The sequence below is a fragment of the Ambystoma mexicanum genome, chromosome 4q, assembly GCF_040938575.1.
Source record: "Ambystoma mexicanum isolate Mex_15411 chromosome 4q, UKY_AmexF1_1, whole genome shotgun sequence".
Taxonomy (NCBI): domain Eukaryota; kingdom Metazoa; phylum Chordata; class Amphibia; order Caudata; family Ambystomatidae; genus Ambystoma; species Ambystoma mexicanum.
The window spans coordinates 906,813,690-906,885,778 of NC_090928.1; positions in this window are offsets into that span (position 1 = coordinate 906,813,690).

Here is a 72,089-nt window from a genome sequence, read left to right on the forward strand (position 1 = left end):
GCATTTATAAATGTATAGAGTAAACTTAACTTTCCACAGACAGGCTATTGGGCACACTTCTAAATGCAACTTTCACATAGAGGCTATTGGGCACACTTCTAAATGCAACTTTCCACAGACAGGCTATTGGGCATACTTCTAATGCAACTTTCACAGAGAGGCTATTCGGCACACTTCTAAATGCAACTTTCCACAGACAGGCATTTGGGCACACTTCTAAATGCAACTTTCACAGAGAGGATATTGGGCACACTTCTAGATGCAACTTTCAGAGATAGGATATTGGGCACACTTCTAAATTCACTGAGAGGCTATTGGGCACACTTCAAAATTCATAGGAAGGGTATTGGGCACACTTCTAAATGCAACTTACAAAGAGAGGCTATTGGGCACACTTCTAAATGCAACTTTCACAGAGAGGATATTGGGCACACTTCTAAATTCACAGGAAGGCTATTGGGCACACTTCTAAATGCAACTTACAAAGAGAGGCTATTGGGCACACTTCTAAATGCAACTTTCACAGAGAGGATATTGGGCACACTTCTAGATGCAACTTTCAGAGAGAGGCTATTGGGCACACTTCTAAATTCACTGAGAGGCTATTGGGCACACTTCTAAATGCAACTTTCAAAGAGAGGCTATTGGGCACACTTCTAAATTCACAGGAAGGCTATTGGGCACACTTATAAATGCAACTTACAAAGAGAGGCTATTGGGCACACTTCTAAATGCAACTTTCACAGAGAGGATATTGGGTACACTTCTAGAGGCTATTGGACACACTTCTGAATGCAACATTCAGAGAGAGGCTATTGGGCACACTTTTGAATGCAACTTTCAAAGAGAGGATATTGGGCACACGTCTAGAGGCTATTGGGCACACTTCTCAATGCAACTTTCACAGAGAGGCTATGGGGCACACTTTTAAATGCAACTTTCAAAGAGAGGATATTGGGCACACTTCTAAATGTGACTTTCAAAGAGAGGCTATTGGGCACACTTCTAAAATTCACAGGAAGGCTACTGAGCACAGTTCTAAATGCAACTTTCTCAGAGAGGCTATTGGGCAGATTTCTAAATGCAACTTTCACAGAGAGGATATTGGGTACACTTCTAGATGCAACTTTCACAGAGAGGCTATTGGGCACACTTCTAAATTTACTGGGAGGCTATTGGGCACACTTCTAAATGCAACTTTCCACAGACAGGCTATTGGGCACACTTCTAAATGCAACTTTCTCAGAGAGGCTATTGGGCACACTTCTAAATGCAACTTTCACAGAGAGGATATTGAGCACACTTCTAGATGCAACTTTCAGAGAGAGGCTATTGAGCACACTTCTAAATTCACAAAGAGGCTATTGGGCACACTTCTAAATGGAACTTTCACAGAGCGGATATTGGGCACACTTCTAAATGCAATTTTCACAGAGAGGATATTGGGCACACTTCTAGATGCAACTTTCACAGAGAGGCTATTGGGCACACTTTTAAATGGAACTTTCAAAGAGAGGATATTGGGCACACTTCAGGATGCTATTGGGCACACTTCTAAATGCCGCTTTCGTAGAGAGGCTATGGGGCACACTTTTAAATGCAACTTTCAAAGAGAGGCTGTTGGGCACACTTCTAAATTCAACTTTGAAAGAGAGGCTATTGGGCACACTTCTAAATGCAACTTTCAAAGAGAGGCTATTGGGCACACTTCTAAAATTCACAGAAAGGCTATTGGGCACACTTCTAAATGCAACTTTCCACAGACGGGCTATTGGGCACACTTCTAAATGCAACTTTCTCAGAGAGGCTATTGGGCACACTTCTAAATGCAACTTTCACAGAGAGGATATTGGGCACACTTCTAAATTCACAGGGAGGCTATTGGGCACACTTCTAAATGCAACTTTCCACAGACAGGCTATTGGGCACACTTCTAAATGCAACTTTCTCAGAGAAGCTACTGGGCACACTTCTAAGTGCAACTTTCACAGAGAGGATATTGGGCACACTTCTAGATGCAACTTTCAGAGAGAGGCTATTGATCACACTTCTAAATTCACAAAGAGGCTATTGGGCACAGTTCTAAATGCAACTTTCACAGAGAGGATATTGGGCACACTTCTAAATGCAACTTTCACATAGAGGATATTGGGCACACTTCTAGATGAAACTTTCAGAGAGAGGCTATTGGGCACACTTCTAAAATCACAGTGAGAATATTGGGCACACTTCTAAATGCAACTTTCCACAGACAGGCTATTGGGCACACTTCTAAATGCAACTTTCTCAGAAAGGCTTTTGGGCAAACTTCTAAATGCACTTCACAGAGAGGATATTGGGCACACTTCTAGATGCCACTTTCAGAGAGAGGATATTGGGCACACTTCTAGATGCAACTTTCACAGAGAGGCTATTGGGCACACTTCTAAATGCAACTTTCACAGAGAGGATATTGGGCACACTTCTAGAGGCTATTGGGCACACTTCTAAATGCAGCTTTCACAGAGAGGCTATTGGGCACACTTCTAAATGCAACTTTCAAAGAGAGGCTATTGGGCACACTTTAAATGCAGCTTTCAGAGAGAAGCTATTGGGCACACTTCTAAATTCATAGAGAGGCTATTGGGCACACTTCTAATTGGAACTTTCACAGAGAGGATATTGGGCACACTTCTAGAGGCTATTGGGCACACTTCTAAATGCAACTTTCACAGAGAGGCTACTGGGCACACTTCTAAGTGCAACTTCCAAAGAGAGGCTATTGGGCACACTTCTAAATTCAACTTTCAAAGAGAGGCTATTGGGCACACTTCTAAATTCAACTTTCAAATAGAGGCTATTGGGCACACTTCTAGAATTCACAGAAAGGCTATTGGGCACACTTCTAAATGCAACTTTACACATACAGGCTATTGGGTGCACTTCTAAATGCAACTTATCACAGACAGGCTATTGGGCACACTTCTAAAATTCACAGAAAGGCTATTGGGCACACTTCTAAATGCAACTTTCTCAGAGAGGCTATTGGGCAGACTTCTAAATGCAACTTTCACAGAGAGGATATTGGGCACACTTCTAGATGCAACTTGCAGAGAGAGGCTATTGGGCACACTTCTAAATTCACTGGGGGGCTATTGGGCACACTTCTAAATGTAACTTTCTCAGAGAGGCTATTGGGCAGACTTCTAAATGCAACTTTCACAGAGAGGATATTGGGCACACTTCTAGATACAACTTTCACAGAGAGGCTATTGGGTACACTTTTAAATGGAACTTTCAAAGAGAGGATATTGGGCACACTTCAGGAGGCTATTGGGCACACTTCTAAATGCAACTTTCGTAGAGAGGCTATGGGGCACACTTTTAAATGCAACTTTCAAAGAGAGGCTATTGGGCACACTTCTAAATTCAACTTTCAAAGAGAGGCTATTGGGCACCCTTCTAAATTCAACTTTCAAATAGAGGCTATTGGGCACACTTCTAAATACAACTTTCCACATACAGGCTATTGGGCGCACTTCTAAATGTAACTTATCACAGACAGGCTATTGGGCGCACTTCGAAATGCAACTTTCTCAGAGAGGCTATTGGGCACACTTCTAAATTAAACTTTCAAAGAGAGGCTATTGGGCATACTTCTACATTTCACAGAAAGGCTATTGGGCACACTTCTAAATGCAACTTTCCACAGACAGGCTATTGGGCACACTTCTAAATGCAACTTTCCACAGACAGGCTACTGGGCGCACTTCTAAATGCAACTTTCTCAGAGAGGCTATTGGGCACACTTCTAAATGCAACTTTCCACAGACAGGCTATTGGGCACACTTCTAAATGCAACTTTCTCAGAGAGGCTATTGGGCACACATCTAAATGCAACTTTCACAGAGAGTCTATTGGGCACACTTCTAAATGCAATTTTCACAGAGAGGCTATTGGGCTCACTTCTAAATTCAGAGAGAGGCTGTTGGGCACAATTCTAAATGTGACTTTCACAGAGAGGTTGTTGGGCACACTTCTAAATTCAACGATCACCAGTAGGCTGTTGGGCGCATTTATAAATTTATAGAGTAAACGTAACTTTCCACAGACAGGCTATTGGGCACACTTCAAAGTGTAACTTTCCACTGACAGGTTATTGGGCACACTTCTAAATGCAACTTTCACAGAGAGGCTATTGGGCACACTTCTAAATGCAACTTTCCACAGACAGGCATTTTGGGCATACTTCTAAATTCAGAGAGAGGCTTTTGGGCACAATTATAAATGTGACTTTCACAGAGAGGTTGTTCGGCACACTTCTAAATTCAACTATCACCAGTAGGCTGTTGGGCGCATTTATAAATGTATAGAGTAAACGTAACTTTCCACAGACAGGCTATTGGGCACACTTCTAAATGCAACTTTCACAGAGAGGCTATTGGGCACACTTCTAAATGCAACTTTCCACAGACAGGCTATTGGGCATACTTCTAATGCAACTTTCACAGAGAGGCTATTCGGCACACTTCTAAATGCAACTTTCCACAGACAGGCATTTGGGCACACTTCTAAATGCAACTTTCACAGAGAGGATATTGGGCACACTTCTAGAAGCAACTTTCAGAGAGAGGCTATTGGGCACACTTCTAAATTCACTGAGAGGCTATTGGGCACACTTCTAAATGCAACTTTCAAAGAGAGGCTATTGGGCACACTTCTAAATTCACAGGAAGGGTATTGGGCACACTTCTAAATGCAACTTACAAAGAGAGGCTATTGGGCACACTTCTAAATGCAACTTTCACAGAGAGGATATTGGGCACACTTCTAAATTCACAGGAAGGCTATTGGGCACACTTCTAAATGCAACTTACAAAGAGAGGCTATTGGGCACACTTCTAAATGCAACTTTCACAGAGAGGATATTGGGCACACTTCTAGATGCAACTTTCAGAGAGAGGCTATTGGGCACACTTCTAAATTCACTGAGAGGCTATTGGGCACACTTCTAAATGCAACTTTCAAAGAGAGGCTATTGGGCACACTTCTAAATTCACAGGAAGGCTATTGGGCACACTTATAAATGCAACTTACAAAGAGAGGCTATTGGGCACACTTCTAAATGCAACTTTCACAAAGAGGATATTGGGTACACTTCTAGAGGCTATTGGACACACTTCTGAATGCAACTTTCAGAGAGAGGCTATTGGGCACACTTTTGAATGCAACTTTCAAAGAGAGGATATTGGGCACACGTCTAGAGGCTATTGGGCACACTTCTGAATGCAATTTTCACAGAGAGGCTATGGGGCACACTTATAAATGCAACTTTCAAAGAGAGGATATTGGGCAACCTTCTAAATTCAACTTTCAAAGAGAGGCTATTGGGCACACTTCTAAATGCGACTTTCAAAGAGAGGCTATTGGACACACTTCTAAAATTCACAGGAAGGCTATTGGGCACACTTCTAAATGCAACTTTCTCAGAGAGGCTATTGGGCCGACTTCTAAATGCAACTTTCACAGAGAGGATATTGGGTACACTTCTAGATGCAACTTTCACAGAGAGGCTATTGGGCACACTTCTAAATTCACTGGGAGGCTATTGGGCACACTTCTAAATGCAACTTTCCACAGACAGGCTATTGGGCACACTTCTAAATGCAACTTTCTCAGGGAGGCTATTGGGCACACTTCTAAATGCAACTTTCACAGAGAGGATATTGAGCACACTTCTAGATGCAACTTTCAGAGAGAGGCTATTGAGCACACTTCTAAATTCACAAAGAGGCTATTGGGCACACTTCTAAATGCAACTTTCACAGAGCGGATATTGGGCACACTTCTAAATGCAATTTTCACAGAGAGGATATTGGGCACACTTCTAGATGCAACTTTCACAGAGAGGCTATTGGGCACACTTTTAAATGGAACTTTCAAAGAGAGGATATTGGGCACACTTCAGGAGGCTATTGGGCACACTTCTAAATGCACCTTTCGTAGAGAGGCTATGGGGCACACTTTTAAATTCAACTTTCAAAGAGAGGCTGTTGGGCACACTTCTAAATTCAACTTTGAAAGAGAGGCTATTGGGCACACTTCTAAATGCAACTTTCAAAGAGAGGCTATTGGGCAAACTTCTAAAATTCACAGAAAGGCTATTGGGCACACTTCTAAATGCACCTTTCGTAGAGAGGCTATGGGGCACACTTTTAAATGCAACTTTCAAAGAGAGGCTGTTGGGCACACTTTTAAATGCAACTTTCAAAGAGAGGCTGTTGGGCACACTTCTAAATTCAACTTTGAAAGAGAGGCTATTGGGCACACTTCTAAATGCAACTTTCACAGAGAGGATATTGGGCACACTTCTAAATTCACAGGGAGGCTATTGGGCACACTTCTAAATGCAACTTTCCACAGACAGGCTATTGGGCACACTTCTAAATGCAACTTTCTCAGAGAGGCTACTGGGCACACTTCTAAATGCAACTTTCACAGAGAGGATATTGGGCACACTTCTAGATGCAACTTTCAGAGAGAGGCTATTGAGCACACTTCTAAATTCACAAAGAGGCTATTGGGCACACTTCTAAATGCAACTTTCACAGAGAGGATATTGGGCACACTTCTAAATGCAACTTTCACATAGAGGATATTGGGCACACTTCTAGATGAAACTTTCAGAGAGAGGCTATTGGGCACACTTCTAAAATCACAGTGAGAATATTGGGCACACTTCTAAATGCAACTTTCCACAGACAGGCTATTGGGCACACTTCTAAATGCAACTTTCTCCGAAAGGCTTTTGGGCAAACTTCTAAATGCACTTCCACAGAGAGGATATTGGGCACACTTCTAGATGCAACTTTCACAGAGAGGCTATTGGGCACACTTCTAAATGCAACTTTCACAGAGAGGATATTGGGCACACTTCTAGAGGCTATTGGGCACACTTCTAAATGCAGCTTTCACAGAGAGGCTATTGGGCACACTTCTAAATGCAACTTTCAAAGAGAGGCTATTGGGCACACTTTAAATGCAGCTTTCAGAGAGAAGCTATTGGGCACACTTCTAAATTCACAGAGAGGCTATTGGGCACACTTCTAATTGGAACTTTCACAGAGAGGATATTGGGCACACTTCTAGAGGCTATTGGGCACACTTCTAAATGCAACTTTCACAGAGAGGCTACTGGGCACACTTCTAAGTGCAACTTCCAAAGAGAGGCTATTGGGCACACTTCTAAATTCAACTTTCAAAGAGAGGCTATTGGGCACACTTCTAAATTCAACTTTCAAATAGAGGCTATTGGGCACACTTCTAGAATTCACAGAAAGGCTATTCGGCACACTTCTAAATGCAACTTTACACATACAGGCTATTGGGTGCACTTCTAAATGCAACTTATCACAGACAGGCTATTGGGCGCACTTCTAAATGCAACTTTCTCAGAGAGGCTATTGGGCACACTTCTAAATTAAAGTTTCAAAGAGAGGCTATTGGGCATACTTCTACATTTCACAGAAAGGCTATTGGGCACACTTCTAAATGCAACTTTCCACAGACAGGCTACTGGGCGCACTTCTAAATGCAATTTTCTCAGAGAGGCTATTGGGCACACTTCTAAATGCAACTTTCCACAGACAGGCTATTGGGCACACTTTAAATGCAACTTTCTCAGAGAGGCTATTGGGCACACATCTAAATGCAACTTTCAAAGAGAGGATATTGGGCACACTTCTAGATGCAACTTTCAGAGAGAGGATATTGGGCACACTTCTAAATGCAACTTTCACAGAGAGGCTATTGGGCACACTTCTAAATGCAACTTTCACGGAGAGGATATTGGGCACACTTCTAGAGGCTATTGGGCACACTTCTAAATGCCACTTTCAAAGAGAGGCTATTGGGCACACTTCTAAATGCAACTTTCAAAGAGAGGCTATTGGGCACACTTTAAATGCAGCTTTCAGAGAGAAGCTATTGGGCACACTTCTAAATTCACTGAGAGGCTATTGGGCACACTTCTAAATGCAACTTTCACACAGAGGATATTGGGCACACTTCTAGAGGCTATTTGGCACACTTCTAAATGCAACTTTCACAGAGAGGCTATTGGGCACACTTCTAAATGCAACTTTCAAAGAGAGGCTATTGGGCAAACTTCTAAAATTCACAGAAAGGCTATTGGGCACACTTCTAAATGCACCTTTCGTAGAGAGGCTATGGGGCACACTTTTAAATGCAACTTTCAAAGAGAGGCTGTTGGGCACACTTTTAAATGCAACTTTCAAAGAGAGGCTGTTGGGCACACTTCTAAATTCAACTTTGAAAGAGAGGCTATTGGGCACACTTCTAAATGCAACTTTCACAGAGAGGATATTGGGCACACTTCTAAATTCACAGGGAGGCTATTGGGCACACTTCTAAATGCAACTTTCCACAGACAGGCTATTGGGCACACTTCTAAATGCAACTTTCTCAGAGAGGCTACTGGGCACACTTCTAAATGCAACTTTCACAGAGAGGATATTGGGCACACTTCTAGATGCAACTTTCAGAGAGAGGCTATTGAGCACACTTCTAAATTCACAAAGAGGCTATTGGGCACACTTCTAAATGCAACTTTCACAGAGAGGATATTGGGCACACTTCTAAATGCAACTTTCACATAGAGGATATTGGGCACACTTCTAGATGAAACTTTCAGAGAGAGGCTATTGGGCACACTTCTAAAATCACAGTGAGAATATTGGGCACACTTCTAAATGCAACTTTCCACAGACAGGCTATTGGGCACACTTCTAAATGCAACTTTCTCCGAAAGGCTTTTGGGCAAACTTCTAAATGCACTTCCACAGAGAGGATATTGGGCACACTTCTAGATGCAACTTTCACAGAGAGGCTATTGGGCACACTTCTAAATGCAACTTTCACAGAGAGGATATTGGGCACACTTCTAGAGGCTATTGGGCACACTTCTAAATGCAGCTTTCACAGAGAGGCTATTGGGCACACTTCTAAATGCAACTTTCAAAGAGAGGCTATTGGGCACACTTTAAATGCAGCTTTCAGAGAGAAGCTATTGGGCACACTTCTAAATTCACAGAGAGGCTATTGGGCACACTTCTAATTGGAACTTTCACAGAGAGGATATTGGGCACACTTCTAGAGGCTATTGGGCACACTTCTAAATGCAACTTTCACAGAGAGGCTACTGGGCACACTTCTAAGTGCAACTTCCAAAGAGAGGCTATTGGGCACACTTCTAAATTCAACTTTCAAAGAGAGGCTATTGGGCACACTTCTAAATTCAACTTTCAAATAGAGGCTATTGGGCACACTTCTAGAATTCACAGAAAGGCTATTCGGCACACTTCTAAATGCAACTTTACACATACAGGCTATTGGGTGCACTTCTAAATGCAACTTATCACAGACAGGCTATTGGGCGCACTTCTAAATGCAACTTTCTCAGAGAGGCTATTGGGCACACTTCTAAATTAAAGTTTCAAAGAGAGGCTATTGGGCATACTTCTACATTTCACAGAAAGGCTATTGGGCACACTTCTAAATGCAACTTTCCACAGACAGGCTACTGGGCGCACTTCTAAATGCAATTTTCTCAGAGAGGCTATTGGGCACACTTCTAAATGCAACTTTCCACAGACAGGCTATTGGGCACACTTTAAATGCAACTTTCTCAGAGAGGCTATTGGGCACACATCTAAATGCAACTTTCAAAGAGAGGATATTGGGCACACTTCTAGATGCAACTTTCAGAGAGAGGATATTGGGCACACTTCTAAATGCAACTTTCACAGAGAGGCTATTGGGCACACTTCTAAATGCAACTTTCACGGAGAGGATATTGGGCACACTTCTAGAGGCTATTGGGCACACTTCTAAATGCCACTTTCAAAGAGAGGCTATTGGGCACACTTCTAAATGCAACTTTCAAAGAGAGGCTATTGGGCACACTTTAAATGCAGCTTTCAGAGAGAAGCTATTGGGCACACTTCTAAATTCACTGAGAGGCTATTGGGCACACTTCTAAATTCAACTTTCACACAGAGGATATTGGGCACACTTCTAGAGGCTATTTGGCACACTTCTAAATGCAACTTTCACAGAGAGGCTATTGGGCACACTTCTAAGTGCAACTTTCAAAGAGAGGCTATTGGGCACACTGCTAAATTCAACTTTCAAAGAGAGGCTATTGGGCACACTTCTAAATTCAACTTTCAAAGAGAGGCTATTGGGCACACTTCTATAATTCACAGAAAGGCTATTGGGCACACTGCTAAATGCAACTTTCCACATACAGGCTATTGGGCGCACTTCTAAATGCAACTTACCACAGACAGGCTATTGGGCGCACTTCTAAATACAACTTTCTCAGAGAGGCTATTGGGCACACTTCTAAATGCAACTTTCCACAGACAGGATATTGGGCGCACCTCTAAATGCAACTTTCCACAGACAGGCTATTGGGCACACTTCTAAATGCAACTTTCACAGAGAGGATATCGGGCACACTTCTAAATTCACAGGGAGGCTATTGGGCACACTTCTAAATGCAACTTTCCACAGACAGGCTTTTGGGCACACTTCTAAATGCAACTTTCTCAGAGAGGATAATGGGCACACTTCTAAATGCAACTTTCACATAGAGGATATTGGGCACACTTCTAGATGAAACTTTCAGAGAGAGGCTATTGGGCACACTTCTAAAATAACAGTGAGACTATTGGGCACACTTCTAAATGCAACTTTCCACAGACAGGCTTTGGGCACAATTCTAAATGCAACTTTCTCAGAGAGGCTTTTGGGCACACTTCTAAATGCACTTTCACAGAGAGGATATTGGGCACACTTCTAGGTGCAACTTTCAGAGAGAGGATATTGGGCACACTTCTAGATGCAACTTTCACAGAGAGGCTATTGGGCACACTTCTAAATGCAACTTTCACAGCGAGGATATTGGGCACAATTCTAGAGGCTATTGGGCACACTTCTAAATGCAACTTTCACAGAGAGGCTATTGGGCACACATCTAAATGCAACTTTCAAAGAGAGGATATTGGGCACACTTCTAGATGCAACTTTCAGAGAGAGGATATTGGGCACACTTCTAAATGCAACTTTCACAGAGAGGCTATTGGGCACACTTCTAAATGCAACTTTCACAGAGAGGATATTGGGCACACTTCTAGAGGCTATTGGGCACACTTCTAAATGCCCCTTTCAAAGAGAGGCTATTGGGCACACTTCTAAATGCAACTTTCAAAGAGAGGCTATTGGGCACACTTTAAATGCAGCTTTCAGAGAGAAGCTATTGGGCACACTTCTAAATTCACACAGAGGCTATTGGGCACACTTCTAAATGCAACTTTCACACAGAGGATATTGGGCACAGTTCTAGAGGCTATTGGGCACACTTCTAAATGCAACCTTCACAGAGAGGCTATTGGGCACACTTCTGAGTGCAACTTTCAAAGAGAGGCTATTGGGCACACTTCTAAATTCAACTTTCAAAGAGAGGCTATTGGGCACACTTCTATAATTCACAGAAAGGCTATTGGGCACACTGCTAAATGCAACTTTCCACATACAGGCTATTGGGCGCACTTCTAAATGCAACTTACCACAGACAGGCTATTGGGCGCACTTTTAAATGCAACTTTCTCAGAGAGGCTATTGGGCCGACTTCTAAATGCAACTTTCACAGAGAGGATATTGGGTACACTTCTAGATGCAACTTTCACAGAGAGGCTATTGGGCACACTTCTAAATTCACTGGGAGGCTATTGGGCACACTTCTAAATGCAACTTTCCACAGACAGGCTATTGGGCACACTTCTAAATGCAACTTTCTCAGGGAGGCTATTGGGCACACTTCTAAATGCAACTTTCACAGAGAGGATATTGAGCACACTTCTAGATGCAACTTTCAGAGAGAGGCTATTGAGCACACTTCTAAATTCACAAAGAGGCTATTGGGCACACTTCTAAATGCAACTTTCACAGAGCGGATATTGGGCACACTTCTAAATGCAATTTTCACAGAGAGGATATTGGGCACACTTCTAGATGCAACTTTCACAGAGAGGCTATTGGGCACACTTTTAAATGGAACTTTCAAAGAGAGGATATTGGGCACACTTCAGGAGGCTATTGGGCACACTTCTAAATGCACCTTTCGTAGAGAGGCTATGGGGCACACTTTTAAATTCAACTTTCAAAGAGAGGCTGTTGGGCACACTTCTAAATTCAACTTTGAAAGAGAGGCTATTGGGCACACTTCTAAATGCAACTTTCAAAGAGAGGCTATTGGGCAAACTTCTAAAATTCACAGAAAGGCTATTGGGCACACTTCTAAATGCACCTTTCGTAGAGAGGCTATGGGGCACACTTTTAAATGCAACTTTCAAAGAGAGGCTGTTGGGCACACTTTTAAATGCAACTTTCAAAGAGAGGCTGTTGGGCACACTTCTAAATTCAACTTTGAAAGAGAGGCTATTGGGCACACTTCTAAATGCAACTTTCACAGAGAGGATATTGGGCACACTTCTAAATTCACAGGGAGGCTATTGGGCACACTTCTAAATGCAACTTTCCACAGACAGGCTATTGGGCACACTTCTAAATGCAACTTTCTCAGAGAGGCTACTGGGCACACTTCTAAATGCAACTTTCACAGAGAGGATATTGGGCACACTTCTAGATGCAACTTTCAGAGAGAGGCTATTGAGCACACTTCTAAATTCACAAAGAGGCTATTGGGCACACTTCTAAATGCAACTTTCACAGAGAGGATATTGGGCACACTTCTAAATGCAACTTTCACATAGAGGATATTGGGCACACTTCTAGATGAAACTTTCAGAAAGAGGCTATTGGGCACACTTCTAAAATCACAGTGAGAATATTGGGCACACTTCTAAATGCAACTTTCCACAGACAGGCTATTGGGCACACTTCTAAATGCAACTTTCTCAGAAAGGCTTTTGGGCAAACTTCTAAATGCACTTCCACAGAGAGGATATTGGGCACACTTCTAGATGCAACTTTCACAGAGAGGCTATTGGGCACACTTCTAAATGCAACTTTCACAGAGAGGATATTGGGCACACTTCTAGAGGCTATTGGGCACACTTCTAAATGCAACTTTCAAAGAGAGGCTATTGGGCACACTTTAAATGCAGCTTTCAGAGAGAAGCTATTGGGCACACTTCTAAATTCACAGAGAGGCTATTGGGCACACTTCTAATTGGAACTTTCACAGAGAGGATATTGGGCACACTTCTAGAGGCTATTGGGCACACTTCTAAATGCAACTTTCACAGAGAGGCTACTGGGCACACTTCTAAGTGCAACTTCCAAAGAGAGGCTATTGGGCACACTTCTAAATTCAACTTTCAAAGAGAGGCTATTGGGCACACTTCTAAATTCAACTTTCAAATAGAGGCTTTTGGGCACACTTCTAGAATTCACAGAAAGGCTATTCGGCACACTTCTAAATGCAACTTTACACATACAGGCTATTGGGTGCACTTCTAAATGCAACTTATCACAGACAGGCTATTGGGCGCACTTCTAAATGCAACTTTCTCAGAGAGGCTATTGGGCACACTTCTAAATTAAAGTTTCAAAGAGAGGCTATTGGGCATACTTCTACATTTCACAGAAAGGCTATTGGGCACACTTCTAAATGCAACTTTCCACAGACAGGCTACTGGGCGCACTTCTAAATGCAATTTTCTCAGAGAGGCTATTGGGCACACTTCTAAATGCAACTTTCCACAGACAGGCTATTGGGCACACTTTAAATGCAACTTTCTCAGAGAGGCTATTGGGCACACATCTAAATGCAACTTTCAAAGAGAGGATATTGGGCACACTTCTAGATGCAACTTTCAGAGAGAGGATATTGGGCACACTTCTAAATGCAACTTTCACAGAGAGGCTATTGGGCACACTTCTAAATGCAACTTTCACGGAGAGGATATTGGGCACACTTCTAGAGGCTATTGGGCACACTTCTAAATGCCACTTTCAAAGAGAGGCTATTGGGCACACTTCTAAATGCAACTTTCAAAGAGAGGCTATTGGGCACACTTTAAATGCAGCTTTCAGAGAGAAGCTATTGGGCACACTTCTAAATTCACAGAGAGGCTATTGGGCACACTTCTAAATGCAACTTTCACACAGAGGATATTGGGCACACTTCTAGAGGCTATTTGGCACACTTCTAAATGCAACTTTCACAGAGAGGCTATTGGGCACACTTCTAAGTGCAACTTTCAAAGAGAGGCTATTGGGCACACTTCTAAATTCAACTTTCAAAGAGAGGCTATTGGGCACACTTCTAAATTCAACTTTCAAAGAGAGGCTATTGGGCACACTTCTATAATTCACAGAAAGGCTATTGGGCACACTGCTAAATGCAACTTTCCACATACAGGCTATTGGGCGCACTTCTAAATGCAACTTTCCACAGACAGGATATTGGGCGCACCTCTAAATGCAACTTTCCACAGACAGGCTATTGGGCACACTTCTAAATGCAACTTTCACAGAGAGGATATCGGGCACACTTCTAAATGCAACTTTCTCAGAGAGGATAATGGGCACACTTCTAAATGCAACTTTCACATAGAGGATATTGGGCACACTTCTAGATGAAACTTTCAGAGAGAGGCTATTGGGCACACTTCTAAAATAACAGTGAGACTATTGGGCACACTTCTAAATGCAACTTTCTCAGAGAGGCTATTGGGCACACTTCTAAATGCAACTTTCCACAGACAGGATATTGGGCGCACCTCTAAATGCAACTTTCCACAGACAGGCTATTGGGCACACTTCTAAATGCAACTTTCCACAGACAGGCTTTTGGGCACACTTCTAAATGCAACTTTCTCAGAGAGGATAATGGGCACACTTCTAAATGCAACTTTCACATAGAGGATATTGGGCACACTTCTAGATGAAACTTTCAGAGAGAGGCTATTGGGCACACTTCTAAAATAACAGTGAGACTATTGGGCACACTTCTAAATGCAACTTTCCACAGACAGGCTTTGGGCACAATTCTAAATGCAACTTTCTCAGAGAGGCTTTTGGGCACACTTCTAAATGCACTTTCACAGAGAGGATATTGGGCACACTTCTAGGTGCAACTTTCAGAGAGAGGATATTGGGCACACTTCTAGATGCAACTTTCACAGAGAGGCTATTGGGCACACTTCTAAATGCAACTTTCACAGCGAGGATATTGGGCACAATTCTAGAGGCTATTGGGCACACTTCTAAATGCAACTTTCACAGAGAGGCTATTGGGCACACATCTAAATGCAACTTTCAAAGAGAGGATATTGGGCACACTTCTAGATGCAACTTTCAGAGAGAGGATATTGGGCACACTTCTAAATGCAACTTTCACAGAGAGGCTATTGGGCACACTTCTAAATGCAACTTTCACAGAGAGGATATTGGGCACACTTCTAGAGGCTATTGGGCACACTTCTAAATGCCCCTTTCAAAGAGAGGCTATTGGGCACACTTCTAAATGCAACTTTTAAAGAGAGGCTATTGGGCACACTTTAAATGCAGCTTTCAGAGAGAAGCTATTGGGCACACTTCTAAATTCACACAGAGGCTATTGGGCACACTTCTAAATGCAACTTTCACACAGAGGATATTGGGCACAGTTCTAGAGGCTATTGGGCACACTTCTAAATGCAACTTTCACAGAGAGGCTATTGGGCACACTTCTGAGTGCAACTTTCAAAGAGATGCTATTGGGCACACTTCTAAATTCAACTTTCAAAGAGAGGCTATTGGGCACATTTCTATAATTCACAGAAAGGCTATTGGGCACACTGCTAAATGCAACTTTCCACATACAGGCTATTGGGCGCACTTCTAAATGCAACTTACCACAGACAGGCTATTGGGCGCACTTCTAAATGCAACTTTCTCAGAGAGGCTATTGGGCACACTTCTAAATGCAACTTTCCACAGACAGGCTATTGGGCGCACCACTAAATGCAACTTTCCACAGACAGGCTATTGGGCACACTTCTAAATGCAACTTTCACAGAGAGGATATCGGGCACACTTCTAAATTCACAGGGAGGCTATTGGGCACACTTCTAAATGCAACTTTCCACAGACAGGCTTTTGGGCACACTTCTAAATGCAACTTTCTCAGAGAGGATAATGGGCACACTTCTAAATGCAACTTTCACATAGAGGATATTGGGCACACTTCTAGATGCAACTTTCAGAGAGAGGATATTGGGCACACTTCTAGATGCAACTTTCACAGAGAGGCTATTGGGCACACTTCTAAATGCAACTTTCACAGCGAGGATATTGGGCACAATTCTAGAGGCTATTGGGCACACTTCTAAATGCAACTTTCACAGAGAGGCTATTGGGCACACTTCTAAATGCAACTTTCAAAGAGAGGCTATTGGGCACACTTTAAATGCAGCTTTCAGAGAGAAGCTATTGGGCACACTTCTAAATTCACAGAGAGGCTATTGGGCACACTTCTGATTGGAACTTTCACAGAGAGGATATTGGGCACACTTCAACAGGCTATTGGGCACACTTCTAAATGCAACTTTCACAGAGAGGCTATTGGGCACACTTCTAAGTGCAACTTTCAAAGAGAGGCTATTGGGCACCCTTCTAAATTCAACTTTCAAATAGAGGCTATTGGGTACACTTCTAAAATTCACAGAAAGGCTATTGGGCACACTTCTAAATGCAACTTTCCACATAAAGGGTGTTGGGCGCACTTCTAAATGCAACTTATCACAGACAGGCTATTGGACGCACTTCTAAATGCAACTTTCTCAGAGAGGCTATTGGGCACACTTCTGAATTAAACTTTCAAAGAGAGGCTATTGGGCATACTTCTACATTTCACAGAAAGGCTATTGGGCACACTTCTAAATGCAACTTTCCACAGATAGGCTATTGGGCACACTTCTAAATGCAACTTTCCACAGACAGGCTACTGGGCGCACTTCTAAATGCAACTTTCTCAGAGAGGCTATTGGGCACACTTCTAAATGCAACTTTCCACAGACAGGCTATTGGGCACACTTCTAAATGCAACTTTCTCAGAGAGGCTATTGGGCACACATCTAAATGCAACTTTCACAGAGAGTCTATTGGGCACACTTCTAAATGCAATTTTCACAGAGAGGCTATTTGGCACACTTCTAAATTCAGAGAGAGGCTGTTGGGCACAATTCTAAATGTGACTTTCACAGAGAGGTTGTTGGGCACACTTCTAAATTCAACTATCACCAGTAGGCTGTTGGGCGCATTTATAAATTTATAGAGTAAATGTAACTTTCCACAAACAGGCTATTGGGCACACTTCAAAGTGCCACTTTCCACTAACAGGTTATTGGGCACACTTCTAAATGCAACTTTCACAGAGAGGCTATTGGACACACTTCTAAATGCAACTTTCCACAGAGAGGCTATTGGGCATACTTCTAATGCAACTTTCACAGAGAGGCTATTCGGCACACTTTCCACAGACAGGCATTTGGGCACACTTCTAAATGCAACTTTCTCAGAGAGGCTATTGGGCACACTTCTAAATGCAACTTTCACAGAGAGGATATTGGGCACCCTTCTAGATGCAACTTTCAGAGAGAGGCTATTGGGCACACTTCTAAATTCACAGAGAGGCTATTGGGCACACTTCTAAATGCAACTTTCAAAGGGAGGCTATTGGGCACACTTCTAAATTCACAAGGAGGCTATTGGGCACACTTCTAAATGCAACTTACAAAGAGAGGCTATTGGGCACACTTCTAAATGCAATTTTCACAGAGAGGATATTGGGCACACTTCTAAATTCAGAGATAGGCTGTTGGGCACAATTCTAAATGTGACTTTCACAGAGAGGTTGTTGGGCACACTTCTAAATTCAACTATCACCAGTAGGCTGTTGGGCGCATTTATAAATTTATAGAGTAAACGTGACTTTCCACAGACAGGCTATTGGGCACACTTCAAAGTGCAACTTTCCACTAACAGGTTATTGGGCACACTTCTAAATGCAACTTTCACAGAGAGGCTATTGGGCACACTTCTAAATGCAACTTTCCACAGACAGGCTATTGGGCATACTTCTAATGCAACTTTCACAGAGAGGCTATTCGGCACACTTCTAAATGCAACTTTCCACAGACAGGCATTTGGGCACACTTCTAAATGCAACTTTCTCAGAGAGGCTATTGGGCACACTTCTAAATGGAACATTCACAGAGAGGATATTGGGCACACTTCTAGATGCAACTTTCAGAGAGAGGCTATTGGGCACCCTTCTAAATTCACAGAGAGGCTATTGGGCACACTTCTAAATGCAACTTTCAAAGAGAGGCTATTGGGCACACTTCTAAATGCAACTTTCACAGAGAGGATATTGGGTACACTTCTAGAGGCTATTGGGCACACTTCTAAATGCAACTTTCACAGAGAGGCTATGGGGCACACTTTTAAATGCAACTTTCAAAGAGAGGATATTGGGCACACTTCTAAATTCAACTTTCAAAGAGAGACTATTGGGCACACTTCTAAATGCAACTTTCTCAGAGAGGCTATTGGGCAGACTTCTAAATGCAACTTTCACAGAGAGGATATTGGATACACTTCTAGATGCAACTTTCACAGAGAGGCTATTGGGCACACTTCTAAATTCACTGGGAGGCTATTGGGCACACTTCTAAATGCAACTTTCCACAGACAGGCTATTGGGCACACTTCTAAATGCAACTTTCTCAGAGAGGCTATTGGGCACACTTCTAAATGCAACTTTCACAGAGAGGATATTGGGCACACTTCTAAATGCAATTTTCACAGAGAGGATATTGGGCACACTTCTAGATGCAACTTTCACAGAGAGGCTATTGGGCACACTTTTAAATGGAACTTTCAAAGAGAGGATATTGGGCACACTTCAGGAGGCTATTGGGCACACTTCTAAATGCACCTTTCGTATAGAGGCTATGGGGCACACTTTTAAATGCAACTTTCAAAATGAGGCTATTGGGCACACTTCTAAATTCAACTTTCAAAGAGAGGCTATTGGGCACACTTCTAAATGCAACTTTCAAAGAGAGGCTATTGGGCACACTTCTAAAATTCACAGAAAGGCTATTGGGCACACTTCTAAATGCAACTTATCACAGACAGGCTATTGGGCGCACTTCCAAATGCAACTTTCTCAGAGAGGCTATTGGGCATGCTTCTAAATGCAACTTTCACAGAGAGTCTATTGGGCACACTTCTAAATGCAATTTTCACAGAGAGGCTATTGGGCACACTTCTGAATTCAGAGAGAGGCTGTTGGGCACACTTCTAAATTCAACTATCACCAGTAGGCTGTTGGGCGCATTTATAAATTTATAGAGTAAACGTAACTTTCCACAGACAGGCTATTGGGCACGCTTCAAAGTGCAACTTTCCACTAACAGGTTATTGGGCACACTTCTAAATGCAACTTTCACAGAGAGGCTATTGGGCACACTTCTAAATGCAACTTTCACAGAGAGGCTATTCGGCACACTTCTAAATGCAACTTTCCACAGACAGGCATTTGGGCACACTTCTAAATGCAACTTTCTCAGAGAGGCTATTGGGCACACTTCTAAATGCAACTTTCACAGAGAGGATATTGGGCACACTTCTAGATGCAACTTTCAGAGAGAGGCTATTGGGCACAGTTCTAAATTCACAGAGAGGCTATTGGGCACACTTCTAAATGCAACTTTCAAAGAGAGGCTATTGGGCACACTTCTAAATTCACAGTGAGGCTATTGGGCACACTTCTAAATGCAATTTTCACAGAGAGGATATTGGGCACACTTCTAAATTCAGAGAGAGGCTGTTGGGCACAATTCTAAATGTGACTTTCACAGTGAGGTTGTTGGTCACACTTCTAAATTCAACTATCACCAGTAGGCTGTTGGGCGCATTTATAAATTTATAGAGTAAACGTAACTTTCCACAGAAAGGCTATTGGGCACACTTCAAAGTGTAACTTTCCACTGACAGGTTATTGGGCACACTTCTAAATGCAACTTTCACAGAGAGGCTATTGGGCACACTTCTAAATGCAACTTTCCACAGACAGGCATTTTGGGCATACTTCTAAATTCAGAGAGAGGCTGTTGGGCACAATTCTAAATGTGACTTTCACACAGAGTTTGTTGGGCACACTTCTAAATTCAACTATCACCAGTAGGCTGTTGGGCGCATTTATAAATTTATAGAGTAAACGTAACTTTCCACAGACAGGCTATTGGGCACACTTCAAAGTGCAACTTTCCACTAACAGGTTATTGGGCACACTTCTAAATGCAACTTTCACAGAGAGGCTATTGGGCACACTTCTAAATGCAACTTTCCACAGACAGGCTATTGGGCATACTTCTAATGCAACTTTCACAGAGAGGCTATTCGGCACACTTCTAAATGCAGCTTTCCACAGACAGGCATTTGGGCACACTTCTAAATGCAACTTTCTCAGAGAGGCTATTGGGCACACTTCTAAATGCAACTTTCACAGAGAGGATATTGGGCACACTTCTAGATGCAACTTTCAGAGAGAGGCTATTGGGCACACTTCTAAATTCACAGAGAGGCTATTGGGCACACTTCTAAATGCAACTTTCAAAGAGAGGCTATTGGGCACACTTCTAAATTCACAGTGAGGCTATTGGGCACACGTCTAAATGCAACTTACAAAGAGAGGCTATTGGGCACACTTCTAAATGCAATTTTCACAGAGAGGATATTGGGCACACTTCTAAATTCAGAGAGAGGCTGTTGGGCACAATTCTAAATGTGACTTTCACAGAGAGGTTGTTGGGCACACTTGTAAATTCAACTATCACCAGTAGGCTGTTGGGCGCATTTATAAATTTATAGAGTAAATGTAACTTTCCACAGACAGGCTATTGGGCACACTTCAAAGTGCAACTTTCCACTAACAGGTTATTGGGCACACTTCTAAATGCAACTTTCACAGAGAGGCTATTGGGCACACTTCTAAATGCAACTTTCCACAGACATGCTATTGGGCATACTTCTAATGCAACTTTCACAGAGAGGCTATTCGGCACACTTCTAAATGCAACTTTCCACAGACAGGCATTTGGGCACACTTCTAAATGCAACTTTCTCAGAGAGGCTATTGGGCACACTTCTAAATGCAACTTTCACAGAGAGGATATTGGGCACACTTCTAGATGCAACTTTCAGAGAGAGGCTATTGGGCAGACTTCTAAATGCAACTTTCAAAGAGAGGCTATTGGGCACAATTCTAAATTCACAGGAAGGCTATTGGGCACACTTCTAAATGCAACTTACAAAGAGAGGCTATTGGGCACACTTCTAAATGCAACTTTCAGAGAGAGGCTATTGGGCACACTTTTGAATGCAACTTTCAAAGAGAGGATATTGGGCACACGTCTAGAGGCTATTGGGCACACTTCTAAATGCAACTTTCACAGAGAGGCTATGGGGCACACTTTTAAATGCAACTTTCAAAGAGAGGATATTGGGCACACTTCTAAATTCAACTTTCAAAGAGAGGCTATTGGGCACACTACTAAATGCAACTTTCAAAGAGAGGCTATTGGGCACACTTCTAAAATTCACAGAAAGGCTATTGGGCACACTTCTAAATGCAACTTTCTCAGAGAGGCTATTGGGCAGACTTCTAAATGCAACTTTCACAGAGAGGATATTGGGCACACTTCTAGATGCAACTTGCAGAGAGAGGCTATTGGGCACACTTCTAAATTCACTGGGAGGCTATTGGGCACACTTCTAAATGCAACTTTCTCAGAGAGGCTATTGGGCAGACTTCTAAATGCAACTTTCACAGAGAGGATATTGGGCACACTTCTAGATACAACTTTCACAGAGAGGCTATTGGGTACACTTTTAAATGGAACTTTCAAAGAGAGGATATTGGGCACACTTCAGGAGGCTATTGGGCACACTTCTAAATTCAACTTTCGTAGAGAGGCTATGGGGCACACTTTTAAATGCAACTTTCAAAGAGAGGCTATTGGGCACACTTCTAAATTCAACTTTCAAAGAGAGGCTATTGGGCACCCTTCTAAATTCAACTTTCAAATAGAGGCTATTGGGCACACTTCTAAATGCAACTTTCCACATACAAGCTATTGGGCGCACTTCTAAATGTAACTTATCACAGACAGGCTATTGGGCGCACTTCTAAATGCAACTTTCTCAGAGAGGCTATTGGGCACACTTCTAAATTAAACTTTCAAAGAGAGGCTATTGGGCATACTTCTACATTTCACAGAAAGGCTATTGGGCACACTTCTAAATGCAACTTTCCACAGACAGGCTATTGGGCACACTTCTAAATGCAACTTTCCACAGACAGGCTACTGGGCGCACTTTTAAATGCAACTTTCTCAGAGAGGCTATTGGGCACACTTCTAAATGCAACTTTCTCAGAGAGGCTATTGGGCACACATCTAAATGCAACTTTCACAGAGAGTCTATTGGGCACACTTCTAAATGCAATTTTCACAGAGAGGCTATTGGGAACACTTCTAAATGCAACTTTCACAGAGAGGATATTGGGCACAATTCTAGAGGCTATTGGGCACACTTCTGAATGCAACTTTCACAGAGAGGCTATTGGGCACACTTTTGAATGCAACTTTCAAAGAGAGGATATTGGGCACACGTCTAGAGGCTATTGGGCACACTTCTAAATGCAACTTTCACAGAGAGGCTATGGGGCACACTTTTAAATGCAACTTTCAAAGAGAGGATATTGGGCACACTTCTAAATTCAACTTTCAAAGAGAGGCTATTGGGCACACTACTAAATGCAACTTTCAAAGAGTGGCTATTGGGCACACTTCTAAAATTCACAGAAAGGCTATTGGGCACACTTCTAAATGCAACTTTCTCAGAGAGGCTATTGGGCAGACTTCTAAATGCAACTTTCACAGAGAGGATATTGGGCACACTTCTAGATGCAACTTGCAGAGAGAGGCTATTGGGCACACTTCTAAATTCACTGGGAGGCTATTGGGCACACTTCTAAATGCAACTTTCTCAGAGAGGCTATTGGGCAGACTTCTAAATGCAACTTTCACAGAGAGGATATTGGGCACACTTCTAGATACAACTTTCACAGAGAGGCTATTGGGTACACTTTTAAATGGAACTTTCAAAGAGAGGATATTGGGCACACTTCAGGAGGCTATTGGGCACACTTCTAAATTCAACTTTCGTAGAGAGGCTATGGGGCACACTTTTAAATGCAACTTTCAAAGAGAGGCTATTGGGCACACTTCTAAATTCAACTTTCAAAGAGAGGCTATTGGGCACCCTTCTAAATTCAACTTTCAAATAGAGGCTATTGGGCACACTTCTAAATGCAACTTTCCACATACAAGCTATTGGGCGCACTTCTAAATGTAACTTATCACAGACAGGCTATTGGGCGCACTTCTAAATGCAACTTTCTCAGAGAGGCTATTGGGCACACTTCTAAATTAAACTTTCAAAGAGAGGCTATTGGGCATACTTCTACATTTCACAGAAAGGCTATTGGGCACACTTCTAAATGCAACTTTCCACAGACAGGCTATTGGGCACACTTCTAAATGCAACTTTCCACAGACAGGCTACTGGGCGCACTTTTAAATGCAACTTTCTCAGAGAGGCTATTGGGCACACTTCTAAATGCAACTTTCTCAGAGAGGCTATTGGGCACACATCTAAATGCAACTTTCACAGAGAGTCTATTGGGCACACTTCTAAATGCAATTTTCACAGAGAGGCTATTGGGAACACTTCTAAATGCAACTTTCACAGAGAGGATATTGGGCACAATTCTAGAGGCTATTGGGCACACTTCTGAATGCAACTTTCACAGAGAGGCTATTGGGCACACTTCTAAATGCAACTTTCAAAGAGAGGCTATTGGGCACACTTTAAATGGAGCTTTCAGAGAGAAGCTATTGGGCACACTTCTAAATTCACAGAGAGGCTATTGGGCACACTTCTAATTGGAACTTTCACAGAGAGGATATTGGGCACACTTCAAGAGGCTATTGGGCACACTTCTAAATGCAACTTTCACAGAGAGGCTATTGGGCACACTTCTAAGTGCAACTTTCAAAGAGAGGCTATTGGGCACACTTCTAAATTCAACTTTCAAAGAGAGGCTATTGGGCACCCTTCTAAATTCAACTTTCAAATAGAGGCTATTGGGCACACTTCTAAAATTCACAGAAAGGCTATTGGGCACACTTCTAAATGCAACCTTCCACATACAGGCTGTTGGGCGCAAATCTAAATGCAACTTATCACAGACAGGCTATTGGGCGCACTTCCAAATGCAACTTTCTCAGAGAGGCTATTGGGCACACTTCTAAATTAAACTTTCAAAGAGAGGCTATTCGGCATACTTCTACATTTCACAGAAAGGCTATTGGGCACACTTCTAAATGCAACTTTCCACAGACAGGCTATTGGGCACACTTCTAAATGCAACTTTCCACAGACAGGCTATTGGGCACACTTCTAAATGCAACTTTCCACAGACAGGCTACTGGGCGCACTTTTAAATGCAACTTTCTCAGAGAGGCTATTGGGCACACTTCTAAATGCAACTTTCTCAGAGAGGCTATTGGGCACACATCTAAATGCAACTTTCACAGAGAGTCTATTGGGCACACTTCTAAATGCAATTTTCACAGAGAGGCTATTGGGAACACTTCTAAATGCAACTTTCACAGAGAGGATATTGGGCACAATTCTAGAGGCTATTGGGCACACTTCTGAATGCAACTTTCACAGAGAGGCTATTGGGCACACTTTTGAATGCAACTTTCAAAGAGAGGATATTGGGCACACGTCTAGAGGCTATTGGGCACACTTCTAAATGCAACTTTCACAGAGAGGCTATGGGGCACACTTTTAAATGCAACTTTCAAAGAGAGGATATTGGGCACACTTCTAAATTCAACTTTCAAAGAGAGGCTATTGGGCACACTACTAAATGCAACTTTCAAAGAGTGGCTATTGGGCACACTTCTAAAATTCACAGAAAGGCTATTGGGCACACTTCTAAATGCAACTTTCTCAGAGAGGCTATTGGGCAGACTTCTAAATGCAACTTTCACAGAGAGGATATTGGGCACACTTCTAGATGCAACTTGCAGAGAGAGGCTATTGGGCACACTTCTAAATTCACTGGGAGGCTATTGGGCACACTTCTAAATGCAACTTTCTCAGAGAGGCTATTGGGCAGACTTCTAAATGCAACTTTCACAGAGAGGATATTGGGCACACTTCTAGATACAACTTTCACAGAGAGGCTATTGGGTACACTTTTAAATGGAACTTTCAAAGAGAGGATATTGGGCACACTTCAGGAGGCTATTGGGCACACTTCTAAATTCAACTTTCGTAGAGAGGCTATGGGGCACACTTTTAAATGCAACTTTCAAAGAGAGGCTATTGGGCACACTTCTAAATTCAACTTTCAAAGAGAGGCTATTGGGCACCCTTCTAAATTCAACTTTCAAATAGAGGCTATTGGGCACACTTCTAAATGCAACTTTCCACATACAAGCTATTGGGCGCACTTCTAAATGTAACTTATCACAGACAGGCTATTGGGCGCACTTCTAAATGCAACTTTCTCAGAGAGGCTATTGGGCACACTTCTAAATTAAACTTTCAAAGAGAGGCTATTGGGCATACTTCTACATTTCACAGAAAGGCTATTGGGCACACTTCTAAATGCAACTTTCCACAGACAGGCTATTGGGCACACTTCTAAATGCAACTTTCCACAGACAGGCTACTGGGCGCACTTTTAAATGCAACTTTCTCAGAGAGGCTATTGGGCACACTTCTAAATGCAACTTTCTCAGAGAGGCTATTGGGCACACATCTAAATGCAACTTTCACAGAGAGTCTATTGGGCACACTTCTAAATGCAATTTTCACAGAGAGGCTATTGGGAACACTTCTAAATGCAACTTTCACAGAGAGGATATTGGGCACAATTCTAGAGGCTATTGGGCACACTTCTGAATGCAACTTTCACAGAGAGGCTATTGGGCACACTTCTAAATGCAACTTTCAAAGAGAGGCTATTGGGCACACTTTAAATGGAGCTTTCAGAGAGAAGCTATTGGGCACACTTCTAAATTCACAGAGAGGCTATTGGGCACACTTCTAATTGGAACTTTCACAGAGAGGATATTGGGCACACTTCAAGAGGCTATTGGGCACACTTCTAAATGCAACTTTCACAGAGAGGCTATTGGGCACACTTCTAAGTGCAACTTTCAAAGAGAGGCTATTGGGCACACTTCTAAATTCAACTTTCAAAGAGAGGCTATTGGGCACCCTTCTAAATTCAACTTTCAAATAGAGGCTATTGGGCACACTTCTAAAATTCACAGAAAGGCTATTGGGCACACTTCTAAATGCAACCTTCCACATACAGGCTGTTGGGCGCAAATCTAAATGCAACTTATCACAGACAGGCTATTGGGCGCACTTCCAAATGCAACTTTCTCAGAGAGGCTATTGGGCACACTTCTAAATTAAACTTTCAAAGAGAGGCTATTCGGCATACTTCTACATTTCACAGAAAGGCTATTGGGCACACTTCTAAATGCAACTTTCCACAGACAGGCTATTGGGCACACTTCTAAATGCAACTTTCCACAGACAGGCTACTGGGTGCACTTCTAAATGCAACTTTCTCAGAGAGGCTATTTGGCATGCTTCTAAATGCAACTTTCCACAGACAGGCTATTGGGCACACATCTAAATGCAACTTTCACAGAGAGTCTATTGGGCACACTTCTAAATGCAATTTTCATGAGAGGCTATTGGGCACACTTCTAAATTCAGAGAGAGGCTGTTGGGCACAGTTCTAAATTCAACTATCACCAGTAGGCTGTTGGGCGCATTTATAAATTTATAGAGTAAACGTAACTTTCCACAGAGAGGCTATTGGGCACACTTCAAAGTGCAACTTTCCACTAACAGGTTATTGGGCACATTTCTAAATGCAACTTTCACAGAGAGGCTATTGGGCACACTTCTAAATGCAACTTTCCACAGACAGGCTATTGGGCATACTTCTAATGCAACTTTCACAGAGAGGCTATTCGGCACACTTCTAAATGCAACTTTCCACAGACAGGCATTTGGGCACACTTCTAAATGCAACTTTCTCAGAGAGGCTATTGGGCACACTTCTAAATGCAACTTTCACAGAGAGGATATTGGGCACACTTCTAGATGCAACTTTCAGAGAGAGGCTATTGGGCACACTTCTAAATTCACAGAGAGGCTATTGGGCACACTTCTAAATGCAACTTTCAAAGAGAGGCTATTGGGCACACTTCTAAATTCACAGTGAGGCTATTGGGCACACTTCTAAATGCAATTTTCACAGAGAGGATATTGGGCACACTTCTAAATTCAGAGAGAGGCTGTTGGGCACAATTCTAAATGTGACTTTCACAGTGAGGTTGTTGGTCACACTTCTAAATTCAACTATCACCAGTAGGCTGTTGGGCGCATTTATAAATTTATAGAGTAAACGTAACTTTCCACAGAAAGGCTATTGGGCACACTTCAAAGTGTAACTTTCCACTGACAGGTTATTGGGCACACTTCTAAATGCAACTTTCACAGAGAGGCTATTGGGCACACTTCTAAATGCAACTTTCCACAGACAGGCATTTTGGGGATACTTCTAAATTCAGAGAGAGGCTGTTGGGCACAATTCTAAATGTGACTTTCACAGAGAGGTTGTTGGGCACACTTCTAAATTCAACTATCACCAGTAGGCTGTTGGGCGCATTTATAAATTTATAGAGTAAAAGTAACTTTCCACAGACAGGCTATTGGGCACACTTCAAAGTGCAACTTTCCACTAACAGGTTATTGGGCACACTTCTAAATGCAACTTTCACAGAGAGGCTATTGGGCACACTTCTAAATGCAACTTTCCACAGACAGGCTATTGGGCATACTTCTAATGCAACTTTCACAGAGAGGCTATTCGGCACACTTCTAAATGCAGCTTTCCACAGACAGGCATTTGGGCACACTTCTAAATGCAACTTTCTCAGAGAGGCTATTGGGCACACTTCTAAATGCAACTTTCACAGAGAGGATATTGGGCACACTTCTAAATGCAACTTTCCACAGACAGGCTATTGGGCATACTTCTAATGCAACTTTCACAGAGAGGCTATTCGGCACACTTCTAAATGCAACTTTCCACAGACAGGCATTTGGGCACACTTCTAAATGCAACTTTCTCAGAGAGGCTATTGGGCACACTTCTAAATGCAACTTTCACAGAGAGGATATTGGGCACACTTCTAGATGCAACTTTCAGAGAGAGGCTATTGGGCACACTTCTAAATTCACAGAGAGGCTATTGGGCACACTTCTAAATGCAACTTTCAAAGAGAGGCTATTGGGCACACTTCTAAATTCACAGTGAGGCTATTGGGCACACTTCTAAATGCAATTTTCACAGAGAGGATATTGGGCACACTTCTAAATTCAGAGAGAGGCTGTTGGGCACAATTCTAAATGTGACTTTCACAGTGAGGTTGTTGGTCACACTTCTAAATTCAACTATCACCAGTCGGCTGTTGGGCGCATTTATAAATTTATAGAGTAAACGTAACTTTCCACAGAAAGGCTATTGGGCACACTTCAAAGTGTAACTTTCCACTGACAGGTTATTGGGCACACTTCTAAATGCAACTTTCACAGAGAGGCTATTGGGCACACTTCTAAATGCAACTTTCCACAGACAGGCATTTTGGGGATACTTCTAAATTCAGAGAGAGGCTGTTGGGCACAATTCTAAATGTGACTTTCACAGAGAGGTTGTTGGGCACACTTCTAAATTCAACTATCACCAGTAGGCTGTTGGGCGCATTTATAAATTTATAGAGTAAAAGTAACTTTCCACAGACAGGCTATTGGGCACACTTCAAAGTGCAACTTTCCACTAACAGGTTATTGGGCACACTTCTAAATGCAACTTTCACAGAGAGGCTATTGGGCACACTTCTAAATGCAACTTTCCACAGACAGGCTATTGGGCATACTTCTAATGCAACTTTCACAGAGAGGCTATTCGGCACACTTCTAAATGCAGCTTTCCACAGACAGGCATTTGGGCACACTTCTAAATGCAACTTTCTCAGAGAGGCTATTGGGCACACTTCTAAATGCAACTTTCACAGAGAGGATATTGGGCACACTTCTAGATGCAACTTTCAGAGAGAGGCTATTGGGCACACTTCTAAATTCACAGAGAGGCTATTGGGCACACTTCTAAATGCAACTTTCAAAGAGAGGCTATTGGGCACACTTCTAAATTCACAGTGAGGCTATTGGGCACACGTCTAAATGCAACTTACAAAGAGAGGCTATTGGGCACACTTCTAAATGCAATTTTCACAGAGAGGATATTGGGCACACTTCTAAATTCAGAGAGAGGCTGTTGGGCACAATTCTAAATGTGACTTTCACAGAGAGGTTGTTGGGCACACTTCTAAATTCAACTATCACCAGTAGGCTGTTGGGCGCATTTATAAATTTATAGAGTAAATGTAACTTTCCACAGACAGGCTATTGGGCACACTTCAAAGTGCAACTTTCCACTAACAGGTTATTGGGCACACTTCTAAATGCAACTTTCACAGAGAGGCTATTGGGCCCACTTCTAAATGCAACTTTCCACAGACATGCGATTGGGCATACTTCTAATGCAACTTTCACAGAGAGGCTATTCGGCACACTTCTAAATGCAACTTTCCACAGACAGGCATTTGGGCACACTTCTAAATGCAACTTTCTCAGAGAGGCTATTGGGCACACTTCTAAATGCAACTTTCACAGAGAGGATATTGGGCACACTTCTAGATGCAACTTTCAGAGAGAGGCTATTGGGCACACTTCTAAATGCAACTTTCAAAGAGAGGCTATTGGGCACAATTCTAAATTCACAGGAAGGCTATTGGGCACACTTCTAAATGCAACTTACAAAGAGAGGCTATTGGGCACACTTCTAAATGCAACTTTCAGAGAGAGGCTATTGGGCACACTTTTGAATGCAACTTTCAAAGAGAGGATATTGGGCACACGTCTAGAGGCTATTGGGCACACTTCTAAATGCAACTTTCACAGAGAGGCTATGGGGCACACTTTTAAATGCAACTTTCAAAGAGAGGATATTGGGCACACTTCTAAATTCAACTTTCAAAGAGAGGCTATTGGGCACACTACTAAATGCAACTTTCAAAGAGAGGCTATTGGGCACACTTCTAAAATTCACAGAAAGGCTATTGGGCACACTTCTAAATGCAACTTTCTCAGAGAGGCTACTGGGCAGACTTCTAAATGCAACTTTCACAGAGAGGATATTGGGCACACTTCTAGATGCAACTTGCAGAGAGAGGCTATTGGGCACACTTCTAAATTCACTGGGAGACTATTGGGCACACTTCTAAATGCAACTTTCTCAGAGAGGCTATTGGGCAGACTTCTAAATGCAACTTTCACAGAGAGGATATTGGGCACACTTCTAGATACAACTTTCACAGAGAGGCTATTGGGTACACTTTTAAATGGAACTTTCAAAGAGAGGATATTGGGCACACTTCAGGAGGCTATTGGGCACACTTCTAAATGCAACTTTCGTAGGGAGGCTATGGGGCACACTTTTAAATGCAACTTTCAAAGAGAGGCTATTGGGCACACTTCTAAATTCAACTTTCAAAGAGAGGCTATTGGGCACCCTTCTAAATTCAACTTTCAAATAGAGGCTATTGGGCACACTTCTAAATGCAACTTTCCACATACAGGCTATTGGGCGCACTTCTAAATGTAACTTATCACAGACAGGCTATTGGGCGCACTTCTAAATGCAACTTTCTCAGTTAGGCTATTGGGCACACTTCTAAATTAAACTTTCAAAGAGAGGCTATTGGGCATACTTCTACATTTCACAGAAAGGCTATTGGGCACACTTCTAAATGCAACTTTCCACAGACAGGCTATTGGGCACACTTCTAAATGCAACTTTCCACAGACAGGCTACTGGGCGCACTTCTAAATGCAACTTTCTCAGAGAGGCTATTGGGCACACTTCTAAATGCAACTTTCCACAGACAGGCTATTGGGCACACTTCTAAATGCAACTTTCTCAGAGAGGCTATTGGGCACACATCTAAATGCAACTTTCACAGAGAGTCTATTGGGCACACTTCTAAATGCAATTTTCACAGAGAGGCTATTGGGCACACTTCTAAATTCAGAGAGAGGCTGATGGGCACAATTCTAAATGTGACTTTCACAGAGAGGTTGTTGGGCACACTTCTAAATTCAACGATCACCAGTAGGCTGTTGGGCGCATTTATAAATTTATAGAGTAAACGTAACTTTCCACAGACAGGCTATTGGGCACACTTCAAAGTGTAACTTTCCACTGACAGGTTATTGAGCACACTTCTAAATGCAACTTTCACAGAGAGGCTATTGGGCACACTTCTAAATGCAACTTTCCACAGACAGGCATTTTGGGCATACTTCTAAATTCAGAGAGAGGCTTTTGGGCACAATTATAAATGTGACTTTCACAGAGAGGTTGTTCGGCACACTTCTAAATTCAACTATCACCAGTAGGCTGTTGGGTGCATTTATAAATGTATAGAGTAAACGTAACTTTCCACAGACAGGCTATTGGGCACACTTCTAAATGCAACTTTCACAGAGAGGCTATTGGGCACACTTCTAAATGCAACTTTCCACAGACAGGCTATTGGGCATACTTCTAATGCAACTTTCACAGAGAGGCTATTCGGCACACTTCTAAATGCAACTTTCCACAGACAGGCATTTGGGCACACTTCTAAATGCAACTTTCACAGAGAGGATATTGGGCACACTTCTAGATGCAACTTTCAGAGAGAGGCTATTGGGCACACTTCTAAATTCACTGAGAGGCTATTGGGCACACTTCAAAATTCACAGGAAGGGTATTGGGCACACTTCTAAATGCAACTTACAAAGAGAGGCTATTGGGCACACTTCTAAATGCAACTTTCACAGAGAGGATATTGGGCACACTTCTAAATTCACAGGAAGGCTATTGGGCACACTTCTAAATGCAACTTACAAAGAGAGGCTATTGGGCACACTTCTAAATGCAACTTTCACAGAGAGGATATTGGGCACACTTCTAGATGCAACTTTCAGAGAGAGGCTATTGGGCACACTTCTAAATTCACTGAGAGGCTACTGGGCACACTTCTAAATGCAACTTTCAAAGAGAGGCTATTGGGCACACTTCTAAATTCACAGGAAGGCTATTGGGCACACTTATAAATGCAACTTACAAAGAGAGGCTATTGGGCACACTTCTAAATGCAACTTTCACAAAGAGGATATTGGGTACACTTCTAGAGGCTATTGGACACACTTCTGAATGCAACTTTCAGAGAGAGGCTATTGGGCACACTTTTGAATGCAACTTTCAAAGAGAGGATATTGGGCACACGTCTAGAGGCTATTGGGCACACTTCTGAATGCAACTTTCACAGAGAGGCTATGGGGCACACTTTTAAATGCAACTTTCAAAGAGAGGATATTGGGCAACCTTCTAAATTCAACTTTCAAAGAGAGGCTATTGGGCACACTTCTAAATGCGACTTTCAAAGAGAGGCTATTGGGCACACTTCTAAAATTCACTGGAAGGCTACTGGGCACAGTTCTAAATGCAACTTTCTCAGAGAGGCTATTGGGCAGACTTCTAAATGCAACTTTCACAGAGAGGATATTGGGTACACTTCTAGATGCAACTTTCACAGAGAGGCTATTGGGCACACTTCTAAATTCACTGGGAGGCTATTGGGCACACTTCTAAATGCAACTTTCCACAGACAGGCTATTGGGCACACTTCTAAATGCAACTTTCTCAGAGAGGCTATTGGGCACACTTCTAAATGCAACTTTCACAGAGAGGATATTGAGCACACTTCTAGATGCAACTTTCAGAGAGAGGCTATTGAGCAAACTTCTAAATTCACAAAGAGGCTATTGGGCACACTTCTAAATGGAACTTTCACAGAGCGGATATTGGGCACACTTCTAAATGCAATTTTCACAGAGAGGATATTGGGCACACTTCTAGATGCAACTTTCACAGAGAGGCTATTGGGCACACTTTTAAATGGAACTTTCAAAGAGAGGATATTGGGCACACTTCAGGATGCTATTGGGCACACTTCTAAATGCAGCTTTCGTAGAGAGGCTATGGGGCACACTTTTAAATGCAACTTTCAAAGAGAGGCTGTTGGGCACACTTCTAAATTCAACTTTGAAAGAGAGGCTATTGGGCACACTTCTAAATGCAACTTTCAAAGAGAGGCTATTGGGCACACTTCTAAAATTCACAGAAAGGCTATTGGGCACACTTCTAAATGCAACTTTCCACAGACGGGCTATTGGGCACACTTCTAAATGCAACTTTCTCAGAGAGGCTATTGGGCACACTTCTAAATGCAACTTTCACAGAGAGGATATTGGGCACACTTCTAAATTCACAGGGAGGCTATTTGGCACACTTCTAAATGCAACTTTCCACAGACAGGCTATTGGGCACACTTCTAAATGCAACTTTCTCAGAGAGGCTACTGGGCACACTTCTAAATGCAACTTTCACAGAGAGGATATTGGGCACACATCTAGATGCAACTTTCAGAGAGAGGCTATTGAGCACACTTCTAAATTCACAAAGAGGCTATTGGGCACAGTTCTAAATGCAACTTTCAGAGAGAGGCTATTGGGCACACTTCTAAAATCACAGTGAGAATATTGGGCACACTTCTAAATGCAACTTTCCACAGACAGGCTATTGGGCACACTTCTAAATGCAACTTTCTCAGAAAGGCTTTTGGGCAAACTTCTAAATGCACTTCCACAGAGAGGATATTGGGCACACTTCTAGATGCAACTTTCAGAGAGAGGATATTGGGCACACTTCTAGATGCAACTTTCACAGAGAGGCTATTGGGCACACTTCTAAATGCAACTTTCACAGAGAGGATATTGGGCACACTTCTAGAGGCTATTGGGCACACTTCTAAATGCAGCATTCACAGAGAGGCTATTGGGCACACTTCTAAATGCAACTTTCAAAGAGAGGCTATTGGGCACACTTTAAATGCAGCTTTCAGAGAGAAGCTATTGGGCACACTTCTAAATTCACAGAGAGGCTATTGGGCACACTTCTAATTGGAACTTTCACAGAGAGGATATTGGGCACACTTCTAGAGGCTATTGGGCACACTTCTAAATGCAACTTTCACAGAGAGGCTACTGGGCACACTTCTAAGTGCAACTTCCAAAGAGAGGCTATTGGGCACACTTCTAAATTCAACTTTCAAAGAGAGGCTATTGGGCACACTTCTAAATTCAACTTTCAAATAGAGGCTATTGGGCACACTTCTAGAATTCACAGAAAGGCTATTGGGCACACTTCTAAATGCAACTTTACACATACAGGCTATTGGGTGCACTTCTAAATGCAATTTATCACAGACAGGCTATTGGGCACACTTCTAAAATTCACAGAAAGGCTATTGGGCACACTTCTAAATGCAACTTTCTCAGAGAGGCTATTGGGCAGACTTCTAAATGCAACTTTCACAGAGAGGATATTGGGTACACTTCTAGATGCAACTTGCAGAGAGAGGCTATTGGGCACACTTCTAAATTCACTGGGGGGCTATTGGGCACACTTCTAAATGTAACTTTCTCAGAGAGGCTATTGGGCAGACTTCTAAATGCAACTTTCACAGAGAGGATATTGGGCACACTTCTAGATACAACTTTCACAGAGAGGCTATTGGGTACACTTTTAAATGGAACTTTCAAAGAGAGGATATTGGGCACACTTCAGGAGGCTATTGGGCACACTTCTAAATGCAACTTTCGTAGAGAGGCTATGGGGCACACTTTTAAATGCAACTTTCAAAGAGAGGCTATTGGGCACACTTCTAAATTCAACTTTCAAAGAGAGGCTATTGGGCACCCTTCTAAATTCAACTTTCAAATAGAGGCTATTGGGCACACTTCTAAATACAACTTTCCACATACAGGCTATTGGGCGCACTTCTAAATGTAACTTATCACAGACAGGCTATTGGGCGCACTTCGAAATGCAACTTTCTCAGAGAGGCTATTGGGCACACTTCTAAATTAAACTTTCAAAGAGAGGCTATTGGGGATACTTCTACATTTCACAGAAAGGCTATTGGGCACACTTCTAAATGCAACTTTCCACAGACAGGCTATTGGGCACACTTCTAAATGCAACTTTCCACAGACAGGCTACTGGGCGCACTTCTAAATGCAACTTTCTCAGAGAGGCTATTGGGCACACATCTAAATGCAACTTTCACAGAGAGTCTATTGGGCACACTTCTAAATGCAATTTTCACAGAGAGGCTATTGGGCACACTTCTAAATTCAGAGAGAGGCTGATGGGCACAATTCTAAATGTGACTTTCACAGAGAGGTTGTTGGGCACACTTCTAAATTCAACGATCACCAGTAGGCTGTTGGGCGCATTTATAAATGTATAGAGTAAACGTAACTTTCCACAGACAGGCTATTGGGCACACTTCTAAATGCAACTTTCACAGAGAGGCTATTGGGCACACTTCTAAATGCAACTTTCCACAGACAGGCTATTGGGCATACTTCTAATGCAACTTTCACAGAGAGGCTATTCGGCACACTTCTAAATGCAACTTTCCACAGACAGGCATTTGGGCACACTTCTAAATGCAACTTTCACAGAGAGGATATTGGGCACACTTCTAGAAGCAACTTTCAGAGAGAGGCTATTGGGCACACTTCTAAATTCACTGAGAGGCTATTGGGCACACTTCTAAATGCAACTTTCAAAGAGAGGCTATTGGGCACACTTCTAAATTCACAGGAAGGGTATTGGGCACACTTCTAAATGCAACTTTCAAAGAGAGGCTATTGGGCACACTTTAAATGCAGCTTTCAGAGAGAAGCTATTGGGCACACTTCTAAATTCACAGAGAGGCTATTGGGCACACTTCTAATTGGAACTTTCACAGAGAGGATATTGGGCACACTTCTAGAGGCTATTGGGCACACTTCTAAATGCAACTTTCACAGAGAGGCTACTGGGCACACTTCTAAGTGCAACTTCCAAAGAGAGGCTATTGGACACACTTCTAAATTCAACTTTCAAAGAGAGGCTATTGGGCACACTTCTAAATTCAACTTTCAAATAGAGGCTATTGGGCACACTTCTATAATTCACAGAAAGGCTATTGGGCACACTTCTAAATGCAACTTTACACATACAGGCTATTGGGTGCACTTCTAAATGCAATTTATCACAGAAAGGCTATTGGGCACACTTCTAAAATTCACAGAAAGGCTATTGGGCACACTTCTAAATGCAACTTTCTCAGAGAGGCTATTGGGCAGACTTCTAAATGCAACTTTCACAGAGAGGATATTGGGTACACTTCTAGATGCAACTTGCAGAGAGAGGCTATTGGGCACACTTCTAAATTCACTGGGGGGCTATTGGGCACACTTCTAAATGTAACTTTCTCAGAGAGGCTATTGGGCAGACTTCTAAATGCAACTTTCACAGAGAGGATATTGGGCACACTTCTAGATACAACTTTCACAGAGAGGCTATTGGGTACACTTTTAAATGGAACTTTCAAAGAGAGGATATTGGGCACACTTCAGGAGGCTATTGGGCACACTTCTAAATGCAACTTTCGTAGAGAGGCTATGGGGCACACTTTTAAATGCAACTTTCAAAGAGAGGCTATTGGGCACACTTCTAAATTCAACTTTCAAAGAGAGGCTATTGGGCACCCTTCTAAATTCAACTTTCAAATAGAGGCTATTGGGCACACTTCTAAATACAACTTTCCACATACAGGCTATTGGGCGCACTTCTAAATGTAACTTATCACAGACAGGCTATTGGGCGCACTTCGAAATGCAACTTTCTCAGAGAGGCTATTGGGCACACTTCTAAATTAAACTTTCAAAGAGAGGCTATTGGGGATACTTCTACATTTCACAGAAAGGCTATTGGGCACACTTCTAAATGCAACTTTCCACAGACAGGCTATTGGGCACACTTCTAAATGCAACTTTCCACAGACAGGCTACTGGGCGCACTTCTAAATGCAACTTTCTCAGAGAGGCTATTGGGCACACATCTAAATGCAACTTTCACAGAGAGTCTATTGGGCACACTTCTAAATGCAATTTTCACAGAGAGGCTATTGGGCACACTTCTAAATTCAGAGAGAGGCTGATGGGCACAATTCTAAATGTGACTTTCACAGAGAGGTTGTTGGGCACACTTCTAAATTCAACGATCACCAGTAGGCTGTTGGGCGCATTTATAAATGTATAGAGTAAACGTAACTTTCCACAGACAGGCTATTGGGCACACTTCTAAATGCAACTTTCACAGAGAGGCTATTGGGCACACTTCTAAATGCAACTTTCCACAGACAGGCTATTGGGCATACTTCTAATGCAACTTTCACAGAGAGGCTATTCGGCACACTTCTAAATGCAACTTTCCACAGACAGGCATTTGGGCACACTTCTAAATGCAACTTTCACAGAGAGGATATTGGGCACACTTCTAGAAGCAACTTTCAGAGAGAGGCTATTGGGCACACTTCTAAATTCACTGAGAGGCTATTGGGCACACTTCTAAATGCAACTTTCACAGAGAGTCTATTGGGCACACTTCTAAATGCAATTTTCACAGAGAGGCTATTGGGCACACTTCTAAATTCAGAGAGAGGCTGATGGGCACAATTCTAAATGTGACTTTCACAGAGAGGTTGTTGGGCACACTTCTAAATTCAACGATCACCAGTAGGCTGTTGGGCGCATTTATAAATGTATAGAGTAAACGTAACTTTCCACAGACAGGCTATTGGGCACACTTCTAAATGCAACTTTCACAGAGAGGCTATTGGGCACACTTCTAAATGCAACTTTCCACAGACAGGCTATTGGGCATACTTCTAATGCAACTTTCACAGAGAGGCTATTCGGCACACTTCTAAATGCAACTTTCCACAGACAGGCATTTGGGCACACTTCTAAATGCAACTTTCACAGAGAGGATATTGGGCACACTTCTAGAAGCAACTTTCAGAGAGAGGCTATTGGGCACACTTCTAAATTCACTGAGAGGCTATTGGGCACACTTCTAAATGCAACTTTCAAAGAGAGGCTATTGGGCACACTTCTAAATTCACAGGAAGGGTATTGGGCACACTTCTAAATGCAACTTACAAAGAGAGGCTATTGGGCACACTTCTAAATGCAACTTTCACAGAGAGGATATTGGGCACACTTCTAAATTCACAGGAAGGCTATTGGGCACACTTCTAAATGCAACTTACAAAGAGAGGATATTGGGCACACGTCTAGAGGCTATTGGGCACACTTCTAAATGCAACTTTCACAGAGAGGCTATGGGGCACACTTTTAAATGCAACTTTCAAAGAGAGGATATTGGGCACACTTCTAAATTCAACTTTCAAAGAGAGGCTATTGGGCACACTACTAAATGCAACTTTCAAAGAGAGGCTATTGGGCACACTTCTAAAATTCACAGAAAGGCTATTGGGCACACTTCTAAATGCAACTTTCTCAGAGAGGCTATTGGGCAGACTTCTAAATGCAACTTTCACAGAGAGGATATTGGGCAAACTTCTAGATGCAACTTGCAGAGAGAGGCTATTGGGCACACTTCTAAATTCACTGGGAGACTATTGGGCACACTTCTAAATGCAACTTTCTCAGAGAGGCTATTGGGCAGACTTCTAAATGCAACTTTCACAGGGAGGATATTGGGCACACTTCTAGATACAACTTTCACAGAGAGGCTATTGGGTACACTTTTAAATGGAACTTTCAAAGAGAGGATATTGGGCACACTTCAGGAGGCTATTGGGCACACTTCTAAATGCAACTTTCGTAGAGAGGCTATGGGGCACACTTTTAAATGCAACTTTCAAAGAGAGGCTATTGGGCACACTTCTAAATTCAACTTTCAAAGAGAGGCTATTGGGCACCCTTCTAAATTCAACTTTCAAATAGAGGCTATTGGGCACACTTCTAAATGCAACTTTCCACATACAGGCTATTGGGCGCACTTCTAAATGTAACTTATCACAGACAGGCTATTGGGCGCACTTCTAAATGCAACTTTCTCAGAGAGGCTATTGGGCACACTTCTAAATTAAACTTTCAAAGAGAGGCTATTGGGCATACTTCTACATTTCACAGAAAGGCTATTGGGCACACTTCTAAATGCAACTTTCCACAGACAGGCTATTGGGCACACTTCTAAATGCAACTTTCCACAGACAGGCTACTGGGCGCACTTCTAAATGCAACTTTCTCAGAGAGGCTATTGGGCACACTTCTAAATGCAACTTTCCACAGACAGGCTATTGGGCACACTTCTAAATGCAACTTTCTCAGAGAGGCTATTGGGCACACATCTAAATGCAACTTTCACAGAGAGTCTATTGGGCACACTTCTAAATGCAATTTTCACAGAGAGGCTATTGGGCACACTTCTAAATTCAGAGAGAGGCTGATGGGCACAATTCTAAATGTGACTTTCACAGAGAGGTTGTTGGGCACACTTCTAAATTCAACGATCACCAGTAGGCTGTTGGGCGCATTTATAAATTTATAGAGTAAACATAACTTTCCACAGACAGGCTATTGGGCACACTTCAAAGTGTAACTTTCCACTGACAGGTTATTGGGCACACTTCTAAATGCAACTTTCACAGAGAGGCTATTGGGCACACTTCTAAATGCAACTTTCCACAGAGAGGCATTTTGGGCATACTTCTAAATTCAGAGAGAGGCTTTTGGGCACAATTATAAATGTGACTTTCACAGAGAGGTTGTTCGGCACACTTCTAAATTCAACTATCACCAGTAGGCTGTTGGGTGCATTTATAAATGTATAGAGTAAACGTAACTTTCCACAGACAGGCTATTGGGCACACTTCTAAATGCAACTTTCACAGAGAGGCTATTGGGCACACTTCTAAATGCAACTTTCCACAGACAGGCTATTGGGCATACTTCTAATGCAACTTTCACAGAGAGGCTTTTCGGCACACTTCTAAATGCAACTTTCCACAGACAGGCATTTGGGCACACTTCTAAATGCAACTTTCACAGAGAGGATATTGGGCACACTTCTAGATGCAACTTTCAGAGAGAGGCTATTGGGCACACTTCTAAATTCACTGAGAGGCTATTGGGCACACTTCAAAATTCACAGGAAGGGTATTGGGCACACTTCTAAATGCAACTTACAAAGAGAGGCTATTGGGCACACTTCTAAATGCAACTTTCACAGAGAGGATATTGGGCACACTTCTAAATTCACAGGAAGGCTATTGGGCACACTTCTAAATGCAACTTACAAAGAGAGGCTATTGGGCACACTTCTAAATGCAACTTTCACAGAGAGGATATTGGGCACACTTCTAGATGCAACTTTCAGAGAGAGGCTATTGGGCACACTTCTAAATTCACTGAGAGGCTATTGGGCACACTTCTAAATGCAACTTTCAAAGAGAGGCTATTGGGCACACTTCTAAATTCACAGGAAGGCTATTGGGCACACTTATAAATGCAACTTACAAAGAGAGGCTATTGGGCACACTTCTAAATGCAACTTTCACAGAGAGGATATTGGGTACACTTCTAGAGGCTATTGGACACACTTCTGAATGCAACTTTCAGAGAGAGGCTATTGGGCACACTTTTGAATGCAACTTTCAAAGAGAGGATATTGGGCACACGTCTAGAGGCTATTGGGCACACTTCTGAATGCAACTTTCACAGAGAGGCTATGGGGCACACTTTTAAATGCAACTTTCAAAGAGAGGATATTGGGCAACCTTCTAAATTCAACTTTCAAAGAGAGGCTATTGGGCACACTTCTAAATGCGACTTTCAAAGAGAGGCTATTGGGCACACTTCTAAAATTCACAGGAAGGCTACTGGGCACAGTTCTAAATGCAACTTTCTCAGAGAGGCTATTGGGCAGACTTCTAAATGCAACTTTCACAGAGAGGATATTGGGTACACTTCTAGATGCAACTTTCACAGAGAGGCTATTGGGCACACTTCTAAATTCACTGGGAGGCTATTGGGCACACTTCTAAATGCAACTTTCTCAGAGAGGCTATTGGGCACACTTCTAAATGCAACTTTCACAGAGAGGATATTGAGCACGCTTCTAGATGCAACTTTCAGAGAGAGGCTATTGAGCACACTTCTAAATTCACAAAGAGGCTATTGGGCACACTTCTAAATGGAACTTTCACAGAGCTGATATTGGGCACACTTCTAAATGCAATTTTCACAGAGAGGATATTGGGCACATTTCTAGATGCAACTTTCACAGAGAGGCTATTGGGCACACTTTTAAATGGAACTTTCAAAGAGAGGATATTGGGCACACTTCAGGATGCTATTGGGCACACTTCTAAATGCCGCTTTCGTAGAGAGGCTATGGGGCACACTTTTAAATGCAACTTTCAAAGAGAGGCTGTTGGGCACACTTCTAAATTCAACTTTGAAAGAGAGGCTATTGGGCACACTTCTAAATGCAACTTTCAAAGAGAGGCTATTGGGCACACTTCTAAAATTCACAGAAAGGCTATTGGGCACACTTCTAAATGCAACTTTCCACAGACGGGCTATTGGGCACACTTCTAAATGCAACTTTCTCAGAGAGGCTATTGGGCACACTTCTAAATGCAACTTTCACAGAGAGGATATTAGGCACACTTCTAAATGCAACTTTCACATAGAGGATATTGGGCACACTTCTAGATGAAACTTTCAGAGAGAGGCTATTGGGCACACTTCTAAAATAACAGTGAGACTATTGGGCACACTTCTAAATGCAACTTTCCACAGACAGGCTTTGGGCACAATTCTAAATGCAACTTTCTCAGAGAGGCTTTTGGGCACACTTCTAAATGCACTTTCACAGAGAGGATATTGGGCACACTTCTAGATGCAACTTTCAGAGAGAGGATATTGGGCACACTTCTAGGTGCAACTTTCACAGAGAGGCTATTGGGCACACTTCTAAATGCAACTTTCACAGCGAGGATATTGGGCACAATTCTAGAGGCTATTGGGCACACTTCCAAATGCAACTTTCACAGAGAGGCTATTGGGCACACATCTAAATGCAACTTTCAAAGAGAGGATATTGGGCACACTTCTAGATGCAACTTTCAGAGAGAGGATATTGGGCACACTTCTAAATGCAACTTTCACAGAGAGGCTATTGGGCACACTTCTAAATGCAACTTTCACAGAGAGGATATTGGGCACACTTCTAGAGGCTATTGGGCACACTTCTAAATGCAACTTTCAAAGAGAGGCTATTGGGCACACTTTAAATGCAGCTTTCAGAGAGAAGCTATTGGGCACACTTCTAAATTCACACAGAGGCTATTGGGCACACTTCTAAATGCAACTTTCACACAGAGGATATTGGGCACAGTTCTAGAGGCTATTGGGCACACTTCTAAATGCAACTTTCAGAGAGAGGCTATTGGGCACACTTCTGAGTGCAACTTTCAAAGAGAGGCTATTGGGCACACTTCTAAATTCAACTTTCAAAGAGAGGCTATTGGGCACACTTCTAAATTCAACTTTCAAAGAGAGGCTATTGGGCACACTTCTATAATTCACAGAAAGGCTATTGGGCACACTGCTAAATGCAACTTTCCACATACAGGCTATTGGGCGCACTTCTAAATGCAACTTACCACAGACAGGCTATTGGGCTCACTTCTAAATGCAACTTTCTCAGAGAGGCTATTGGGCACACTTCTAAATGCAACTTTCCACAGACAGGCTATTGGGCGCACCACTAAATGCAACTTTCCACAGACAGGCTATTGGGCACACTTCTAAATGCAACTTTCACAGAGAGGATATCGGGCACACTTCTAAATTCACAGGGAGGCTATTGGGCACACTTCTAAATGCAACTTTCCACAGACAGGCTTTTGGGCACACTTCTAAATGCAACTTTCTTAGAGAGGATAATGGGCACACTTCTAAATGCAACTTTCACATAGAGGATATTGGGCACACTTCTAGATGCAACTTTCAGAGAGAGGATATTGGGCACACTTCTAGATGCAACTTTCACAGAGAGGCTATTGGGCACACTTCTAAATGCAACTTTCACAGCGAGGATATTGGGCACAATTCTAGAGGCTATTGGGCACACTTCTAAATGCAACTTTCACAGAGAGGCTATTGGGCACACTTCTAAATGCAACTTTCAAAGAGAGGGTATTGGGCACACTTTAAATGCAGCTTTCAGAGAGAAGCTATTGGGCACACTTCTAAATTCACAGAGAGGCTATTGGGTACACTTCTAATTGGAACTTTCACAGAGAGGATATTGGGCACACTTCAAGAGGCTATTGGGCACACTTCTAAATGCAACTTTCACAGAGAGGCTATTGGGCACACTTCTAAGTGCAACTTTCAAAGAGAGGCTATTGGGCACCCTTCTAAATTCAACTTTCAAATAGAGGCTATTGGGTACACTTCTAAAATTCACAGAAAGGCTATTGGGCACACTTCTAAATGCAACTTTCCACATAAAGGGTGTTGGGCGTACTTCTAAATGCAACTTATCACAGACAGGCTATTGGGCGCACTTCTAAATGCAACTTTCTCAGAGAGGCTATTGGGCACACTTCTGAATTAAACTTTCAAAGAGAGGCTATTGGGCATACTTCTACATTTCACAGAAAGGCTATTGGGCACACTTCTAAATGCAACTTTCCACAGATAGGCTATTGGGCACACTTCTAAATGCAACTTTCCACAGACAGGCTACTGGGCGCACTTCTAAATGCAACTTTCTCAGAGAGGCTATTGGGCACACTTCTAAATGCAACTTTCCACAGACAGGCTATTGGGCACACTTCTAAATGCAACTTTCCACAGATAGGCTATTGGGCACACTTCTAAATGCAAGTTTCCACAGACAGGCTACTGGGCGCACTTCTAAATGCAACTTTCTCAGAGAGGCTATTGGGCACACTTCTAAATGCAACTTTCCACAGACAGGCTATTGGGCACACTTCTAAATGCAACTTTCTCAGAGAGGCTATTGGGCACACATCTAAATGCAACTTTCACAGAGAGGCTATTGGGCACACTTCTAAATGCAACTTTCCACAGACAGGCATTTTGGGCATACTTCTAAATTCAGAGAGAGGCTGTTGGGCACAATTCTAAATGTGACTTTCACAGAGAGGTTGTTGGGCACACTTCTAAATTCAACTATCACCAGTAGGCTGTTGGGCGCATTTATACATTTATAGAGTAAATGTAACTTTCCACAGACAGGCTATTGGGCACACTTCAAAGTGCCACTTTCCACTAACAGGTTATTGGGCACACTTCTAAATGCAACTTTCACAGAGAGGCTATTGGACACACTTCTAAATGCAACTTTCCACAGACAGGCTATTGGGCATACTTCTAATGCAACTTTCACAGAGAGGCTATTCGGCACACTTTCCACAGACAGGCATTTGGGCACACTTCTAAATGCAACTTTCTCAGAGAGGCTATTGGGCACACTTCTAAATGCAACTTTCACAGAGAGGATATTGGGCACACTTCTAGATGCAACTTTCAGAGAGAGGCTATTGGGCACACTTCTAAATTCACAGAGAGGCTATTGGGCACACTTCTAAATGCAACTTTCAAAGGGAGGCTATTGGGCACACTTCTAAATTCACAAGGAGGCTATTGGGCACACTTCTAAAAGCAACTTACAAAGAGAGGCTATTGGGCACACTTCAAAATGCAATTTTCACAGAGAGGATATTGGGCACACTTCTAAATTCAGAGATAGGCTGTTGGGCACAATTCTAAATGTGACTTTCACAGAGAGGTTGTTGGGCACACTTCTAAATTCAACTATCACCAGTAGGCTGTTGGGCGCATTTATACATTTATAGAGTAAAATTGACTTTCCACAGACAGGCTATTGGGCACACTTCAAAGTGCAACTTTCCACTAACAGGTTATTGGGCACACTTCTAAATGCAACTTTCACAGAGAGGCTATTGGGCACACTTCTAAATGCAACTTTCCACAGACAGGCTATTGGGCATACTTCTAATGCAACTTTCACAGAGAGGCTATTCGGCACACTTCTAAATGCAACTTTCCACAGACAGGCATTTGGGCACACTTCTAAATGCAACTTTCTCAGAGAGGCTATTGGGCACACTTCTAAATGGAACTTTCACAGAGAGGATATTGGGCACACTTCTAGATGCAACTTTCAGAGAGAGGCTATTGGGCACCCTTCTAAATTCACAGAGAGGCTATTGGGCACACTTCTAAATGCAACTTTCAAAGAGAGGCTATTGGGCACACTTCTAAATGCAACTTTCACAGAGAGGATATTGGGTACACTTCTAGAGGCTATTGGGCACACTTCTAAATGCAACTTTCACAGAGAGGCTATGGGGCACACTTTTAAATGCAACTTTCAAAGAGAGGATATTGGGCACACTTCTAAATTCAACTTTCAAAGAGAGGCTATTGGGCACACTTCTAAATGCAACTTTCTCAGAGAGGCTATTGGGCAGACTTCTAAATGCAACTTTCACAGAGAGGATATTGGATACACTTCTAGATGCAACTTTCACAGAGAGGCTATTGGGCACACTTCTAGATGCAACTTTCACAGAGAGGCTATTGGGCACACTTTTAAATGGAACTTTCAAAGAGAGGATATTGGGCACACTTCAGGAGGCTATTGGGCACACTTCTAAATGCACCTTTCGTAGAGAGGCTATGGGGCACACTTTTAAATGCAACTTTCAAAATGAGGCTATTGGGCACACTTCTAAATTCAACTTTCAAAGAGAGGCTATTGGGCACACTTCTAAATGCAACTTTCAAAGAGAGGCTATTGGGCACACTTCTAAAATTCACAGAAAGGCTATTGGGCACACTTCTAAATGCAACTTTCTCAGAGAGGCTATTGGGCAGACTTCTAAATGCAACTTTCACGAGAGGATATTGGGTACACGTCTAGATGCAACTTTCACAGAGAGGCTATTGGGCACACTTCTAAATTCACTGGGAGGCTATTGGGCACACTTCTAAATGCAACTTTCCACAGACAGGCTATTGGGCACACTTCTAAATGCAACTTTCTCAGAGAGGCTATTGGGCACACTTCTAAATGCAACTTTCACAGAGAGGATATTGGGCACACTTCTAAATGCAATTTTCACAGAGAGGATATTGGGCACACTTCTAGATGCAACTTTCACAGAGAGGCTATTGGGCACACTTTTAAATGGAACTTTCAAAGAGAGGATATTGGGCACACTTCAGGAGGCTATTGGGCACACTTCTAAATGCACCTTTCGTAGAGAGGCTATGGGGCACACTTTTAAATGCAACTTTCAAAATGAGGCTATTGGGCACACTTCTAAATTCAACTTTCAAAGAGAGGCTATTGGGCACACTTCTAAATGCAACTTTCAAAGAGAGGCTATTGGGCACACTTCTAAAATTCACAGAAAGGCTATTGGGCACACTTCTAAATGCAACTTTCTCAGAGAGGCTATTGGGCAGACTTCTAAATGCAACTTTCACGAGAGGATATTGGGTACACGTCTAGATGCAACTTTCACAGAGAGGCTATTGGGCACACTTCTAAATTCACTGGGAGGCTATTGGGCACACTTCTAAATGCAACTTTCCACAGACAGGCTATTGGGCACACTTCTAAATGCAACTTTCTCAGAGAGGCTATTGGGCACACTTCTAAATGCAACTTTCACAGAGAGGATATTGGGCACACTTCTAAATGCAATTTTCACAGAGAGGATATTGGGCACACTTCTAGATGCAACTTTCACAGAGAGGCTATTGGGCACACTTTTAAATGGAACTTTCAAAGAGAGGATATTGGGCACACTTCAGGAGGCTATTGGGCACACTTCTAAATGCACCTTTCGTAGAGAGGCTATGGGGCACACTTTTAAAGGCAACTTTCAAAGAGAGGCTATTGGGCACACTTCTAAATTCAACTTTCAAAGAGAGGCTATTGGGCACACTTCAAAGTGCAACTTTCCACTAACAGGTTATTGGGCACACTTCTAAATGCAACTTTCACAGAGAGGCTATTGGGCACACTTCTAAATGCAACTTTCCACAGACAGGCTATTGGGCACACTTCTAAATGCAACTTTCTCAGAGAGGCTATTGGGCACACTTCTAAATGCAACTTTCTCAGAGAGGCTATTGGGCACACTTCTAAATGCAACTTTCACAGAGAGGATATTGGGCACACTTTTAAATGCAATTTTCACAGAGAGGATATTGGGCACACTTCTAGATGCAACTTTCACAGAGAGGCTATTGGGCACACTTCAGGAGGCTATTGGGCACACTTCTAAATGCACCTTTCGTAGAGAGGCTATGGGGCACACTTTTAAAGGCAACTTTCAAAGAGAGGCTATTGGGCACACTTCTAAATTCAACTTTCAAAGAGAGGCTATTGGGCACACTTCTAAATGCAACTTTCAAAGGGAGGCTATTGGGCACACTTCTAAAATTCACAGAAAGGCTATTGGGCACACTTCTAAATGCAACTTTCCACAGACGGGCTATTGGGCACACTTCTAAATGCAACTTTCTCAGAGAGGCTATTGGGCACACTTCTAAATGCAAATTTCACAGAGAGGATATTGGGCACACTTCTAAATTCACAGTGAGGCTATTGGGCACACTTCTAAATGCAACTTTCCACAGAGAGGCTATTGGGCACACTTCTAAATGCAACTTTCTCAGAGAGGCTACTGGGCACAATTCTAAATGTGACTTTCACAGAGAGGTTGTTGGGCACACTTCTAAATTCAACTATCACCAGTAGGCTGTTGGGCGCATTTATAAATTTATAGAGTAAACGTAACTTTCCACAGACAGGCTATTGGGCACACTTCAAAGTGCAACTTTCCACAGACAAGCTATTGGGCATACTTCTAATGCAACTTTCACAGAGAGGCTATTCGGCACACTTCTAAATGCAACTTTCCACAGACATGCATTTGGGCACACTTCTAAATGCAACTTTCTCAGAGAGGCTATTGGGCACACTTCTAAATTCACAGTGAGGCTATTGGGCACACTTCTAAATGCAACTTTCCACAGAGAGGCTATTGGGCACACTTCTAAATGCAACTTTCTCAGAGAGGCTACTGGGCACAATTCTAAATGTGACTTTCACAGAGAGGTTGTTGGGCACACTTCTAAATTCAACTATCACCAGTAGGCTGTTGGGCGCATTTATAAATTTATAGAGTAAACGTAACTTTCCACAGACAGGCTATTGGGCACACTTCAAAGTGCAACTTTCCACAGACAAGCTATTGGGCATACTTCTAATGCAACTTTCACAGAGAGGCTATTCGGCACACTTCTAAATGCAACTTTCCACAGACATGCATTTGGGCACACTTCTAAATGCAACTTTCTCAGAGAGGCTATTGGGCACACTTCTAAATGGAACTTTCACAGAGAGGATATTGGGCACACTTCTAGATGCAACTTTCAGAGAGAGGCTATTGGGCACCCTTCTAAATTCACAGAGAGGCTATTGGGCACACTTCTAAATGCAACTTTCAAAGAGAGGCTATTGGGCACACTTCTAAATGCAACTTTCACAGAGAGGATATTGGGTACACTTCTAGAGGCTATTGGGCACACTTCTAAATGCAACTTTCACATAGAGGCTATGGGGCGCACTTTTAAATGCAACTTTCAAAGAGAGGATATTGGGCACACTTCTAAATTCAACTTTCAAAGAGAGGCTATTGGGCACAATTCTAAATGCAACTTTCTCAGAGAGGCTATTGGGCAGACTTCTAAATGCAACTTTCACAGAGAGGATATTGGATACACTTCTAGATGCAACTTTCACAGAGAGGCTATTGGGCACACTTCTAAATTCACTGGGAGGCTATTGGGCACACTTCTAAATGCAACTTTCCACAGACAGGCTATTGGGCACACTTCTAAATGCAACTTTCTCAGAGAGGCTATTGGGCACACTTCTAAATGCAACTTTCACAGAGAGGATATTGGGCACACTTCTAAATGCAATTTTCACAGAGAGGATATTGGGCACACTTCTAGATGCAACTTTCACAGAGAGGCTATTGGGCACACTTTTAAATGGAACTTTCAAAGAGAGGATATTGGGCACACTTCAGGAGGCTATTGGGCACACTTCTAAATGCACCTTTCGTAGAGAGGCTATGGGGCACACTTTTAAATGCAACTTTCAAAATGAGGCTATTGGGCACACTTCTAAATTCAACTTTCAAAGAGAGGCTATTGGGCACACTTCTAAATGCAACTTTCAAAGAGAGGCTATTGGGCACACTTCTAAAATTCACAGAAAGGCTATTGGGCACACTTCTAAATGCAACTTTCTCAGAGAGGCTATTGGGCAGACTTCTAAATGCAACTTTCACAGAGAGGATATTGGGTACACGTCTAGATGCAACTTTCACAGAGAGGCTATTGGGCACACTTCTAAATTCACTGGGAGGCTATTGGGCACACTTCTAAATGCAACTTTCCACAGACAGGCTATTGGGCACACTTCTAAATGCAACTTTCTCAGAGAGGCTATTGGGCACACTTCTAAATGCAACTTTCACAGAGAGGATATTGGGCACACTTCTAAATGCAATTTTCACAGAGAGGATATTGGGCACACTTCTAGATGCAACTTTCACAGAGAGGCTATTGGGCACACTTTTAAATGGAACTTTCAAAGAGAGGATATTGGGCACACTTCAGGAGGCTATTGGGCACACTTCTAAATGCACCTTTCGTAGAGAGGCTATGGGGCACACTTTTAAAGGCAACTTTCAAAGAGAGGCTATTGGGCACACTTCTAAATTCAACTTTCAAAGAGAGGCTATTGGGCACACTTCAAAGTGCAACTTTCCACTAACAGGTTATTGGGCACACTTCTAAATGCAACTTTCACAGAGAGGCTATTGGGCACACTTCTAAATGCAACTTTCCACAGACAGGCTATTGGGCACACTTCTAAATGCAACTTTCTCAGAGAGGCTATTGGGCACACTTCTAAATGCAACTTTCTCAGAAAGGCTATTGGGCACACTTCTAAATGCAACTTTCACAGAGAGGATATTGGGCACACTTTTAAATGCAATTTTCACAGAGAGGATATTGGGCACACTTCTAGATGCAACTTTCACAGAGAGGCTATTGGGCACACTTCAGGAGGCTATTGGGCACACTTCTAAATGCACCTTTCGTAGAGAGGCTATGGGGCACACTTTTAAAGGCAACTTTCAAAGAGAGGCTATTGGGCACACTTCTAAATTCAACTTTCAAAGAGAGGCTATTGGGCACACTTCTAAATGCAACTTTCCACAGACGGGCTATTGGGCACACTTCTAAATGCAACTTTCTCAGAGAGGCTATTGGGCACACTTCTAAATGCAAATTTCACAGAGAGGATATTGGGCACACTTCTAAATTCACAGTGAGGCTATTGGGCACACTTCTAAATGCAACTTTCCACAGACAGGCTATTGGGCACACTTCTAAATGCAACTTTCTCAGAGAGGCTACTGGGCACAATTCTAAATGTGACTTTCACAGAGAGGTTGTTGGGCACACTTCTAAATTCAACTATCACCAGTAGGCTGTTGGGCGCATTTATAAATTTATAGAGTAAACGTAACTTTCCACAGACAGGCTATTGGGCACACTTCAAAGTGCAACTTTCCACTAACAGGTTATTGGGCACACTTCTAAATGCAACTTTCACAGAGAGGCTATTGGGCACACTTCTAAATGCAACTTTCCACAGACAGGCTATTGGGCATACTTCTAATGCAACTTTCACAGAGAGGCTATTCGGCACACTTCTAAATGCAACTTTCCACAGGCAGGCATTTGGGCACACTTCTAAGTGCAACTTTCTCAGAGAGGCTATTGGGCACACTTCTAAATGGAACTTTCACAGAGAGGATATTGGGCACACTTCTAGATGCAACTTTCAGAGAGAGGCTATTGGGCACACTTCTAAATTCACAGAGAGGCTATTGGGCACACTTCTAAATGCAACTTTCAAAGAGAGGCTATTGGGCACACTTCTAAATGCAACTTTCACAGAGAGGATATTGGGTACACTTCTAGAGGCTATTGGGCACACTTCTAAATGCAACTTTCACAGAGAGGCTATGGGGCACACTTTTAAATGCAACTTTCAAAGAGGGGATATTGGGCACACTTCTAAATTCAACTTTCAAAGAGAGGCTATTGGGCACACTTCTAAATGCAACTTTCTCCGAGAGGCTATTGGGCAGACTTCTAAATGCAACTTTCACAGAGAGGATATTGGGTACACTTCTAGATGCAACTTTCACAGAGAGGCTATTGGGCACACTTCTAAATTCACTGGGAGGCTATTGGGCACACTTCTAAATGCAACTTTCCACAGACAGGCTATTGGGCACACTTCTAAATGCAACTTTCTCAGAGAGGCTATTGGGCACACTTCTAAATGCAACTTTCACAGAGAGGATATTGGGCACACTTCTAAATGCAATTTTCACAGAGAGGATATTGGGCACACTTCTAGATGCAACTTTCACAGAGAGGCTATTGGGCACACTTTTAAATGGAACTTTCAAAGAGAGGATATTGGGCACCCTTCAGGAGGCTATTGGGCACACTTCTAAATGCAACCTTTCGTAGAGAGGCTATGGGGCACACTTTTAAATGCAACTTTCAAAGAGATGCTATTGGGCACACTTCTAAATTCAACTTTCAAAGAGAGGCTATTGGGCACACTTCTAAATGCAACTTTCAAAGAGAGGCTATTGGGCACACTTCTAAAATTCACAGAAAGGCTATTGGGCACACTTCTAAATGCAACTTTCTCAGAGAGGCTATTGGGCAGACTTCTAAATGCAACTTTCACAGAGAGGATATTGGGTACACTTCTAGATGCAACTTTCACAGAGAGGCTATTGGGCACACTTCTAAATTCACTGGGAGGCTATTGGGCACACTTCTAAATGCAACTTTCCACAGACAGGCTATTGGGCACACTTCTAAATGCAACTTTCAAAGAGAGGCTATTGGGCACACTTCTAAATTCAACTTTCAAAGAGAGGCTATAGGGCACACTTCTAAATGCAACTTTCAAAGAGAGGCTATTGGGCACACTTCTAAAATTCACAGAAAGGCTATTGGGCACACTTCTAAATGCAACTTTCCACAGACTGGCTATTGGGCACACTTCTAAATGCAACTTTCTCAGAGAGGCTATTGGGCACACTTCTAAATGCAACTTTCACAGAGAGGATATTGGGCACACTTCTAAATTCACAGGGAGGCTATTGGGCACACTTCTAAATACAACTTTCCACAGACAGGCTATTGGGCACACTTCTAAATGCAACTTTCTCAGAGAGGCTACTGGGCACACTTCTAAATGCAACTTTCACAGAGAGGATATTGGGCACACTTCTAGATGCAACTTTCAGAGAGAGGCTATTGAGCACACTTTTAAATTCACAAAGAGGCTATTGGGCACACTTCTAAATGCAACTTTCACAGAGAGGATATTGGGCACACTTCTAAATGCAACTTTCACATAGAGGATATTGGGCACACTTCTAGATGAAACTTTCAGGGAGAGGCTATTGGGCACACTTCTAAAATCACAGTGAGAATATTGGGCACACTTCTAAATGCAACTTTCCACAGACAGGCTATTGGGCACACTTCTAAATGCAACTTTCTCAGAGAGGCTTTTGGGCACACTTCTAAATGCACTTCCACAGAGAGGATATTGGGCACACTTCTAGATGCAACTTTCAGAGAGAGGATATTGGGCACACTTCTAAATGCAACTTTCAAAGAGAGGCTATTGGGCACACTTTAAATGCAGCTTTCAGAGAGAAGCTATTGGGCACACTTCTAAATTCACAGAGAGGCTATTGGGCACACTTCTAATTGGAACTTTCACAGAGAGGATATTGGGCACACTTCAAGAGGCTATTGGGCACACTTCTAAATGCAACTTTCACATAGAGGATATTGGGCACACTTCTATATGAAACTTTCAGAGAGAGGCTATTGGGCACACTTCTAAAATCACAGTGAGACTATTGGGCACACTTCTAAATGCAACTTTCCACAGACAGGCTATTGGGCACACTTCTAAATGCAACTTTCTCAGAGAGGCTTTTGGGTACACTTCTAAATGCACTTTCACAGAGAGGATATTGGGCACACTTCTAGATGCAACTTTCAGAGAGAGGATATTGGGCACACTTCTAGATGCAACTTTCACAGAGAGGCTATTGGGCACACTTCTAAATGCAACTTTCACAGAGAGGATATTGGGCACAATTCTAGAGGCTATTGGGCACACTTCTAAATGCAACTTTCACAGAGAGGCTATTGGGCACACTTCTAAATGCAACTTTCAAAGAGAGGCTATTGGGCACACTTTAAATGCAGCTTTCAGAGAGAAGCTATTGGGCACACTTCTAAATTCACAGAGAGGCTATTGGGCACACTTCTAATTGGAACTTTCACAGAGAGGATATTGGGCACACTTCAAGAGGCTATTGGGCACACTTCTAAATGCAACTTTCACAGAGAGGCTATTGGGCACACTTCTAAGTGCAACTTTCAAAGAGAGGCTATTGGGCACACTTCTAAATTCAACTTTCAAAGAGAGGCTATTGGGCACCCTTCTAAATTCAACTTTCAAATAGAGGCTATTGGGTACACTTCTAAAATTCGCAGAAAGACTATTGGGCACACTTCTAAATGCAACTTTCCACATACAGGCTGTTGGGCACACTTCTAAATGCAACTGATCACAGACAGGCTATTGGGCACACTTCTAAATGCAACTTTCTCAGAGAGGCTATTGGGCACACTTCTAAATTAAACTTTCAAAGAGAGGCTATTGGGCATACTTCTACATTTCACAGAAAGGCTATTGGGCACACTTCTAAATGCAACTTTCCACAGACAGGCTATTGGGCACACTTCTAAATGCAACTTTCCACAGACAGGCTACTGGGCGCACATCTAAATGCAACTTTCTCAGAGAGGCTATTGGGTACACTTCTAAATGCAACTTTCCACAGACAGGCTATTGGGCACACTTCTAAATGCAACTTTCTCAGAGAGGCTATTGGGCACACATCTAAATGCAACTTTCACAGAGAGTCTATTGGGCACACTTCTAAATGCAATTTTCACAGAGAGGCTATTGGGCACACTTCTAAATTCAGAGAGAGGCTGTTGGGCACAATTCTAAATGTGACTTTCACAGAGAGGTTGTTGGGCACACTTCTAAATTCAACTATCACCAGTAGGCTGTTGGGCGCATTTATAAATTCATAGAGTATACGTAACTTTCCACAGACAGGCTATTGGGCACACTTCAAAGTGTAACTTTCCACTGACAGGTTATTGAGCACACTTCTAAATGCAACTTTCACAGAGAGGCTATTGGGCACACTTCTAAATGCAACTTTCCACAGACAGGCATTTTGGGCATACTTCTAAATTCAGAGAGAGGCTGTTGGGCACAATTCTAAATGTGACTTTCACAGAGAGGTTGTTGGGCACACTTCTAAATTCAACTATCACCAGTAGGCTGTTGGGCGCATTTATAAATTTATAGAGTAAACGTAACTTTCCACAGACAGGCTATTGGGCACACTTCAAAGTGCCACTTTCCACTAACAGGTTATTAGGCACACTTCTAAATGCAACTTTCACAGAGAGGCTATTGGGCACACTTCTAAATGCAACTTTCCACAGACAGGCTATTGGGCATACTTCTAATGCAACTTTCACAGAGAGGCTATTGGGCACACTTCTAAATGCAACTTTCCACAGACAGGCATTTGGGCACACTTCTAAATGCAACTTTCTCAGAGAGGCTATTGGGCACACTTCTAAATGCAACTTTCACAGAGAGGATATTGGGCACACTTCTAGATGCAACTTTCAAAGAGAGGCTATTGGGCACACTTTAAATGCAGCTTTCAGAGAGAGGCTACTGGGCACACTTCTAAATGCAACTTTCACAGAGAGGATATTGGGCACACTTCTAGATGCAACTTTCAGAGAGAGGCTATTGAGCACACTTTTAAATTCACAAAGAGGCTATTGGGCACACTTCTAAATGCAACTTTCACAGAGAGGATATTGGGCACACTTCTAAATGCAACTTTCAAATAGAGGATATTGGGCACACTTCTATATGAAACTTTCAGAGAGAGGCTATTGGGCACACTTTAAATGCAGCTTTCAGAGAGAAGCTATTGGGCACACTTCTAAATTCACAGAGAGGCTATTGGGCACACTTCTAATTGGAACTTTCACAGAGAGGATATTGGGCACACTTCAAGAGGCTATTGGGCACACATCTAAATTCAACTTTCACATAGAGGATATTGGGCACACTTCTATATGAAACTTTCAGAGAGAGGCTATTGGGCACACTTCTAAAATCACAGTGAGACTATTGGGCACACTTCTAAATGCAACTTTCCACAGACAGGCTATTGGGCACACTTCTAAATGCAACTTTCTCAGAGAGGCTTTTGGGTACACTTCTAAATGCACTTTCACAGAGAGGATATTGGGCACACTTCTAGATGCAACTTTCAGAGAGAGGATATTGGGCACACTTCTAGATGCAACTTTCACAGAGAGGCTATTGAGCACACTTCTAAATGCAACTTTCACAGAGAGGATATTGGGCACAATTCTAGAGGCTATTGGGCACACTTCTAAATGCAACTTTCACAGAGAGGCTATTGGGCACACTTCTAAATGCAACTTTCAAAGAGAGGCTATTGGGCACACTTTAAATGCAGCTTTCAGAGAGAAGCTATTGGGCACACTTCTAAATTCACAGAGAGGCTATTGGGCACACTTCTAATTGGAACTTTCACAGAGAGGATATTGGGCACACTTCAAGAGGCTATTGGGCACACTTCTAAATGCAACTTTCACAGAGAGGCTATTGGGCACACTTCTAAGTGCAACTTTCAAAGAGAGGCTATTGGGCACACTTCTAAATTCAACTTTCAAAGAGAGGCTATTGGGCACCCTTCTAAATTCAACTTTCAAATAGAGGCTATTGGGTACACTTCTAAAATTCGCAGAAAGGCTATTGGGCACACTTCTAAATGCAACTTTCCACATACAGGCTGTTGGGCACACTTCTAAATGCAACTGATCACAGACAGGCTATTGGGCGCACTTCTAAATGCAACTTTCTCAGAGAGGCTATTGGGCACACTTCTAAATTAAACTTTCAAAGAGAGGCTATTGGGCATACTTCTACATTTCACAGAAAGGCTATTGGGCACACTTCTAAATGCAACTTTCCACAGACAGGCTATTGGGCACACTTCTAAATGCAACTTTCCACAGACAGGCTACTGGGCGCACTTCTAAATGCAACTTTCTCAGAGAGGCTATTGGGTACACTTCTAAATGCAACTTTCCACAGACAGGCTATTGGGCACACTTCTAAATGCAACTTTCTCAGAGAGGCTATTGGGCACACATCTAAATGCAACTTTCACAGAGAGTCTATTGGGCACACTTCTAAATGCAATTTTCACAGAGAGGCTATTGGGCACACTTCTAAATTCAGAGAGAGGCTGTTGGGCACAATTCTAAATGTGACTTTCACAGAGAGGTTGTTGGGCACACTTCTAAATTCAACTATCACCAGTAGGCTGTTGGGCGCATTTTTAAATTTATAGAGTATACGTAACTTTCCACAGACAGGCTATTGGGCACACTTCAAAGTGTAACTTTCCACTGACAGGTTATTGAGCACACTTCTAAATGCAACTTTCACAGAGAGGCTATTGGGCACACTTCTAAATGCAACTTTCCACAGACAGGCATTTTGGGCATACTTCTAAATTCAGAGAGAGGCTGTTGGGCACAATTCTAAATGTGACTTTCACAGAGAGGTTGTTGGGCACACTTCTAAATTCAACTATCACCAGTAGGCTGTTGGGCGCATTTATAAATTTATAGAGTAAACGTAACTTTCCACAGACAGGCTATTGGGCACACTTCAAAGTGCCACTTTCCACTAACAGGTTATTAGGCACACTTCTAAATGCAACTTTCACAGAGAGGCTATTGGGCACACTTCTAAATGCAACTTTCCACAGACAGGCTATTGGGCATACTTCTAATGCAACTTTCACAGAGAGGCTATTGGGCACACTTCTAAATGCAACTTTCCACAGACAGGCATTTGGGCACACTTCTAAATGCAACTTTCTCAGAGAGGCTATTGGGCACACTTCTAAATGCAACTTTCACAGAGAGGATATTGGGCACACTTCTAGATGCAACTTTCAGAGAGAGGCTATTGGGCACACTTCTAAATTCACAGAGAGGCTATTGGGCACACTTCTAAATGCAACTTTCAAAGAGAGGCTATTGGGCACACTTATAAATTCACAGGGAGGCTATTGGGCACACTTCTAAATGCAACTTACAAAGAGAGGCTATTGGGCACACTTCTAAATGCAATTTTCACAGAGAGGATATTGGGCACACTTCTAAATTCAGAGATAGGCTGTTGGGCACAATTCTAAATGTGACTTTCACAGAGAGGTTGTTGGGCACACTTCTAAATTCAACTATCACCAGTAGGCTGTTGGGCGCATTTATAAATTTATAGAGTAAACGTAACTTTCCACAGACAGGCTATTGGGCACACTTCTAAATGCAACTTTCAAAGAAAGGCTATTGGGCACACTTCTAAATTCACAGGGAGGCTATTGGGCACACTTCTAAATGCAACTTACAAAGAGAGGCAATTGGGCACACTTCTAAATGCAACTTTCACAGAGAGGATATTGGGCACACTTCTCGAGGCTATTGGGCACACTTCTAAATGCAACTTTCAGAGAGAGGCTATTGGGCACACTTTTGAATGCAACTTTCAAAGAGATGAGATTGGGCACACGTCTAGAGGCTATTGGGCACACTTCTAAATGCAACTTTCACAGAGAGGCTATTGGGCACACTTCTAAATTCAACTTTCAAAGAGAGGCTATTGGGCACACTTCTAAATGCAACTTTCTCAGAGGGGCACACTTTTAAATGCAACTTTCAAAGAGAGGATATTGGGCACACTTCTAAATTCAACTTTCAAATAGAGGCTATTGGGCACACTTCTAAATGCAACTTTCTCAGAGAGGCTATTGGGCACACTTCTAAATGCAACTTTCACAGATAGGATATTGGGCACACTTCTAAATGCAATTTTCACAGAGAGGATATTGGGCACACTTCTAGATGCAACTTTCACAGAGAGGCTATTGGGCACACTTTTAAATGGAACTTTCAAAGAGAGGATATTGGGCACACTTCAGGAGGCTATTGGGCACACTTCTAAATGCACCTTTCGTAGAGAGGCTATGGGGCACACTTTTAAATGCAACTTTCAAAGAGAGGCTATTGGGCAAACTTCTAAATTCAACTTTCAAAGAGAGGCTATTGGGCACACTTCTAAATGCAACTTTCAAAGAGAGGCTATTGGGCACACTTCTAAAATTCACAGAAAGGCTATTGGGCACACTTCTAAATGCAACTTTCCACAGACGGGCTATTGGGCACACTTCTAAATGCAACTTTCTCAGAGAGGCTATTGGGCACACTTCTAAATGCAACTTTCACAGACAGGATATTGGGCACACTTCTAAATTCACAGGGAGGCTATTGGGCACACTTCTAAATGCAACTTTCCACAGACAGGCTATTGGGCACACTTCTAAATGCAAGTTTCTCAGAGAGGCTACTGGGCACACTTCTAAATGCAACTTTCACAGAGAGGATATTGGGCACACTTCTAGATGCAACTTTCAGAGAGAGGATATTGGGCACACTTCTAAATTCACAAAGAGGCTATTGGGCACACTTCTAAATGCAACTTTCACAGAGAGGATATTGGGCACACTTCTAAATGCAACTTTCACATAGAGGATATTGGGCACACTTGTAGATGAAACTTTCAGAGAGAGGCTATTGGGCACACTTCTAAAATCACAGTGAGAATATTGGGCACACGTCTAAATGCAACTTTCCACAGACAGGCTATTGGGCACACTTCTAAATGCAACTTTCTCAGAGAGGCTTTTGGGAACACTTCTAAATGCACTTCCACAGAGAGGATATTGGGCACACTTCTAGATGCAACTTTCAGAGAGAGGATATTGGGCACACTTCTAAATGCAACTTTCAAAGAGAGGCTATTGGGCACACTTTAAATGCAGCTTTCAGAGAGAAGCTATTGGGCACACTTCTAAATTCACAGAGAGGCTATTGGGCACACTTCTAATTGGAACTTTCACAGAGAGGATATTGGGCACACTTCTAGAGGCTATTGGACACACTTCTAAATGCAACTTTCACAGAGAGGCTATTGGGCACACTTCTAAGTGCAACTTCCAAAGAGAGGCTATTGGGCACACTTCTAAATTCAAATTTCAAAGAGAGGCTATTGGGCACACTTCTAAATACAACTTTCAAATAGAGGCTATTGGGCACACTTCTAGAATTCACAGAAAGGCTATTGGGCACACTTCTAAATGCAACTTTCCACATACAGGCGATTGGGCGCACTTCTAAATGCAACTTATCACAGACAAGCTATTGGGCGCACTTCTAAATGCAACTTTCTCAGAGAGGCTATTGGGCACACTTCTAAATTAAAGTTTCAAAGAGAGGCTATTGGGCATACTTCTACATTTCACAGAAAGGCTATTGGGCACACTTCTAAATGCAACTTTCCACAGACAGGCTACTGGGCGCACTTCTAAATGCAACTTTCTCAGAGAGGTTATCGGGCACACTTCTAAATGCAACTTTCCACAGACAGGCTATTGGGCACACTTCTAAATGCAACTTTCTCAGAGAGGCTATTGGGCACACATCTAAATGCAACTTTCAAAGAGAGGATATTGGGCACACTTCTAGATGCAACTTTCAGAGAGAGGATATTGGGCACACTTCTAAATGCAACTTTCACAGAGAGGCTATTGGGCACACTTCTAAATGCAACTTTCACAGAGAGGATATTGGGCACAATTCTAGAGGCTATTGGGCACACTTCTAAATGCAACTTTCACAGAGAGGCTATTGGGCACACTTCTAAATGCAACTTTCAAAGAGAGGCTATTGGGCAAACTTTAAATGCAGCTTTCAGAGAGAAGCTATTGGGCACACTTCTAAATTCACAGAGAGGCTATTGGGCACACTTCTAAATGCAACTTTCACACAGAGGATATTGGGCACACTTCTAGAGGCGATTGGGCACACTTCTAAATGCAACTTTCACAGAGAGGCTATTGGGCACACTTCTAAGTGCAACTTTCAAAGAGAGGCTATTGGGCACACTTCTAAATTCAACTTTCAAAGAGAGGCTATTGGACACACTTCTAAATTCAACTTTCAAAGAGAGGCTATTGGGCACACTTCTATAATTCACAGAAAGGCTATTGGGCACACTTCTAAAAACAACTTTCCACATACAGGTTATTGGGCGCACTTCTAAATGCAACTTACCACAGACAGGCTATTGGGCGCACTTCTAAATGCAACTTTCTCAGAGAGGCTATTGGGCACACTTCTAAATGCAACTTTCTCAGAGAGGCTATTGGGCACACATCTAAATGCAACTTTCACAGAGAGTTTATTGGGCACACTTCTAAATGCAATTTTCACAGAGAGGCTATTGGGCACACTTCTAAATTCAGAGAGAGGCTGTTGGGCACAATTCTAAATGTGACTTTCACAGAGAGGTTGTTGGGCACACTTCTAAATTCAACTATCACCAGTAGGCTGTTGGGCGCATTTATAAATTTATAGAGTAAACGTAACTTTCCACAGACAGGCTATTGGGCACACTTCAAAGTGTAACTTTCCACTGACAGGTTATTGGGCACACTTCTAAATGCAACTTTCACAGAGAGGCTATTGGGCACACTTCTAAATGCAACTTTCCACAGACAGGCATTTTGGGCATACTTCTAAATTCAGAGAGAGGCTGTTGGGCACAATTATGAATGTGACTTTCACAGAGAGGATGTTGGGCACACTTCTAAATTCAACTATCACCAGTAGGCTGTTGGGCGCATTTATAAATTTATAGAGTAAACGTAACTTTCCACAGACAGGCTATTGGGCACACTTCTAAATGCAACTTTCACAGAGAGGCTATTGGGCACACTTCTAAATGCAACTTTCCACATACAGGCTATTGGGCGCACTTCTAAATGCAACTTATCACAGACAGGCTATTGGGCGCACTTCTAAATGCAACCTTCTCAGAGAGGCTATTGGGCACACTTCTAAATTAAAGTTTCAAAGAGAGGCTATTGGGCATACTTCTACATTTCACAGAAAGGCTATTGGGCACACTTCTAAATGCAACTTTCCACAGACAGGCTACTGGGCGCACTTCTAAATGCAACTTTCTCAGAGAGGTTATCGGGCACACTTCTAAATGCAACTTTCCACAGACAGGCTATTGGGCACACTTCTAAATGCAACTTTCTCAGAGAGGCTATTGGGCACACATCTAAATGCAACTTTCAAAGAGAGGATATTGGGCACACTTCTAGATGCAACTTTCAGAGAGAGGATATTGGGCACACTTCTAAATGCAACTTTCACAGAGAGGCTATTGGGCACACTTCTAAATGCAACTTTCACAGAGAGGATATTGGGCACAATTCTAGAGGCTATTGGGCACACTTCTAAATGCAACTTTCACAGAGAGGCTATTGGGCACACTTCTAAATGCAACTTTCAAAGAGAGGCTATTGGGCAAACTTTAAATGCAGCTTTCAGAGAGAAGCTATTGGGCACACTTCTAAATTCACAGAGAGGCTATTGGGCACACTTCTAAATGCAACTTTCACACAGAGGATATTGGGCACACTTCTAGAGGCGATTGGGCACACTTCTAAATGCAACTTTCAGAGAGAGGCTATTGGGCACACTTCTAAGTGCAACTTTCAAAGAGAGGCTATTGGGCACACTTCTGAATTCAACTTTCAAAGAGAGGCTATTGGACACACTTCTAAATTCAACTTTCAAAGAGAGGCTATTGGGCACACTTCTATAATTCACAGAAAGGCTATTGGGCACACTTCTAAAAACAACTTTCCACATACAGGCTATTGGGCGCACTTCTAAATGCAACTTACCACAGACAGGCTATTGGGCGCACTTCTAAATGCAACTTTCTCAGAGAGGCTATTGGGCACACTTCTAAATGCAACTTTCCATAGACAGGCTATTGGGCGCACCTCTAAATGCAACTTTCCACAGACAGGCTATTGGGCACACTTCTAAATGCAACTTTCACAGAGAGGATATCGGGCACACTTCTAAATTCACAGGGAGGCTATTGGGCACACTTCTAAATGCAACTTTCCACAGACAGGCTATTGGGCACACTTCTAAATGCAACTTTCTCAGAGAGGATATTGGGCACACTTCTAAATTCACAGAGAGGCTATTGGGCACACTTCTAAATGCAACTTTCAAAGAGAGGCTATTGGGCACACTTATAAATTCACAGGGAGGCTATTGGGCACACTTCTAAATGCAACTTACAAAGAGAGGCTATTGGGCACACTTCTAAATGCAATTTTCACAGAGAGGATATTGGGCACACTTCTAAATTCAGAGATAGGCTGTTGGGCACAATTCTAAATGTGACTTTCACAGAGAGGTTGTTGGGCACACTTCTAAATTCAACTATCACCAGTAGGCTGTTGGGCGCATTTATAAATTTATAGAGTAAACGTAACTTTCCACAGACAGGCTATTGGGCACACTTCTAAATGCAACTTTCAAAGAGAGGCTATTGGGCACACTTCTAAATTCACAGGGAGGCTATTGGGCACACTTCTAAATGCAACTTACAAAGAGAGGCAATTGGGCACACTTCTAAATGCAACTTTCACAGAGAGGATATTGGGCACACTTCTAGAGGCTATTGGGCACACTTCTAAATGCAACTTTCAGGGAGAGGCTATTGGGCACACTTTTGAATGCAACTTTCAAAGAGATGAGATTGGGCACACGTCTAGAGGCTATTGGGCACACTTCTAAATGCAACTTTTACAGAGAGGCTATTGGGCACACTTCTAAATTCAACTTTCAAAGAGAGGCTATTGGGCACACTTCTAAATGCAACTTTCTCAGAGGGGCACACTTTTAAATGCAACTTTCAAAGAGAGGATATTGGGCACACTTCTAAATTCAACTTTCAAATAGAGGCTATTGGGCACACTTCTAAATGCAACTTTCTCAGAGAGGCTATTGGGCACACTTCTAAATGCAACTTTCACAGATAGGATATTGGGCACACTTCTAAATGCAATTTTCACAGAGAGGATATTGGGCACACTTCTAGATGCAACTTTCACAGAGAGGCTATTGGGCACACTTTTAAATGGAACTTTCAAAGAGAGGATATTGGGCACACTTCAGGAGGCTATTGGGCACACTTCTAAATGCACCTTTCGTAGAGAGGCTATGGGGAACACTTTTAAATGCAACTTCCAAAGAGAGGCTATTGGGCAAACTTCTAGATTCAACTTTCAAAGAGAGGCTATTGGGCACACTTCTAAATGCAACTTTCAAAGAGAGGCTATTGGGCACACTTCTAAAATTCACAGAAAGGCTATTGGGCACACTTCTAAATGCAACTTTCCACAGACGGGCTATTGGGCACACTTCTAAATGCAACTTTCTCAGAGAGGCTATTGGGCACACTTCTAAATGCAACTTTCACAGACAGGATATTGGGCACACTTCTAAATTCACAGGGAGGCTATTGGGCACACTTCTAAATGCAACTTTCCACAGACAGGCTATTGGGCACACTTCTAAATGCAAGTTTCTCAGAGAGGCTACTGGGCACACTTCTAAATGCAACTTTCACAGAGAGGATATTGGGCACACTTCTAGATGCAACTTTCAGAGAGAGGCTATTGAGCACACTTCTAAATTCACAAAGAGGCTATTGGGCACACTTCTAAATGCAACTTTCACAGAGAGGATATTGGGCACACTTCTAAATGCAACTTTCACATAGAGGACATTGGGCACACTTGTAGATGAAACTTTCAGAGAGAGGCTATTGGGCACACTTCTAAAATCACAGTGAGAATATTGGGCACACTTCTAAATGCAACTTTCCACAGACAGGCTATTGGGCACACTTCTAAATGCAACTTTCTCAGAGAGGCTTTTGGGAACACTTCTAAATGCACTTCCACAGAGAGGATATTGGGCACACTTCTAGATGCAACTTTCAGAGAGAGGATATTGGGCACACTTCTAAATGCAACTTTCAAAGAGAGGCTATTGGGCACACTTTAAATGCAGCTTTCAGAGAGAAGCTATTGGGCACACTTCTAAATTCACAGAGAGGCTATTGGGCACACTTCTAATTGGAACTTTCACAGAGAGGATATTGGGCACACTTCTAGAGGCTATTGGACACACTTCTAAATGCAACTTTCACAGAGAGGCTATTGGGCACACTTCTAAGTGCAACTTCCAAAGAGAGGCTATTGGGCACACTTCTAAATTCAAATTTCAAAGAGAGGCTATTGGGCACACTTCTAAATACAACTTTCAAATAGAGGCTATTGGGCACACTTCTAGAATTCACAGAAAGGCTATTGGGCACACTTCTAAATGCAACTTTCCACATACAGGCGATTGGGCGCACTTCTAAATGCAACTTATCACAGACAAGCTATTGGGCGCACTTCTAAATGCAACTTTCTCAGAGAGGCTATTGGGCACACTTCTAAATTAAAGTTTCAAAGAGAGGCTATTGGGCATACTTCTACATTTCACAGAAAGGCTATTGGGCACACTTCTAAATGCAACTTTCCACAGACAGGCTACTGGGCGCACTTCTAAATGCAACTTTCTCAGAGAGGTTATCGGGCACACTTCTAAATGCAACTTTCCACAGACAGGCTATTGGGCACACTTCTAAATGCAACTTTCTCAGAGAGGCTATTGGGCACACATCTAAATGCAACTTTCAAAGAGAGGATATTGGGCACACTTCTAGATGCAACTTTCAGAGAGAGGATATTGGGCACACTTCTAAATGCAACTTTCACAGAGAGGCTATTGGGCACACTTCTAAATGCAACTTTCACAGAGAGGATATTGGGCACAATTCTAGAGGCTATTGGGCACACTTCTAAATGCAACTTTCACAGAGAGGCTATTGGGCACACTTCTAAATGCAACTTTCAAAGAGAGGCTATTGGGCAAACTTTAAATGCAGCTTTCAGAGAGAAGCTATTGGGCACACTTCTAAATTCACAGAGAGGCTATTGGGCACACTTCTAAATGCAACTTTCACACAGAGGATATTGGGCACACTTCTAGAGGCGATTGGGCACACTTCTAAATGCAACTTTCACAGAGAGGCTATTGGGCACACTTCTAAGTGCAACTTTCAAAGAGAGGCTATTGGGCACACTTCTAAATTCAACTTTCAAAGAGAGGCTATTGGACACACTTCTAAATTCAACTTTCAAAGAGAGGCTATTGGGCACACTTCTATAATTCACAGAAAGGCTATTGGGCACACTTCTAAAAACAACTTTCCACATACAGGTTATTGGGCGCACTTCTAAATGCAACTTACCACAGACAGGCTATTGGGCGCACTTCTAAATGCAACTTTCTCAGAGAGGCTATTGGGCACACTTCTAAATGCAACTTTCTCAGAGAGGCTATTGGGCACACATCTAAATGCAACTTTCACAGAGAGTTTATTGGGCACACTTCTAAATGCAATTTTCACAGAGAGGCTATTGGGCACACTTCTAAATTCAGAGAGAGGCTGTTGGGCACAATTCTAAATGTGACTTTCACAGAGAGGTTGTTGGGCACACTTCTAAATTCAACTATCACCAGTAGGCTGTTGGGCGCATTTATAAATTTATAGAGTAAACGTAACTTTCCACAGACAGGCTATTGGGCACACTTCAAAGTGTAACTTTCCACTGACAGGTTATTGGGCACACTTCTAAATGCAACTTTCACAGAGAGGCTATTGGGCACACTTCTAAATGCAACTTTCCACAGACAGGCATTTTGGGCATACTTCTAAATTCAGAGAGAGGCTGTTGGGCACAATTATGAATGTGACTTTCACAGAGAGGATGTTGGGCACACTTCTAAATTCAACTATCACCAGTAGGCTGTTGGGCGCATTTATAAATTTATAGAGTAAACGTAACTTTCCACAGACAGGCTATTGGGCACACTTCTAAATGCAACTTTCACAGAGAGGCTATTGGGCACACTTCTAAATGCAACTTTCCACATACAGGCTATTGGGCGCACTTCTAAATGCAACTTATCACAGACAGGCTATTGGGCGCACTTCTAAATGCAACCTTCTCAGAGAGGCTATTGGGCACACTTCTAAATTAAAGTTTCAAAGAGAGGCTATTGGGCATACTTCTACATTTCACAGAAAGGCTATTGGGCACACTTCTAAATGCAACTTTCCACAGACAGGCTACTGGGCGCACTTCTAAATGCAACTTTCTCAGAGAGGTTATCGGGCACACTTCTAAATGCAACTTTCCACAGACAGGCTATTGGGCACACTTCTAAATGCAACTTTCTCAGAGAGGCTATTGGGCACACATCTAAATGCAACTTTCAAAGAGAGGATATTGGGCACACTTCTAGATGCAACTTTCAGAGAGAGGATATTGGGCACACTTCTAAATGCAACTTTCACAGAGAGGCTATTGGGCACACTTCTAAATGCAACTTTCACAGAGAGGATATTGGGCACAATTCTAGAGGCTATTGGGCACACTTCTAAATGCAACTTTCACAGAGAGGCTATTGGGCACACTTCTAAATGCAACTTTCAAAGAGAGGCTATTGGGCAAACTTTAAATGCAGCTTTCAGAGAGAAGCTATTGGGCACACTTCTAAATTCACAGAGAGGCTATTGGGCACACTTCTAAATGCAACTTTCACACAGAGGATATTGGGCACACTTCTAGAGGCGATTGGGCACACTTCTAAATGCAACTTTCAGAGAGAGGCTATTGGGCACACTTCTAAGTGCAACTTTCAAAGAGAGGCTATTGGGCACACTTCTGAATTCAACTTTCAAAGAGAGGCTATTGGACACACTTCTAAATTCAACTTTCAAAGAGAGGCTATTGGGCACACTTCTATAATTCACAGAAAGGCTATTGGGCACACTTCTAAAAACAACTTTCCACATACAGGCTATTGGGCGCACTTCTAAATGCAACTTACCACAGACAGGCTATTGGGCGCACTTCTAAATGCAACTTTCTCAGAGAGGCTATTGGGCACACTTCTAAATGCAACTTTCCATAGACAGGCTATTGGGCGCACCTCTAAATGCAACTTTCCACAGACAGGCTATTGGGCACACTTCTAAATGCAACTTTCACAGAGAGGATATCGGGCACACTTCTAAATTCACAGGGAGGCTATTGGGCACACTTCTAAATGCAACTTTCCACAGACAGGCTATTGGGCACACTTCTAAATGCAACTTTCTCAGAGAGGATATTGGGCACACTTCTAAATTCACAGAGAGGCTATTGGGCACACTTCTAAATGCAACTTTCAAAGAGAGGCTATTGGGCACACTTATAAATTCACAGGGAGGCTATTGGGCACACTTCTAAATGCAACTTACAAAGAGAGGCTATTGGGCACACTTCTAAATGCAATTTTCACAGAGAGGATATTGGGCACACTTCTAAATTCAGAGATAGGCTGTTGGGCACAATTCTAAATGTGACTTTCACAGAGAGGTTGTTGGGCACACTTCTAAATTCAACTATCACCAGTAGGCTGTTGGGCGCATTTATAAATTTATAGAGTAAACGTAACTTTCCACAGACAGGCTATTGGGCACACTTCTAAATGCAACTTTCAAAGAGAGGCTATTGGGCACACTTCTAAATTCACAGGGAGGCTATTGGGCACACTTCTAAATGCAACTTACAAAGAGAGGCAATTGGGCACACTTCTAAATGCAACTTTCACAGAGAGGATATTGGGCACACTTCTAGAGGCTATTGGGCACACTTCTAAATGCAACTTTCAGAGAGAGGCTATTGGGCACACTTTTGAATGCAACTTTCAAAGAGATGAGATTGGGCACACGTCTAGAGGCTATTGGGCACACTTCTAAATGTAACTTTCACAGAGAGGCTATTGGGCACACTTCTAAATTCAACTTTCAAAGAGAGGCTATTGGGCACACTTCTAAATGCAACTTTCTCAGAGGGGCACACTTTTAAATGCAACTTTCAAAGAGAGGATATTGGGCACACTTCTAAATTCAACTTTCAAATAGAGGCTATTGGGCACACTTCTAAATGCAACTTTCTCAGAGAGGCTATTGGGCACACTTCTAAATGCAACTTTCACAGATAGGATATTGGGCACACTTCTAAATGCAATTTTCACAGAGAGGATATTGGGCACACTTCTAGATGCAACTTTCACAGAGAGGCTATTGGGCACACTTTTAAATGGAACTTTCAAAGAGAGGATATTGGGCACACTTCAGGAGGCTATTGGGCACACTTCTAAATGCACCTTTCGTAGAGAGGCTATGGGGCACACTTTTAAATGCAACTTTCAAAGAGAGGCTATTGGGCAAACTTCTAAATTCAACTTTCAAAGAGAGGCTATTGGGCACACTTCTAAATGCAACTTTCAAAGAGAGGCTATTGGGCACACTTCTAAAATTCACAGAAAGGCTATTGGGCACACTTCTAAATGCAACTTTCCACAGACGGGCTATTGGGCACACTTCTAAATGCAACTTTCTCAGAGAGGCTATTGGGCACACTTCTAAATGCAACTTTCACAGACAGGATATTGGGCACACTTCTAAATTCACAGGGAGGCTATTGGGCACACTTCTAAATGCAACTTTCCACAGACAGGCTATTGGGCACACTTCTAAATGCAAGTTTCTCAGAGAGGCTACTGGGCACACTTCTAAATGCAACTTTCACAGAGAGGATATTGGGCACACTTCTAGATGCAACTTTCAGAGAGAGGCTATTGAGCACACTTCTAAATTCACAAAGAGGCTATTGGGCACACTTCTAAATGCAACTTTCACAGAGAGGATATTGGGCACACCTCTAAATGCAACTTTCACATAGAGGATATTGGGCACACTTGTAGATGAAACTTTCAGAGAGAGGCTATTGGGCACACTTCTAAAATCACAGTGAGAATATTGGGCACACTTCTAAATGCAACTTTCCACAGACAGGCTATTGGGCACACTTCTAAATGCAACTTTCTCAGAGAGGCTTTTGGGAACACTTCTAAATGCACTTCCACAGAGAGGATATTGGGCACACTTCTAGATGCAACTTTCAGAGAGAGGATATTGGGCACACTTCTAAATGCAACTTTCAAAGAGAGGCTATTGGGCACACTTTAAATGCAGCTTTCAGAGAGAAGCTATTGGGCACACTTCTAAATTCACAGAGAGGCTATTGGGCACACTTCTAATTGGAACTTTCACAGAGAGGATATTGGGCACACTTCTAGAGGCTATTGGACACACTTCTAAATGCAACTTTCACAGAGAGGCTATTGGGCACACTTCTAAGTGCAACTTCCAAAGAGAGGCTATTGGGCACACTTCTAAATTCAAATTTCAAAGAGAGGCTATTGGGCACACTTCTAAATACAACTTTCAAATAGAGGCTATTGGGCACACTTCTAGAATTCACAGAAAGGCTATTGGGCACACTTCTAAATGCAACTTTCCACATACAGGCGATTGGGCGCACTTCTAAATGCAACTTATCACAGACAAGCTATTGGGCGCACTTCTAAATGCAACTTTCTCAGAGAGGCTATTGGGCACACTTCTAAATTAAAGTTTCAAAGAGAGGCTATTGGGCATACTTCTACATTTCACAGAAAGGCTATTGGGCACACTTCTAAATGCAACTTTCCACAGACAGGCTACTGGGCGCACTTCTAAATGCAACTTTCTCAGAGAGGTTATCGGGCACACTTCTAAATGCAACTTTCCACAGACAGGCTATTGGGCACACTTCTAAATGCAACTTTCTCAGAGAGGCTATTGGGCACACATCTAAATGCAACTTTCAAAGAGAGGATATTGGGCACACTTCTAGATGCAACTTTCAGAGAGAGGATATTGGGCACACTTCTAAATGCAACTTTCACAGAGAGGCTATTGGGCACACTTCTAAATGCAACTTTCACAGAGAGGATATTGGGCACAATTCTAGAGGCTATTGGGCACACTTCTAAATGCAACTTTCACAGAGAGGCTATTGGGCACACTTCTAAATGCAACTTTCAAAGAGAGGCTATTGGGCAAACTTTAAATGCAGCTTTCAGAGAGAAGCTATTGGGAACACTTCTAAATTCACAGAGAGGCTATTGGGCACACTTCTAAATGCAACTTTCACACAGAGGATATTGGGCACACTTCTAGAGGCGATTGGGCACACTTCTAAATGCAACTTTCACAGAGAGGCTATTGGGCACACTTCTAAGTGCAACTTTCAAAGAGAGGCTATTGGGCACACTTCTAAATTCAACTTTCAAAGAGAGGCTATTGGACACACTTCTAAATTCAACTTTCAAAGAGAGGCTATTGGGCACACTTCTATAATTCACAGAAAGGCTATTGGGCACACTTCTAAAAACAACTTTCCACATACAGGTTATTGGGCGCACTTCTAAATGCAACTTACCACAGACAGGCTATTGGGCGCACTTCTAAATGCAACTTTCTCAGAGAGGCTATTGGGCACACTTCTAAATGCAACTTTCTCAGAGAGGCTATTGGGCACACATCTAAATGCAACTTTCACAGAGAGTTTATTGGGCACACTTCTAAATGCAATTTTCACAGAGAGGCTATTGGGCACACTTCTAAATTCAGAGAGAGGCTGTTGGGCACAATTCTAAATGTGACTTTCACAGAGAGGTTGTTGGGCACACTTCTAAATTCAACTATCACCAGTAGGCTGTTGGGCGCATTTATAAATTTATAGAGTAAACGTAACTTTCCACAGACAGGCTATTGGGCACACTTCAAAGTGTAACTTTCCACTGACAGGTTATTGGGCACACTTCTAAATGCAACTTTCACAGAGAGGCTATTGGGCACACTTCTAAATGCAACTTTCCACAGACAGGCATTTTGGGCATACTTCTAAATTCAGAGAGAGGCTGTTGGGCACAATTATGAATGTGACTTTCACAGAGAGGATGTTGGGCACACTTCTAAATTCAACTATCACCAGTAGGCTGTTGGGCGCATTTATAAATTTATAGAGTAAACGTAACTTTCCACAGACAGGCTATTGGGCACACTTCTAAATGCAACTTTCACAGAGAGGCTATTGGGCACACTTCTAAATGCAACTTTCCACATACAGGCTATTGGGCGCACTTCTAAATGCAACTTATCACAGACAGGCTATTGGGCGCACTTCTAAATGCAACCTTCTCAGAGAGGCTATTGGGCACACTTCTAAATTAAAGTTTCAAAGAGAGGCTATTGGGCATACTTCTACATTTCACAGAAAGGCTATTGGGCACACTTCTAAATGCAACTTTCCACAGAC